Source organism: Candoia aspera, chromosome 11, assembly GCF_035149785.1.
Source record: "Candoia aspera isolate rCanAsp1 chromosome 11, rCanAsp1.hap2, whole genome shotgun sequence".
In the NCBI taxonomy this organism is placed as follows: domain Eukaryota; kingdom Metazoa; phylum Chordata; class Lepidosauria; order Squamata; family Boidae; genus Candoia; species Candoia aspera.
The window spans coordinates 8,011,493-8,083,581 of NC_086163.1; the positions used below are offsets into that span (position 1 = coordinate 8,011,493).

General features: G+C 39.6%; 2 long non-coding RNA genes across 5 annotated transcripts; both read left to right on the forward strand.

Moving 5' to 3' along the window:
- The first annotated feature begins 25,569 nt into the window (after positions 1–25,569).
- On the forward strand, positions 25,570–33,677 carry LOC134503821 (uncharacterized). Of its 4 annotated transcripts, none has more exons than XR_010068595.1 (4): positions 25,570–25,860; positions 26,409–26,515; positions 27,101–27,252; positions 33,347–33,677. It is a non-coding gene; the product is annotated as an uncharacterized LOC134503821 (long non-coding RNA). The 4 variants fall into 4 exon arrangements; XR_010068596.1 differs by lacking the exon at positions 25,570–25,860 and adding an exon at positions 26,130–26,278; XR_010068593.1 differs by lacking the exon at positions 25,570–25,860 and having other exon boundaries at positions 26,130–26,515.
- Positions 33,678–35,335: 1,658 nt separating this feature from the next.
- LOC134503916 (uncharacterized) lies at positions 35,336–36,343 on the forward strand. The gene is made up of 2 exons (XR_010068610.1): positions 35,336–35,527; positions 36,189–36,343. It is a non-coding gene; the product is annotated as an uncharacterized LOC134503916 (long non-coding RNA).
- Positions 36,344–72,089: the final 35,746 nt, after the last annotated feature.

A 72,089-nucleotide genomic window follows, 5' to 3' on the forward strand; every position in this document is an offset into this window, starting at 1 on the left:
CACTGTATGTCAACTGACATGTACAGTATGCTAAAAAATTCACAGAGTCCTATAGGTTCAGTCTGAAACCTCTATTTTCCAGAATACCAGTTATGTTGCATGAATGTGAAGGTTGGAAAGTAGTTGGAGGTGACAACTCAAGCACTTTCCTCTAATGATCAGTAACAGTTGCATTATGGAGACCTTCAAGGAAAGCCTAAGCTTGGATAGCTATCTCATGTAGGCAAGTTCTTTGTTCTCTGCAAGATTCTTTTTCCTATGTTATATTTAACATTATAAATTATAGTTTATAAGCCTCCTGAAGGGAGCCCCATAAAATGAGAATACAATTACCCAGTACAGTTGTAACTGATCCAACCAAGTATTATGCATATATTGGACTTCCTAGGTCTAAAGTAGCCTTCTCCAATCTGCTGGCTGGGTATTGCTAAGCCTATGCAGCTAGACGGCATCAAGTTGGGGAAGGAAGATTGAAAACATAGTAAGTTTGTATTTTTCATTTCTTCTCTTCCCCCATCTTCAGCAAGATTTTGCCATGGAAGTAATCCTTTTTTTCCAGTTATCATCCTTAAGCACCAGAGAAAATATGGAAAATAGAAGCAACAAAGAAATTATTATACATTGCATTTACCTGTGATAAATTTAACTTTTGGGAATTGGAAGGAACTCACATTTAAACCAAGTACAGTAGCTTGCCTGAAATGAGCTACCACCCCTCCCTCCTTGCCCCCTTCCCCCGCCCGCTGTTTCACTATTTAAGTAGATTTTTCTCTGTTGGAGTATTACTGTAATTGCTTAGAATGCTTACTGCATTCCCGCTATTATGTATATAATAGAAATTGTATTCAATTAATTGCATGAATTTCAGTTGGTTAATCCCTTCATTTATTGCTTAATGTTCCTGTGGTTGGAACCAGACCAGACTCAAATTAGTTGCACTTTGTTCCCCTTAAAATCAATAAGATTCAAGTGAGTTTCAACTAAACCACCATTCAGGCATTAACAGAATCCAGGTAGAGAACCTGGACACAAGGATATACCCGTGGGAAAATAGCACATTACCCCTGTTTGTTTTCCATCAGCTGATCTTGTGTTGACCGAAATGGCATTTATTTTGATTGTTTGAATCAGTGCCCCAATCCCATGGAATTGTCTATTTTATGGTTATTGATCCTCTCCACCAAACTCTGCAGCAAGATCAGAGTGCTGCAGACAGTAGGTGTGGTTTGCATGCAAGACCTCTTGTTCCTTGCTTCCATTTAATGTTTTCATTCACCCCCAATTTATAAATCTGGATGATCATTAAAGTGATTGGAGGAAGCCCTGCTGTTTATGCTGCAGTCTGTGAATTGCATCAGATAGTAACTCTCAGGCAACATTTTTGCACTGGGAATTTAGTTGTTTTTGTTTTGCCATTGAGGGTCACAATGGGGGGGGGGGGCTCTTGTAGGCTTTTAACTCACCTTCTTCATTTTTCAGTGATTATCAATGGAAAATTCTGCCACGATTTCCTGGTAGCTTGCTGTTCAATGTTGACAATTCAATCTTGAGAAGTTCTGCAGGCTAGAAAAAAGAGTCTGCAGTATGGCCTTTGAGTTACTATTCCTACTATTGAATTAGATGGATTGCTCCTCAAGACACATGTTTGCAGGCAGATGCTAAAATCAGTCCAGGGTATATTTACATAGCAAAGCTGGACAACTTTCCTAGGACTGGGGGCCACCACTCACTCCCCCAATTAGCTGGAAGGCCATAGGGAATCAGAAGGTCAATGGCTGATATTTTTTAGCTAGTTTGAGTGGTGGATAGTACAAGAATTTTATTGCTGAAAATGTATTACCTAAAATTACCTATGCTCCAACCAGATTTCAACAGCAGATACCAAGTTTGAAGGCTGGCGTGGGTTCATTCCCTTGGAGATTAGGGTGGGAAGTCATTGCTGCTTTCAGTCATGGGTACTTTTAGCTCACAGCTGCCAAGCTAGAAAAGCCAGTGGCCTAAGAACACTTCCAACTACAGCAGAATTTGAGTGATTGAGTGCTTATTTTGTTTGCAAAACCTCCCAGGCGTATTCCCTGACAGTGCTGCAGTGCTGGCAAAGACCTCTGTTGGAAGCCCTGGAGGTTCATTGAGCAGTGATTCCCAGCCTTGGATTCCCAGATGTTATTTGCTCAGTGCTTCCATCATTCTTGTTCACTGGTCATCTTGACTCTGCTTTGTTATGACAACTCTTCAACATCACCTGGGAAATGCCATGTTGGGAAAATCTGTTGCCAATGGTTCAATTCGAAACAAGGCAGGTGCCTATGTATTCACTCTTTCTTAATTTTCTCAATTTTCTACCAGCCCTCATTTCTTGTGTCCATGAGAAATTACTGATGATAATTTCTTTCTGAGAGAGAGAGAGAGAGAGAGAGAGAATTTCCAGACAGTTCTCATACAGTGTCCTTGCACTTCTTCCTGGAGGAGGTTGCCAAAAGTTGTGTGTGGGGAACTGTGCCTGTTTCTCATGGCACAGTTCTTTCTCCAGGGGTTCCTATGCTTGTATTAAAGATCAAGGAAAGACATCAGGAGGGAACCCCTCCCCTCTGGGGACTTTTCAGTCGTGGTGCTCCTATCACCAATAAGAATCTTGCCATGGAGAAAATATTGGAGAATTTCTGGTTCCTCTAGAAAAACTTCTCTACTCAGTTTTTCTGACCCTGAGTTTGACAGTTATTTTGAAAGGCCATTTGTGTCCAGTTCTACTTAAGCTGAAACCTGACACTCACAAGTTTTAGGAAGAGCTGTGCTAATAATAAAACAGGGTCATGTACACATTGAATGCTTCAGTGAGGTTCCCTGAATTAATCTAAACATTTTAAAATGATTGAGCCATTACAAAAATGTTACTCTCTTTGTCTCTGCCTGTTTACCCTGTTCTCTCTCTCTCTCTCTATCCTCTATAATCTCTATCATCTATCTCTATCTATCTATCATCTCTATCATCTATCATTATCTCAGTCATATCTATCATCTCTCTCTCTCTGTCTCTCTCTCTCTGTCTCTCTATCACCTATATCTACCATCTATCTATTATCTCAATCCTATCTGTCTGTCCTTCAGCAAAGGATCGTTACCTTGTCGTGGTGCTGGAGCTTGAGCACCTCAATGATGCCATGAGCTAAACCGTGAAGGGCCACCCAAGACGGGAAGGTCATGACAGAGAGGTCAGACTAAATGCGATCCCTGGGGAAGGTAATGGCAACCCACCTCAGTATTCTTGCCGTGAAAACTAAATGGATCAGTACAACCAGAGATATGTCGGTATACCATCGGAAGATGAGACCCCCAGGTCGGAAGATGGTCAAAATGCTACTGGGGAGGAACAGAGGATGAGCTCAACTAGCCCCAGACGTGATGACGCAGCTAGCTCAAAGCCGAAAGGACGGCTAGCGGCCGACGGTGCTGGTGGTGAACGGCGAATCCGATGTTCTAAGGATCAACACACCATCGGAACCTGGAATGTAAGATCTATGAGCCAGGGCAAATTGGATGTGGTTATTGGTGAGATGTCAAGATTAAAGATAGACATTCTGGGCGTCAGTGAACTGAAATGGACTGGAATGGGCCACTTCACATCAAATGACCACCAGATCTACTACTGCGGACAAGAGGACCACAGAAGAAATGGAGTAGCCTTCATAATTAATAGTAAAGTGGCTAAAGCAGTGCTTGGATACAACCCAAAAAATGATAGAATGATCTCAATTCGAATTCAGGGCAAGCCATCTAACATCACAGTGATCCAAATATACGCCCCAACCACAAATGCTGAAGAAGCTGAAGTAGAGCAGTTCTATGAGGATCTGCAGCACCTACTGGACAACACGCCTAAAAGAGATGTTATTTTCATCACAGGAGACTGGAATGCTAAGGTGGGCAGTCAAATGACACCTCGAATTACAGGTAAGTATGGCCTGGGAGAACAAAACGAAGCAGGACACAGGCTGATAGAATTTTGCCAAGACAATTCACTCTGCATAACAAACACTCTCTTCCAACAACCTAAGAGACGGCTTTATACATGGACTTCACCAGATGGACAACACCGAAATCAGATTGATTACATCCTTTGCAGCCAAAGGTGGCGGACATCTGTACAGTCGGTAAAAACAAGGCCTGGAGCTGACTGTAGTTCAGATCACGAACTTCTTCTTGCACAATTTAGGATCAGACTAAAGAGATTAGGGAAGACCCACAGATCAGCTAGATATGAGCTCACTAATATTCCTAAGGAATATGCAGTGGAGGTGAAGAATAGATTTAAGGGACTGGACTTAGTAGATAGGGTCCCGGAAGAACTCTGGACAGAAGTTGGCAGCATTGTTCAGGAGGCGGCAACAAAATACATCCCAAAGAAAGAGAAAAGCAAGAAGGCAAAATGGCTGTCTGCTGAGACACTAGAAGTAGCCCAAGAAAGAAGGAAAGCAAAAGGCAACAGTGATAGGGAGAGATATGCCCAATTAAATGCAAAATTCCAGAGGTTAGCCAGAAGAGATAAGGAATTATTTTTAAACAAGCAATGCGCGGAAGTGGAAGAAGACAATAGAATAGGAAGGACAAGAGACCTCTTCCAGAAAATTAGAAACATTGGAGGTAAATTCCAGGCAAAAATGGGTATGATCAAAAACAAAGATGGCAAGGACCTAACAGAAGAAGAAGAGATCAAGAAAAGGTGGCAAGAATATACAGAAAACCTGTATAGGAAGGATAACAATATCGGGGATAGCTTTGACAGTGTGGTCGGTGAGCTAGAGCCAGACATCCTGAAGAGTGAGGTTGAGTGGGCCTTAAGAAGCATTGCTAATAACAAGGCAACAGGAGATGACGGCATCCCAGCTGAACTGTTCAAAATCTTGCAAGATGATGCTGTCAAGGTAATGCATGCTATATGCCAGCAAATTTGGAAAACACAAGAATGGCCATCAGACTGGAAAAAATCAACTTATATCCCCATACCAAAAAAGGGAAACACTAAAGAATGTTCAAACTATCGAACAGTGGCACTCATTTCACATGCCAGTAAGGTAATGCTCAAGATCCTGCAAGGTAGACTTCAGCAGTTCATGGAGCGAGAATTGCCAGACGTACAAGCTGGGTTTAGAAAAGGCAGAGGAACTAGAGACCAAATTGCCAATATCCGCTGGATAATGGAAAAAGCCAGGGAGTTTCAGAAAAACATCTATTTCTGTTTTATTGACTATTCTAAAGCCTTTGACTGTGTGGACCATAACAAATTGTGGCAAGTTCTTAGTGGTATGGGGATACCAAGTCATCTTGTATGCCTCCTGAAGAATCTGTATAACGACCAAGTAGCAACAGTAAGAACAGACCATGGAACAACAGACTGGTTTAAGATTGGGAAAGGAGTACGGCAGGGCTGTATCCTCTCACCCTACCTATTCAACTTGTATGCAGAACACATCATGCGACAAGCTGGCCTTGAGGAATCCAAGGCTGGAGTTAAAATCTCTGGAAGAAACATTAACAATCTCAGATATGCAGATGATACCACTTTGATGGCTGAAAGTGAAGAGGAACTGAGGAGCCTTATGATGAAGGTGAAAGAAGAAAGTGCAAAAGCTGGTTTGCAGCTAAACCTCAAAAAAACCAAGATTATGGCAACCAGCTTGATTGATAACTGGCAAATAGAGGGAGAAAATGTAGAAGCAGTGAAAGACTTTGTATTCCTAGGTGCAAAGATTACTGCAGATGCTGACTGCAGTCAGGAAATCAGAAGACGCTTAATCCTTGGAAGAAGAGCAATGACAAATCTCGATAAAATAGTTAAGAGCAGAGACATCACACTGACAACAAAGGCCCGCATAGTTAAAGCAATGGTGTTCCCCGTAGTAACATATGGCTGCGAGAGCTGGACCATAAGGAAAGCTGAGCGAAGGAAGATCGATGCTTTTGAACTGTGGTGTTGGAGGAAAATTCTGAGAGTGCCTTGGACTGCAAGAAGATCCAACCAGTCCATCCTCCAGGAAATAAAGCCAGACTGCTCACTTGAGGGAATGATATTAAAGGCAAAACTGAAATACTTTGGCCACATAATGAGAAGACAGGACACCCTGGAGAAGATGCTGATGCTAGGGAGAGTGGAAGGCAAAAGGAAGAGGGGCCGACCAAGGGCAAGATGGATGGATGATATTCTAGAGGTGACGGACTCGTCCCTGGGGGAGCTGGGGGTGTTGACGACCGACAGGAAGCTCTGGCGTGGGCTGGTCCATGAAGTCACGAAGAGTCGGAAGCGACTAAACGAATAAACAACAAAATCTGTCTGTCTGTCTGTCTGTCTGTCTGTCTGTCTATCTATCTATCTATCTATCTATCTATCTATCTATTATCTATCTATCTATCTATCATCTCTCTCTCACACACACACACTCACACACACACATATCAGTCTTTGTATCCATCCATCTAACTATCTGCCTGTGTTAAAAAATAGGAATCTTTGCTTAATAGTATAACTTCTCACTTGGGAACATCTCTAAGGAATTGCCTGACAATTGATTAGACAGGGTGTTGAAAGTTAATAGTTTGAGAGGGAGAGAGCAAAAAGGTAGGTTGTGTTAAGCTACACGGATTGTCATAAGAAGAGGAGTAGTCTGGGGACTCAGGGCGATAGGAGCTGACAATGCCAGAGGCAGCTCTACTGCCAGCAAAGGAAAGCAGCCACCCCAGGCAGTATATTTTGGGTACCATTAAAGTCAGGTAGGCAGGTGATAGGCAGTTTTGACCTATATGAAGGCAGAGACTGTGCTCTCACAGCTCCTATTAATTTACTACAGCTTTTGCAGGATGTCTAGCTAGTGTGTGCCTGTGTGTGTGCTTCTGTGGGTAGTGATTTTCTACATAGTCATCAGTTAATTAGATGGAAATGCCACCTCCTTTTTGGCTCCAGGAGTGCCTCTGAAGTTTCTAGATATGTTCTAAACTTTCAGAGTGTTCTTGTCTCATGCCCAGGATGTCTGGGAAGCAAGAATAAAATCTCAATTTAGACCAAGGACTAAAATGTAATGGTGGCAAATTATAATCCAGGACCAGTGGTACCATTTGGAAGGGTGAGGCAAATGATTTGGGGTTAGTAGTATTTCTTCTTAATACCTGGACAGTTTCCCTCAGGAATGGTGGGAGATTTGCTCTCATTTCAGAGATTGATGTATGCTTCAGCCACCAATCTAGCTGTGTATATATGTAATGGAGAAAGACAACATGTTGTGCTTTCATGTTGTGCTCTCATATAGCTATTTCCCCAAAGAAACCATTTACAATCTGGATTCCTTCCCCATGACCTATTTTTAGTCAGAAGCTCTCCTTCTTGCCATACCACCTCTCAATATGTTCTAGTTTCATTTGCAGGTCTGTGAAAAAGCATGACTGAACAGGGAATACCAGTGTACAGTAACTGTGATAACAATACATTTGAATTTGTAGAAGAAATCAGAGGATAAATCTGCAGTGAAGTTTAGATTGAAATAGAGACTTGAAAGTAACTCTTACTGTGTATGAAAGAAAGACATTCACGTTGATGAATGTCAGCGTGAAGAAGAGCAGGATTCTTTCCATAATGGGAGCAGCACAGAGAACCTTAGATGGTCATTTCAAATGACACCTCCAGGAACAATAACCACATGCAGAGACTGTGGGTGAGAATCCATCCATTTATACACATATGTAATTAAGTGACCTTGACAGAAATATGCAAGAACCATTATCTAGAAACATTTTTTAAGTCCTGAGAAACAAGATAATATTTGGAAGTGGCTTAGGCAAAGACTTCTCTGATTCACTGGCATATAAGAAGGAGGAGGAGGAGGAATAGAATAATCAGACTTGCAAGATTCTGTTACTATGACTAATAGTAGTCATAACATGTATATATAACATACATTACATGTATAACAAAATAACATGTAATTTTGGTCTTCCTAGGGAATTGATTGTCTGATCTGGTCAACCTAGTGTGGCTGACATCAATCTTGCAAGTCCGATTGCTGGAGCCACTTCCAAATATTATCTCATTTCCCAGGACTTAAATAATGCATCAGCCCTCTTTGCCTAGATAATGGTGCTTGCATATTTCTGTCAAGGTCACCTCCCTTGCTCTCTACAGCACTGTTTCTCCACCTTGGCTGCTTGAAGATGTGTTGACTTCAACTCCCAGAATTCCCCAGCCAGCATTCCATACATCTTCAAGTGGCCAAGGTTGAGAAATGCTGCTCTATAGCATATGAATGATTCCTATGCTTCAGAAAACAGTGAGTTGTTGGGTGGGTTGCAAAGGATGAGAGAAAGGGTGATAGTTTTACAAAAGGGATGATCAAATTGTTTGATTTTTCTGTTGCATTTAATTTTTAAAAAATAAAATTAAAATTAAATGCTAGAGAATTCCTGGAAACTTGGCACTCAGACAAAGCAGCCATCAACAGACACATAGAGGTAAATAACATTTACATACCATCCAAAAGAGACAATAGAAAAGCCAAAAGACCAGAACACCTCCCCACCAGCAATCAGCACCCAGATATGCAAAGAATAACACTAGGTTTAACACCAGATGAACCATCAAACAGCACATTATACCTTAATCAAGGAACTATTAACTCAGGCAATCAACCAAGCAGCAAACAACAGCCCAATCAAAGAACTCCCAAGGAGAAACAAGACCCCTACCAACACAAGCTGGACAACCCATGGTATATAAACAGAGAGCAAGGCCCACTCCCTCTTTGCACTGAAGATGTTGCCTAGTCTGGCAATGAGACATCTGCAAGAAAACAACAAGGCTCAGAGAGCACCAAGGACTCCACAATTAAAAAAATAAATAAATTGTTTTTATTGATTATTACAGTTAATGACCACAGAAATACAAAACACTAAACAATAGAACATATAAACCATATAAGAAATAATCAAAATAGAAGGTTTGAGGACCATGAAAACATCTGATTTGGGATTCTTTTTTTTTTTTAACAAAAAATTCCATGTGCATGTAAGTTTTGACATTTCTATAGGCTCCATCTATGGTTCTGTTCTCTTAAGACATGATTTATAGGTGATCTGGTCACTCTAAGGGCCATGTTATAGATTTTGAGAGATGATCTGCTGTTGTACTTCTGCCATCTATGAATAATTTTGATTTTTGTTCTCCTGGCATTCTTGTTACCTCTTTTTTAAAAACTCCTCTGCTGTGTGATATGGCATCTGATAATGATATATTTCACAGTGGTATTCCTTTTTGGATAATGTAGCACATGCTTAGATCCCAAAAGGGGAAGAAATCTGGTTCTGCCTTTCTCTTTTCTCTGTCTCTCTGTTTGCCTAAAGCCTTATGGATAGGGTGTCCATAAAATAGGACTGTGCTCTGTGCCAGTGCAAAAGCTAAACCTGGAATGGAATGAAATCATTTTGGCGAAGTCTTTAACTCTATGAAGGTGGCACAGAGGTGCCTTACTTACCCGGTGCAGATCCAGGAAGTACCCCATGGCACTTCTAGTCAATAAAAACCAGAACCATCAAAGCCCAATATGTATTTTATAAATTGTGTTTGCCTCCAAGTAATAGTTACTGGGGTTGGGTAAGGCTTTGATTGGTAGCTCTGATTCAAAGGAGATGCAGTTGACTCTGAATCAAATTGTGTTCCCATGCAAGGTTTGATTGTTTGTAGTTTTAAACATCCTTTTAAAAATTAATTCAGAGAGTTAATTGAAATACCAATTCAAATCATAGTGACTCAATGATCTGAATCATGTTGATTCAAATCTGAATCAGTCTGAACATACCAGGCAGTTAATTCTCAGTAAATGTCCCTAATATTGCACTGTGAATTAATTTTGTTTAATCTGTTCAGTTGTGTCCAAGTCTCAGAGACTGTCTGGACAAATCTCTGCAGTTTTCTTGGCAAGGTTTTTTAGAAGTAGCTTGCCATTGCCTCCTTCCTAGGGCTGAGAGAAAGTGACTGGCCCAAAGTGACCCAGCTGGCTTTGTGCCTAAGGCAGGACTAGAACTCACTGTCTCCCGGTTTCTAGCCTGGTGCCTTAGCCACTACACCAAATTGGCTCTCTTAAATTAATAATTTAATTAATAGGTTGGGGTTAAAGATTGGTCAGCAGAAAAATTCAAGGCTCCTGCTATAATGGATGGAATTACTGTCCTACTTTAATTCCTTCCTACCACCCACAGTATGTCATTCTAAATATGTCTCTGGCAAATCCATTGCTGTACATATATGTATATCAACATTTGGCTTAATATTCAAACAGGTTTCTTAATAAAGTTTTCCATTTGTCTCTATTTTATTCTCTAGTGTTATGCCTAGATTTTACTGGCTCAATGCCTAGGAACTGTAGCTCATCCTGTGGATCTTCCATGTAAGCGTTTTCATTTTGCACCATTTAGAAGACAATAATCTGACTCAGTTTTCTGATTCCTCCATATGATATCTTGGCGTTAGCAGATCTGCAGGTCACATTTTGAAACATATTGCAAAGAACTCAGCTGGACCTAACTTTTTGCAAGGAAAATATGGGGGAATGCAAACGGCTAAGTCCATATCTTAAAGAACAGCCTTGGCTAACCTGGAGAACTCTGGAATTCTTGGGATCCCAATCCCATTATTTATTTATTTGTCAAATTTCTCTACTGCCCATCTTGCATACAACAACTCTGGGTGGCTGACAGACAATAAAATGAAAAATTGCTAAAAACACTACAATATAATATACTGTAAATATAAGTATAAATACACATAAATACAGATACAAATATAAAAATACAGAAAATATAAAATATAATTCTCAGTTTATATTGGCCATGCAGGCTATGAGAAGTGCAACCTGGCATGTTCCTTCTGTATCTCCACATCAAGGGGCTTCTGAGTATCTTGGAAAGTTGAACCAATTAACACAAGAGGTTAACTGGCTTGGCTAGTTGCTCTAGAAGGAAAAAAAAACTGGGATGATAGTTTTGTAGCATTTCTTCTGGAGTTTTAGGCTGGCATAGCTTCCTATTATGGGGACCTTCCTTTGTCCTGCCTACATTCCTCTCTTCTCCTTTCTTCAGAACCCAACAACTGTTTGGCTCTTCCTGTGCTTTCTCTGACCCTTCTTTCTGAATGGAAGAGTAGGTTGGCTGTTCCTGACATGCCTGGCTTGCTTTCCCCTCAGTGCAAGCAGCAGTGAGGTGAAGAATGAGAATGAGGACAGTAGGGCAGTGTTTCTCAACCTGACAACTTTCAGATGAATTCTGGGATCTGAAGTCCACACATCTTAAAGTTGTTGAGCTTGAGAAATGCTGGGATAGGACATTGGTTGCCTTCTGGAGTGCCTGGAAAGGAAGGTGAGCACCTCCTGGCCAGCACAAGGAGAAGTTGAGGATAGCCACTGGTCGCTGCACAGCAATAGGGACACGCTCAGTACAGGAAGAGAGATGGCAAGTCTGGAGACCACATTAAATGGGCCTTTGCTTCCGCATATACAAATAAAAAAGGCAAAGAGACCAACTCCACTAACTGCGAAGAACATGTGTGGAAAATGGACAGCGTGTCTTGTAACAAAGCAAGGAAAAGGATGATTAGCCCTTCCTTATGTCACTCAAAGCCAAAGCATTGGCACCATGTATGTTCACAGCTAACATGATGTCATGAACTCAGCTTACAGAGAGGGGTGTGCTTCTTGTGTGTGTGCTGGAATGCTGAAGAAGGAAAAAATAGCATCCTGTGGAGTTCATGAAGAAAGCGAGTGGAATGATTTTTCTGAGCCCAAGAAAAAAGTTCTGTGGCCAACTTTGAGTTTAGTCCTATGTACGAACAAAGCCAAATTAGACCTTCAGAGTTAACAGCTTCCAGGCAGCCTGTATCTGCTTTGACTAAGAAGTGACTTTTGGGTGTGAAAGATGACCTTGTTGACTTACCCTCCCCCAGCTAGATGGGACTTTGGGAGCTTGACAGAAACCACGGAGAGCCACCGTGTTATGTACAGCCGTGCCATTCTTTGATTCAGTGATTCGCTCCAAAGTTTATCCAATCACATCTTCAGACTGACTTTGATTTTCTGAATTGAATCAGAAACTTGAATCACATTTGTCAGACTGGGTTCTGATTACTTTTACTGACCTTTTCTGAATTTCTTTAATTTCTTGGAACCCTTTTTAAAGGGTAATGTTCAGAACTGGATGCAAGTTTGAGGCAGGGCAGACCAACACAGGATAAAGAGAAACTTGTCTTTTACAAGGTGTGAATTAGGAAAGACCCCCCAGGCCTTTGAGGCCTCAAACAGCAGACCTGACATATAATTCTTGAGAACAAATACCAGGTAGGAGTATAAAAAAAGACACGTAAGTTGGATGAAACATTGATTGAAGTATCCCCTCAAAGCAGTGCCCACATGAAAGAAGCACTTCTCATTGACATGGGAATCAGAACACTTCAACTACTTAGATCCAGATGCTAAAAGGGGCTTCTGTGCATGTGAAGAGACCCCCTTCTCTTAGAGTGAAATGGTCCATTGAAAAAAAAAAGAATCAGAGCCCTTCCATTAAGGAAACGAGGCAGATCAACCTAATTTTCAGAGAGAAACCACCGCCTCCAATAGTGTATTAGTGGCAATCTGGACTGAGTTGACACCTCGAGGTGGAGTGGTGCTCCTCTGTATAGCCAGACTGATTAAAGCATCTAGAAATGCAGTCCGACTCTGTTTCCCAGCATTATCCAAACGAAATATATGCCCTCATGGGTGACACAAGACTGGTCAAAAAAACCCCTGCGTTTTCTGTACAGTGTCTCTTGGAGATGCATTTCTTTTTCTTAACATGACATTGCAGAAGCTTTGTGACCTCCCATTTTGTAGGGGGCATAAATCCCAGGGTTCCCAGACAACATGGCCAGATGATATTCCAGAGGTTGTAGTTGGAACACATAAGGAGGGTGCCAGATTGGGGATGGTCCTGGCACACATGCCAGAGTTTGCATATTGGTTCACTCCCTCAAGACACACTGAAGCTTTGTTAGCACAACTGCAAAGAGTCATGTGTGAAGAGCCAGAATTTGGCATAGGAAGGCAACCTACTCTGTGGGTTCAGGGCACCTAGACAAAATTAAACGCACCGATCATCTTAACTTTAGGTACATTTCACTCTGTGAAAGAAATGGCGGGTAGAAAATTTGTGCCCTCCATTAGCGAAGGGATGAAGTGATCAATGAATCAGAGAAGGAAAGCAGAATTCTACCAAAATCCCATCCGGGGAAAAGGGAGGTAATATTTCTCCCTTTTTATTAACAACCCCCTCCATTTCCTCCTTCTTATGAAGAAATTGCTACTTGATCACACTGCAGTTCAGTGACCAAAGTTCATAACATGGTCAGGTAACCTTTGTGTAAATAGAAGAAGATGGAAGGAAGGCTTTATTTTTTTAAGAAGAAAAGGGGGGACCTTCAAAAGAAAGTCACCTTCTACCCCCCTCACAGACTTCTTCTCATTTTTAGCATTTCTCACAAAAATCTTTTACAAGATGGGGGACAGGGTGTGTGTTGGGGAAAAAAAAAATAAACTACCACTTTTCCGGAGAATAAAAAATTCTGCAAACACCAGAGCACTGATCTAGCCAGGCATAAACCACCCAGAGTCCCCCTTTTTGGGGGGAGATGGGCGGTAATAGAAATTTGAATAATAAATAAATCTGAAACTGGTATGGTTAAAGAAAAATGAGAAAGTTTGACAGTAATTTTAACCATATCAAAAAGTAATATAAATAATGAGAATGAGCTACATGGTAGGAATTCCCTAATCTTCCTCCCTTGAAGAAGGACCTATAATTCACTCTTAGCAATTCTATTAATTGTTTTGTGTTTTCTTCCCCAACATGTTAGATTTAATTTCTGGTGAAACAAGATAACTGCACAAATCATGTACTAATTGCAGGGCAGAAACAAGGTTCAGGGCAATTCCTCCCTTCCACTCCCCCCCATCTGCCAGGAACAAATAACATTTTTATCTATGTAGCTCTCCAGATTTTTTTTTTTTTTTTAAGTTCTGGAATATCTATGTACTTTCACTGACAGAGGGGGAAACCTTGGACTCACAGTACTAGCTCAAACAGGTTACTGGCCTTTAGCTGTTATAATATTTTTCCATGGCTCATTTGTCATTCAGAACAGCTGCCAAGTGTGTGAAATAGAAGAGCTGATCCCTATTGTAATGGCAAATGGAGCCCCTTAGAGCTCCAGGGGACTTCCCAGGGTCCAACCCCTTTCAGCTTGCCAGATCAAAATGAAAAATGCATTTCGGAAGCTTTCCGCTCTTACGGATGCAGGCAGCAGGCTCTGGAAAGTTCTGAAAAAGATGTCAGCCTGTATTTTCTATCAACCTGCCTTCCCTTAATTACATAGTTTTTTAAACTGGTTTTAATTGGTTTTAATGGTTGAATCAAGTTGGTTGTTTAGTTTGTATTTTAATTGTGTATGCTGCCCAGAGTCACATGAAGATGAGATGGGAAGCTATATTCATTCATTCATTCATTCATTCATATTCTCACTTTTTGGGGGTCTTTTATTTTTTTTTTAAAATATTTATTAATTAATTTATTTTATGCATACACAATTAACAAGACAACCTTTAATCTTAAAGAAAAAAGTTATTTACAAAAACAAAGAAAAGGAAAATAAACCTCTACCTTACACTGTATACTTAAAAACATTTCTAAAATCCACACTGCGTTCTTTTTTAAAGATGCATTTTGAAGAAACTCTAGTGCGAATACCCTAAGCTGAAAGGAATGGGCAAAAATTTGCCACAATTTCTTTTTGTGACTTTTAGAGGCCAACTATCTTTCAGATATTTATTAGCCATCTGGATATTTGCCAGATACTTGGCAAAATCTGAGATGTGATTTCAAAACAGCTTTTGGTGGGGGATGTTGTGATGGTATTTTAAATTGAACATATAGTGCTATTTTGTACATGACAGACAACATGATATAGGATTCAGGATTTGACAGTAATTTTGGCAGCTGAGAGTTTATCTGGAGTTTGACACATCTAAAATAACCAAGCGTTGTCAACATGACATTCACATTTCACCTTTAAAAATCTTGCCCCCAAATATAAATGTAGATCTTAATTAAATACTTGAGGTTCAAAAACTGAGTGAGGAAAATTAGTAGTGGGGAAAATTTGGCTGCAAAAGATCCTGTTCCCAAATGGGGAGGGCTTGTGGATTACCTATCTCCACCAGGCTCTTCCTTTCCAAAGACAGAAGTTGAGGCAACATTAGTATTCCTTCCATCTTTTGTTGTACTTTCAGCATAGCAAGTCTCTCTGTTCTGGGGTTTATCTTCTACCCCTGTTCAAAAACCCAATTAAAAATAAACTCAGGATTAAAAACTCAGCCATGTGAATCATTGAATCGTGGGCCTTCATTGATAGGTTTGTTGATGGGCAAAGACATCTCTCTACAACAGCCTGGCAACTCCAGAAGACTTGATTAGGACTGCAAGTCACTGGCAGCTCTTCCTTCAGCAGGCTGATCTGTAAAAGCACTGGCAGTTGTGTGGTTGGCCAGAGTAAAATGAGGCACAATTTATGTGTTTGCTTTCCACAAGGATCTGGCTCAGTTTGTTTGTTTATTTATTTATTTATCAAATTTGTCACTGCCCATCTCCTCCCACAAGAGGGACTCTGGGTGGTTTACAACAAAGTAATCAATAAAACAATAAACATACAATATAATTACAATATATAAAAATATGATATATAAACATGCAATTACAAATAGACAATAAACATAAATAAAAATAAAATCCAAATGGCAGATGATCTGAACTGAACTGAACTCAACTCAGTCCTTGTGTGCGACAAGCACTCTAGGGCACTAACCATCCCCAAACGTACTATTCCCCTGTCTGCCCCAAGCCAGGTGGCCGAGCCAGGTCTTCAGATTCCTCTGGAAGGCCAGGAGTGATGGGGCTAACCTCACCTCCGGGGTAAGATGTTCCAGAGGGTGGGAGCTACTGCAGAGAAGGCCCGCCTCCTGGACCTGCCATATGGAATTCTCTTGCAGACGGGGTCCGTAGCATGCCCGCTCTGCATGACTGGGTGGGCCCGGTAGATGTAATGGGGATGAGATGGTCCTTTAGGTAACCTGGACCCATGCCATGTAGGGCTTTAAAGGTGATAACCCACACCTTGAATTGGACCCAGAAGCAGACTGGTACCCAATGCAGCTCGCGCAGCAGAGGTTTCATAACTACCCTTTGGAGATAATTAATACATAATACATTGCCTAATCTATTCCCTTTGAGACAAAAATCTGTATCTTTCTACCACCTCCAATTATATAAATAGGGTCCTTCCTTCCTTCCTTCCTTCCTTCCTTCCTTCCTTCCTTCCTTCCTTCCTTCCTTCCTTCTTTCCTTCCTTCCTTCCTTCCTTCCTTCCTTCCTTCCTTCCTTCCTTCCTTCCTCTTCATGTGCATGTATGCACGCACGCACACACACTTTAATGGCTTCTTTAACAGCACTTACCACCACCTTGCCTGGAAGGGTGCAATTATTTGGGTGGAGTGATTGGATGCTTAGTGAATGAATTGCTTCATGCTTTTCATTAAAGGCCCAACTTGTTCTTCTGAAATGAGGCATCCCTTTTGCTTGTTTTCCATCCAAGGTTAAGCACACATACTTTGCTTGTCAACATGGGCACAGCATATGCCAGTATATTGTTTTCTATTCTTCTCCACAAAACTTCCTGGTTGGTACTAAATGTTAGTGAATGCATTGGATTTGAAATGGCTCTGCAATAAATAAGGACAGTTCCATTGCAAAATTATATAATATATTAACTATTCCTCAAGGATTTTCCTGCAAGGTAAAAATCCAGGTGACCACTAGATGGCAACAAAAGTATATGGAATCTTTGCTGACAGGGGTAGACATCTGGACTTTTTGCAGTCCAGATTTGGTAGCCCTATTAAATTTCTACTGGTGTGTTTAGGAATAAGGTTGAAGAAGACAGTGCAGCACACCAGGGCAAGGCATTGCTTATTATTCAGACAGAGATATTGAGGTAATGGAAATAAATTAACAGTGTTTTTGTCCCCGTTATTTTCACTTTTTTTGTTTTAGACTCGGCCCTAGAAATTGAACACATATATGTCTTAGCACATATAAGAATTTTTTTTTAAAAAAATTGCTTTAATACTCTTGAAAACAAGGTATTTATTTTTATATCTGCTGATTGCGTACAAGAAAAGTGGAATAATTTTCACTTTGCTCTAAAGTTACTTTTCCGTTTTGCTAGGAAGATGATGCATTTATTTCTGTGCTGTCAGCCAAAAGAGAATAGCCAGTCTTACTGCTCAAACAGAAAGCAGGGGCTTCAGAGTAAGAGAATGGGTTCAAAATATGGGACGTCCGAGAAGATACCCCTGCAATGTCACTTAAGCCAACTGTCTCCTTCTGTGTTGTCATAAGAACTAGCGACATCATTTGTTCTGAAGGCCCATCTTTTTCTTTAAGGCTTGCAAAATTTATAGCAACCACTGTCCTCATCTTTCACTTGATAGTTACTTTGAATAAAACCAATCCACCCCCACCACCTCCACAGCAGTGCTCATCCTCTCGTCTGAAGGTGGGCTTTTGATCTCTCCTCTGTAGGAGGTGGATGGTATTGTTTTGCTTGGTTTAACCCAGCTTCTCTGCTTGTTGTTTATTCGTTCAGTCGCTTCCGACTCTTCGTGACTTCATGGACCAGCCCACGCCAGAGCTTCCTGTCGGTCGTCAACACCCCCAGCTCCCCCAGGGACGAGTCCGTCACCTCTAGAATATCATCCATCCACCTTGCCCTTGGTCGGCCCCTCTTCCTTTTGCCCTCCACTCTCCCAGCATCAGCATCTGCTCCAGGGTGTCCTGTCTTCTCATTATGTGGCCAAAGTATTTCAGTTTTGCTTTAATATCGTTCCCTCAAGTGAGCAGTCTGGCTTTATTTCCTGGAGGATGGACTGGTTGGATCTTCTTGCAGTCCAAGGCACTCTCAGAATTTTCCTCCAACACCACAGTTCAAAGCATCTATCTTCCTTCTCTCAGCCTTCCTTATGGTCCAGCTCTCGCAGCCATATGTTACTACGGGGAACACCATTGCTTTAACTATGCGGGCCTTTGTTGCCAGTGTGATGTCTCAGCTTCTCTGCTACTACCCTCAAAACACCCTTTTGACGGGCATCTCTCTCTAGCTAGGAAGGAATCTCCAATTCATTAGCTAACCACGCCCAAAACCAATGGGTATAACTTTCTTCCAATTTGTTCATAGGTTGGAAGAGGTTTTGGGTGTGGTTAGCTAATGAATATCTAATCTCTTCCTAGTGGTGGGGCTGTGAAATTGAATTCAATGGCTGTCCCAGCATCTGGCATCTTATTTTTCCAGAATACATTGGACTTTGGGATTATTACAGGGGAAAAAAGCCACTGAGAGTCTAATTGATTTTGCTAGGATAAAAATACAATCAATCAATCAATGAAAATTTTGGAGAATGATTTGGGTGGAAAACTGATGAAAGAAATAACAAGCACAACCACAACAATGTATTAAACTTGTATGCTGCCCAACTCTCAATGACTTTGGGTGGCTCACAACAATCAAACAAAGGCATTACAATAAAATCAGTAAATTTAATCAATCAATAAATAAAGATCAAAATATGTATAAGGCTACTTGGCAGTTTGATAACATACAGATTTCTAAAGACAATGTTGTTTTCCATTTAAGGATAGCTAATGGTACATTTATCTGGGACCCCCATTGAAATGAAAATAATCTGCACTGGCCTGACATATTTATTGATCGTATTATTTATTGATGTATTTATCCTGCTTTTCTTCCAGATTGGGCTGAGGGAGATAAAAACAACTTCCTTAGTTTCAAAGTCGAAGATGGACTAACTTTGATCTTCCCAGTCTTAGTTCAATGGTGTAATGGCTATATTAACCTGGCTTTCACTGGAATTAATTCATCTTTTCCATAATAACCTGGGTCCCTTCTGGGAAATCTGAGAGGGGTAGTTTCCATTTATGTCAATGCTACACACATTTACACATAATCCATTCTGACAATGTCTTAAAAAACCCAAATGCCTAATGACTTGCATTTTAATATTTAGATTATTAGTTTGAAAAGTATTTTTTCTTAATAAATCATCTCATATTTGTAAACTTGTTTTTAATTTTTATAAACTTATATTTAAATATACCTTCTAAACTGTTGCTAGATCTAGTTTCTAAGCAAAGACCATCCAAGCCATTGCTGGCAAATAACTAAGTTCTGTTCTTGGATCAGAATCTGGGTTTATGTAATTTTATATTAGCATGCAAAAATATCTAGTTTCTTAAGCATCTCTGCACTGGACTCTCAAATAATTTCATCAGACCATGTTTGCAGGCCTTCTGCAGACAAAATGAGCTCAGAATATAAATTTGAAAGATAAGCTCAATATGAGCATATTTTATCCCTGTGGTTGATGGAGGAAGGACTATGAGATGATTAACTCAGCCATTATGGCTTGGGGAAGTTAACCCTGTCTAAAGTTATAGGCTCCATTTAAAGCCAAAATGCATAGTTTAGTATTCACAAAGATGCCTCCAAAACAGGTTCACAGGGCCATCTACCACCGAATAACTAGCCCCATCTTTCTGCTTAATTTGAGGTTCCTAAAGTCTGGTTGAGTGCATTTCTGTAAACTTCATTCTTAAACCCATTCCATTTCTACATTATGTGCAATATCTCTTTTTCACAGATACACATTTTGTACAAATGTAAGTCTAAAATACCCTTGCATGGAGGCATTGTCATATCCCATTTCAAACCGAGAACTGTCTTGCAAAAATCGCTTTGTTCCAATCTACACATAAGACCAGGAAATACAAATCAAATTGGTACCTCAAAAACATGAATGAAATCTCAAAGCATCCTTACTGGATGAATGAATATGAAAAGGTACTGATCAGGAGAGGAGCTGCTGTGATACCATTTTCAGTCTTTGGTTTATTCAGTTCAATTTCAAAATGAAGACTGTACATCATTAGAAGATACAAACATGAATTACAATCATAGTATTTCTTTATGGGTGGAAAGATTGAACTGCCATTTTCTGGTATGTACAGTTGTAATTTTAGATGATCCCTATACCCAATTTCTTATTTTCCCAGATTGCTTTGAACACTGAATTTGCAGGAAATTTTTCAGCAAAAGGAAGACATGTATTGGATACTATTTCCTCCAAACTCATGTTTTATACTCTAGAGTAGAAGTAGGGAAGAAAGGGGTCTTCCATGGCTATAGCATGACTGTGAATATAGAAAGCAATCTGGAATTCTCAAAACAGACCAGTTAGAAGATCTCCAGAATTTCACAAGAACCTGAATCTGGGACCTTCTGAAGACAAAGCAGGTGCTCTGCCACTGAGCTACACAAAGCTGGACTAGCTACTAGTAGTCATGGACCACTGGAGATATCACTAATCCATATTCCTAATATGCAGTCCACAACCTCTGCCTTCATTCCAATTGGTAATGTATGTCAGCTTCTGTTTGAGTGATACTGAGACAATATTTCTAACTTGAATGATTTCCAAACCAAAATTTTGGTGATTAATCTAGTCTGTCTCCCACAACGTGCTGGGTTAGGTGTTGATATAGAATATCCATTGTATGATATTGCATAACTTAATATATGTCTTCAAAAGCCTAACAGTCCATCCAAGTGCTTCCCAGTCTTACTTTCCTAGGCAGCATTTCAGTGCCAAATAATATTAGAACAATGGGAAGACCTGGGTTCAAGTCACTGGGAGTCTTCAGGTTAGCTGTATTTCTCTACTTAACCTACTTCTCAGGGCTATTCTAAGACTCAGAAAATGGGGAAAAATGCATCTCATCCTATCCTTTAAGGATGTGCACATCACAGAAGTGAGCAATAACTATACCGCTTCTTTGATTTGCAAACAGAAAGGGAAACAGCTTTGATAATAATAAGGCTTTGCTTGACTATGTTAACAGGTGCTGCCAAGACAGAAGCTTCATTTGCAACTTGTAAATGTAAAGCCTTGCATGATGTTTACTAGTTGCAATTTTCTTTCAAGGCCAAAGTGGATGCCTCACTTTGATCACTGAGCATAACAAGCAGGGGCAAGTCATGAATTGTTGTTAGTAACTGTTTTGTCCCACGTTGCTTCACTCAACTTTGTTACTCAGCCTCTGGCTTTACTGAAGGATAATTCCTTTCATCTGGCAACTTTACCTTGGAACCTATCTGCCAGGGAGGAGCCGATAGCAGACCCATGGTGATAAATCTTATGCCAATGCCTGTGTCCCTTTATTTTTTCAAATCCTCTATACTCTGGAATGAAGCCGTTTATTTAAACGATGCTTTGCTATTTTGAGAGTTCTCTCTTCTGTCTCTTCTCTTGGCTCAGTGTAGTAATTGGAAGCCAGACAGTGATGAATACATGCCATAGTGCCAATTCCCATTTTATGAGCATCCAATTGCTAATTTATATTTTGCACTTTGTTGAGTCAGCATCAATCTCAATCAGTCATGCTCCACGTTTGCAATATACAAGATGGTCTGAGCATGCTGTATTTACAGGTCCAACCCCTTCAGTGGTAGAAGTGGGCAACTTGCATCTGAAATGTAGTGGAAGCAAAAGACTAATGTCCATGTCTTTAAGAGATCTGTTTTTTCTATGCAGTGAGACGTGTGACCAATTTCAGGCAATCCCATAAGCCAGAGGAATGTTCCATTGTATCTGAATTGTGCAAGCAAGGCTTTTAAAACTGTTGACCTACATATATGTGTGTATGTGGGGAGAGAAAGGTGGGAGAAGACTGTCCTGTATTGGCTCTGCTTAGGCAGAAAATGCCTCAGACTGACTTTATCAGAAGCTACTATCTAACCAGGGGACGCGGTGGCGCTGCGGGTTAAACCGCTGAGCTGTCGATCGGAAGGTCGGCGGTTCGAAACCGCGCGGCGGGGTGAGCTCCCGTTGCTCGTCCCAGCTCCTGCACACCTAGCAGTTCGAAAACATGCAAATGTGAGTAGATCAATAGGTACCGCTTCAGCGGGAAGGTAACGGCGTTCCGTGAGTCATGCTGGCCACATGACCCGGAAGTGTCCTATGGACAACGCCGGCTCCAAGGCTTTGAAACGGAGATGAGCACCGCCCCCTAGAGTTGGACACGACTGGACTTTACGTCAAGGGAAACCTTTACCTTTACCTTACTATCTAACCACCTCTTGAAGTGAGTCACTGTACTACTGGAATCTGTTCCACAATGAAGAACTCTGGACTGACTTTGCAAACCTGGTCATTGGGTCCTCCTTGATGGGAAGGAGCATCAAAAGAGGAATCTCAAAGGAACTTGATGTAACCACAAGCTCTTCTTCCATTGGAGGAGCAAAGGATGAGCAAGTCAAAGAAAACATGTTCCATTTGTGATTAGAAGGACATCTGATGATATCTGCTCTCTCGTGTTCTCTTTCCTCTTTTTTACCTTTCCATCGTCTATGGAATCCACAAGGCACATGCCTGCTCGCCCACTGTGCAAACCAGACAAAGGTGTGAGGGTAGTGCTGAGGACTTGGCTCCATTGAGGTGATAAAACTGGTAATATCTGACCCAAGCACTTTGATCTGTGATGGGCCACTCAGGTAGAACACTTGAGCTATAGTCATAACATGGGTGTTTCCAAGAACACCCTTTCTGTACTTGGGACGGAAATAAACTCTTGTCTAGAGGCCAGGACTTCCCATAAACCTCCATCTCCTTCCTTCTTCTGTATGCTGAAGAACAACTCTGACAGATATACCCTGCATATTCATAACACTTCTTCATGCCTTGTAAATTGTAATTTGTTACTCATATTTGGAAGCAACAGATAGCAGTGGACTTTTTATTGTCCACCATTTTATTCTCCCACTCTGCTGTCCCCGGAATATTATGTGGATAAAATTGGGAGTTCATTTTTCCCATGTTCCCCCATATGCAGACAGTGCTCCCAAATGATGCAATGTTGGCTATCAGAAGGCAGTCAGCCAGATGATCTCCTTGATAGGAGGAAGATAAGAAGAGAGAAGATAAGCCTATCATTGATTAGAAGAAATGAAGATATATTTTCCTTCCCCCAATATTGTCTGCATTTGCTCATCATTCTCAGTTCCAGTTTGAATTAAAACTGCAGGGGACTTCTACCATCCCAAGATAGCTGTACTCTGAATTAGCTTCTAAAGGCTTCCAAAACAATACTTTCTGTAAGAAAGAACACTTTTCCATAAGCCGAGTATGTTTAAATGAAAATGCTGTAAAAGTGGACAGGAGATTAAAAAAAAAAAATGTTCAGAGCACCATGCTAAAAGGGCTTTGCTAAAAATCAATCCCCGAGGATCAGTCTTGTAGAGAAAAGGTTACAGTGAAAGTAATTGAGAATATTAACTAATAATTGGTAAATGTGGCATTAATCAGCCACCTTTAATTGCTTTTTATCTCAAGCTGTCTTATCAAAGTCCATAAAGGGAAAGCCACTGAAAAGATGAACCTGAAAAGGGAAAAAAAAAAGCTTTTGTGAAATGGAGCCAAAGTTAATATTTGTCCATTTGTTCAGAGCTCTGGGTTGGATTAGGAGGAGGAATGCAAGGATTTAGTTCCTAAGTGAGCACAGGAATTTTCTTACTGGCTTCCATCATTTAGCAAGCGGGGAATACCTTTACATGGAGACTGGCTTCATGTATTGTACTAAGCCACAGTTTGCTTAATCATGGTTTGTTGAATAAACTACAATTGGTTGAATTCACAGAACATGCCAAACCATGTCCACTGGAATATAAATCACAGAGGTTCACTTACTGCATAAAGCCAAACACCAAATAATGGTAATGAGAATGTTATCATTATGCAAGAGTTTGGAGGGACCCCTGGGAATTCTTCTTGAGAACGACTGTCCAGGAATAGGAAGGCTAAGGCACAGGGAAGCCTGAGCTATTTGGGAATTTGGACATGGGGGCAAGGCTCTGGGAAGGCCCAGAGGAGAATCTGTGAGCAAAATCTCTCACTGATGGCAATGATGGCATCTAAGGAAGAAAATGGATACAAGCTGAATGGTATGTAAGTACTATAGAGGAAAGGTAGAATGTATACAGGTAGTCCTCGCTTAATTACAATTGGGAGCCGCATTTTGGTCGCTAATTGAAGTTTTCTTGGTAAGGTTTTTCAGAAGTGGTTGGCCTTTGCCTTCTTCTGCCCAGGGCTGGGAGAGAGGGGCTGGCCCAAGGTCACCCAGCTGGCTTCATGTTTAAGGCAGGGCCAGAAATCAGGTCTTCCCAGTTTCCAGGCCTGTTCTTTTAACCCCTACACTAAACTAGCTCTCCTATAACATTAATAAGCTATAGTTAATGCTAATTACGTGAAATCTCTTTTTAAAAAATCTTAGCTCCACCTGCTCTTTTTGGAAGTGTGGCTCTGGAAATACCACTTAAGCTCCCTCCCCAAAAAATGTGGCATGCCTTTGCCAAACAGGACCTACAAGATCTTGTCTAGCTTTCTGATGCTACAGATGTCAAGGCCAACGTTGACTTTGCCATGGCAAGGTTGCTACCTGAATTGCCTTCTGCAGATCACTTTGCTTTAGGGCAATACCAAGATAATTTCTTCAGTGCAGTGTTTAAATGTTCATGCAGCTAATCAGTTTGCTCTGATGCGCATGCTAGCACGCTAAGCTGCATGCAGCATTTGTTTTCAGCAGTTTACTATAAGATCTGTGTTTTATGCGTGTGTGTGCTTATGGAAATGTTTCATAGGCCTGTAGCGTTGGCAGCTGTTTTGACAAGCCTAAGGGTGGAGCTGTTGTAATACACTGTCTGGGCCAAGCGTATCATTCTCCCTAATGATTACTGTGTTGTACGTTGCAGAATAGATACTGCCTTGAATTATAGCCACATCCACAGCAGACCTTTGTGAAACACAACTGGAACTTGGTAGGGTTTTTCTGAATTAGCAGATCTCAATGAAAATCTTCTCCCTCCTCTTGACCGCGGTGTTTGACATGTAAGGGAAGATAGCTTGAGATTTTGCACGATCCAAATTATAAGCAAACCAGCCAGATTTAACCTTCCTGAAGAGTAAGTAGCTGGGAGCATTAATCCTTCGGTTTTTGCACTTATAGGATAAGACGGGCCAAATATGAAATTGATGTGGACATTTGTCCCTCCTGAGATCAAGTCCAGCAAATAATTTTCTGACATTATAGGTGAAGTGCTTCTGGAATTCATTACTACATGACTTGGTGTTGGCCACTACTAAACTTGTTAAAACATGGAGGACAAGTCTTTCCCCCATTTTAAACCCACCAGATTGGAGGCAGTGTACCTACGATTGCCAGATGGTGGAGACAAACAACAGGGAATAGTTGTCTGCATCCTGTTCTGCTCAGGAGCACACAAGAAAAGCCAAATGGGGACTGGAGGAAACAGACTGGCAAACTCCACAAGAATATGAGTAATTTCTAATTCTTTGCTCATGGGGTCTCTCTGCAAGGAGTTTGTTGGGGGAGGAGAAGGTATCATACAGAATTCTTTTCTAGAAATAATTTGATTTTATTTTTCGATCCCATCCTTAGGGTAAACATTGTGGTCTGTGGTAGCAGAAAACCAGAAAACATCTGGTAGCGCCTTTTCTGACTAGCACATTTTATTAAAAAAAGTATAAGATCACAAAAGCTTATGCCTTTTAATAAAATGTGTTAGTTGGAGAAGATGTTATCAGACATCCTCTGGTACTTATGGTAAGAAGTTTAATAATAATAATAATAATAATAATGATAATCCCTTATGATGTATCTCTCTCTGATTCACTTGGACATTATCAGAAGATTATTTCATAGCTTGTCCATAGTCTAACTGGGAAAAGAAAAGCAGAGAGACCTTTTGAAGCTTCAGCTGATATTTTGATAGCAATAGGTGGTTGCATTCCTAGCATATGCTATTATTTTTTGCCTCTATAGTCCCATTAATCTATAGACAATATTTAACACCCAGCAAGAGCAGTTTTGGGAAGTTGGGAAGGCTCAACCTCTAACCAAGCTGAAGGAGTAATGATTTTCTTTTTCAACAACCCAACAATAAGACAAGCCATGCTACATCTGTCCTTGGGCCCATCTAGTCCAGCATTCTGTCTCATATGATGACCAAAGGATGCATCAAGTTCATACCTTAAGAAAGATCTAACGTTTCAAAACAATAATTCAGAAAGTAAGACTATGTCTCTGCTTACCTAAACTCAATTTCCCACCCTGAATAACTTTCTTTTTAAATTACTCCATCATCTAAACAGTCAGAAAATGACTTCCCATTTTCCAAGAAGAGAATGGAATTAGAAAGTGGAGTGGTCCTTCTCATCCTGGTTGTGTTCTTTGCTGCTATTATCTCAACCAACATAGGGTAGGACTTTTCAATCCAGTACTCTATAGTTGTGCTGGAGTACCAGTCCTGAGATTTGCTAACTTGAATCACCAGGTCGATAATTCTAGCCCCAGCACATCTGAAGGTCATGGAGTTGAGAAAAGCCTGGCTTAAATATTTCTTTAAAAAAAACAAACCCAGAGAATGTTGGATGGATTTTCAAAATTTGCAAAACAGATTGGACCACATGAACATGCATCTGAGTTGTTTGCCGGGATGGGCAGTGGAGAAATGTGATAAATAAATAAATAACTAAATCTGGACATGGAATTCTGATAGCTATGAAGCACAATTTTGATGCTTAATTTATTGTTCATTTTTCATCTTTCCGCAACTGCTTAACTGGTAAGGTGTTATTGGTGCCTTACCTTTTGATCCCCAACAGGGACCCAAAAACTATTTTTAAAAGACACTGTGCAATGAACAAATAAAAATATCCTAATCCTTTTTTAATCACCATAACTAAAAAAGGACATCAGGATTTCTCTTGGCTGAACCTCTTAAATAACTTAGGTGCTTCATAATTAGAATCTCCATAGCTTTTGACGGCTTTTGCTTTATCAGAGGACGAGGGAGGAGAAAGGGGGAAAAATATCATTCAAGGCTGGAAATAAATCTTGACTTTGCTGTGGCAAGGAAATGCTCTTGGAATTGAACAAAGCACCATTAGCAATCCGGAGGATCACAACACTTCAGGTCATTGGCATGAAATGGTGGTATGTATAAATATATAGTTATTTACGGCGAGCATACAATTGATTGCGTAAGTACAGTATTGTGCTCAGGAGTGGTGCTGACCTGTCACATAGTAAAGGAGTAGCAAGCTCCATAATTCATTACCAGTTGGAAATAGAACATCATTGGAGAGATAAGGATAACAATGACTTTCTATCCCGTGATAAATTACCAGCAGCTGCATTATTTTCCCTCACTTATATACGGCTCTCTTTATTGAATTTAGCTTGAGATAAATAAATGAACTGTCAAAAGCCTGGCTAATATTACTTCTTGGGGACCTGCTTGGGGGGCAGCTGAAGCATTGGTTGATAGGATCTTTACCTCTTCTGGAAGGAGAGGCCTAACATTTGTTTTTGACAAGAGCATGATGTCACCTTATCTGTTTCATTTGAGAAGCCATCAACTCCAGCTTTTTTCCCATGGAAAATGAGAGCTTGGCTATCAAGGAAAACCTGTGAAGAAATCTTGACTCTCTTCTTGCACTGAGATTATATGTCCCAGCTGTAAATCCATAGTGGCCCATGATCTACAGTTATTCTTAGCATTTCCTGTTGATCTTCACCAGGTACTGATTGTCTGGCTTTTGAATCTCTTTGCCAGAGAACTTTAAAGTCCAGAATGATTGGTACAGTCTAACAAAACATTAATCTATTTCCTCAGGGTATAGTCCAATTAACTCCCAACTTCATAAAGAATCCTGTCTTTATCAAGTTTTATGTGAACTTGGTCAATGCTTTACATTCCTAATGTGAGTTTTGGATTTTGCAGTTCTCCTGATTTTGCTGACATTTTAGCTCCAAAACTGAATTTTGACACAGTTCCAATCCCATGAAAAAAGTTCTTTTATCATAAAACAAGGAGAAGAAGTGCCATCTGTATCTCTGGGGGGATGCTGTTCCAGAGGGTGGGGGCTGCAATGAAGTATAGAATATCTATACCATTCAATAAGTCCATCAAAGGGGATCTGTTTAGAGTGGAAAGTGTGAGCTTCAGAGTAAGGGAAAAATAGGTGACCAACACCCCCCGCCCTGCAACAGACAAAAAACAAAACAAAACCCCAAAACAAAAATGAAAACAACCCAGCTCCAGCATTAACAGCTTCTACCACCTCCAACCAGGGGGTTCTACAGTGTATGTGTTTGTCAAAGAAGTCAAGACAGTGACTGCAACTACACATTTTTACATGCACCACACAATATAGGAAGCTTAGAAATATCCCCACCACCAAAAAAAAACCCACCCAGAAAGGAAGTCTCTGAGATTTGGTGGAAAAACTAAAGTCTCTCTGATGGGGGGACACAACTTTTAAGACATTGCAAGGCACATTTTGGCCTCAGATTATGCTGAACCAATATGGCTGTTCGTATGAATACAAACCAATATGAACATTTGCATTAGCACAGCATGTTAACTAGGCTAAAATGTGGCTTGATGGTTTAAAAGCCAGCATGGTAAAGGATCCAATCTGTTGTCTTCACACACTGTGTGAACCAGACTGTTAAGCTACACCATAATGTCTTTTTTCTTGTTTCAGATATAGTTCTATGAAGATAGCAATCCCTTTCTTAACCAGGGCTTAGCCACTTGTATGGATGGTGTATACACAAAATCTATGTCTTCATATTTGAAAGTTTCCCCAAATTCTCTCTTTCTTTGAAAGAATTTCTAAAGCAAGTTATACGGTATTTCATTAAATTGAATGAGAACCAGTAGGAAAAATGCCAGAGAATTTCCCTGCCTGTACTAGTTCATAATATCCCAGTTGTATAAACAATGTAGCCTTGCATAATCAGCTCCCATATTATATTAGCCTGAGGTATAGAGAAGAGACAGAACAATCTCTTTGACATGACTGGAGTTAGAAATTCCCTCCATCTTTCTTAGCTATTACTGTCCCACCAGTCATTTGAATGATTTACAGAGTGAGCCCTAAGTATCCTCATAAATGTAAAAATTCCCATTTTGTTTTCCAGAGCAGATGGGAGTCTTAGATAGTGCGATTAAAAAAAAAAGGTACACAATTTGCAGGGAGCCTTCAATTAATCTTAATCCCATTTGTGTATGTTAGATGCTTGCAGGAGAACAACAATGAAATGCAAGTGGGAGGGGTGGCGTGGAGTGGAGAACCAAGATTTTCCTGAGGGCGTTTGGGCAACACTAAAGCAATAAAAGAGGTTTCTTTGTAATAATGCAAAGATGTATAAGAGTACTGAATAAAAGAGTTCCTTTAGCATAGCTTTTTTTAAAAAAAGGGGGGGGTGAAAATGAATGCTGGGCAATATTTATCAATACTGTTGTAAACCTGACATTGAACAGGCATCTTGAAAAGATTGTAAAATATGAAGCAGTCTTGCCAGGGATTAGGATAGCTTTCCCCTTGGGAAGATTGGTCCTATCCCAAAAGTATTCCCTGAACTTTAAGATGAACATTGAAGACCCTGGTTTTGGTTCAAAGGACAGGATCTTTTCTGTGGAGGCCCACTTTCTGAGGAACCCCGGGCCAAGAATCTTGTCCTTCTTGGTTAGCTGTTAAAAAGCCTTAAAAGCATTTATTTCTCCAATCTTAGGCTGATTTTGGATAATATTATTCCACTGTTTTAAAGATGATTTTATTTGCTCACATCCTTTATCTATTAATGTTTGGTGTTCTCTTATGTTGTTGGTTTATTTTCCATCCATTCAATCGTGTCCAATTCTCAGTGACTGCCTGGACAAGTCCCTGCAGTTTTCTTGGCAAGGTTTTTCTTCCTAGGGCTGAGAGGGAGTGACCAGCTCAAGGTCACCCAGCTGGCTTTGTGCCTAAGGTGGGACTAGAACTCCCGGTTTCCCGGTTTCTATGTGATGCCTAAACCCCTACATCAAACTGGCTCTCTCTTATGGTAATAATGTGCAATTTTAATCTAGTCTTTCTTTATCAATTATGTATCAACAACTTTAGGAGGGGGATGTATATTCTAAAACAGGAATATACATTTTTTTTTAAGCAAAGGGCTGTACTTTGCCTGTAAGGAATACATCTAAAAATTTGGGTGAATTGGACAAAACCTAAATTGATTGGAGTTAATTTTAATTTAATAACCCTTAGTTAGGTATTGTAATCTAGGTCCTCCCTCTAAAGACTGGTCTCCTCATTCATATTAAAAGTGGTAACGTCTGGCAGTGATATGGGGCCACAATTAAGGTTTGCAAAAATATGGGGCCACATTCAGACTTGCAAAATTAGATGGAGCTTCTCTGCTCTAAAAGATTGGATAGTAGTATATTAAATATGTTCATCTACCTGATGAACAGTTGGCTGAACTGTATTTGTGTGTTCAGTGTATGAATATTTTTTAAAAAAAAATATTCCAGGGTAGGGTGAAGTTAACATTTATAACAGTTCATGGGGAATCTTTTTTTTCCTTTCTTTTTTTCAAATAGCTAATTCTTAGAACAAGGAACAGAACCGGTTGCCAAGCTCTAGCCTTCAGCAGTTTATAATACTTATACAGTTTTTCTTTGTACCCATGACCAATACATGCAAAGTGGGGCTGGGGGCTGGAAGGAAAGATGTATGCATTACTTCCCCCTTTTTATTGCTCCCATGTGCAAAGGCCAGCTTTCTGCAGTAGGGAACCTCCTTTGTCATAACTGACTGCCTTGGAAAATTGAGCCTCTTAATGCCAGATGCTGTGGCATTTGTGGGTGGTGGTGGTAAAAATGTGCTAGATGGTGGGTGTGATATGGCAATTTGTGCAACACTGACACACATTCAAAAGGGGCAGAACTTGTATCATGATGCTATGCCAACCTTCTTAGAGATTTTGATCCCTCCCAAGCAGATGCTGCTGCCCAGATGGCTTCTGTAGATAGAGGGCCTTATCCACTGTGGGCTGGCATTCTCTACTACAGAAAGTGAAAAAAAAAATAATCCCAAGTGCAAAAAAACCACCCTCCTCTCCTGTATTCTTTTCCCCTACTTATTCTTGTTCAAGCTGCAGAAAGAAAAAATGGTTCTGATATTTCTTTCAATGAAGAGAAGAGAATGATAGGGAAATTCTTATGGTTACAGGGTGTTTTCCCCTTTAATTGATGACAAGGTGGCCAATAGATATGTATTCAGCAGTCTTCTCTAGCTTCTTCTGCCTCCCATACTTCCATTAATTCACAAGGGAAGACATTGGGAGGGACCATCTCCCAGGATTTTTTTTTTCCCCAGATTGGGCTCCAGGAAGGCAACAGAATAATGGAAAGATGACCAACAGAAAAGGTGACCAACAGAAAAGAACAGTGCCCTCTGCTCTCTCCAACAATAATGGAAGCTCAAAAGAGAAGTTCTACAGGAATTGTCCAGCACTCTGAGAACAAGAAAAACCAATGCCATTTTTGCAGAGGGAGAAAGCTTTTAAGGACTCTCAAGATAGATTTTGGCGCAGGATTATGCTGAGCCAGTGTACTCAACCTTGGCCCAGTGCCATCTATGTAAAGTCTGCATCCTTAAAGCAGAAACTTCAGGGTTGAAAAATATGTAGTGTTGAGGAGAAGAAAGGAAACAGATAACATTGTTTTCAGAAGGACCATTACACTATGAGATGTTTTCTATGCCTCTTAGCAACTAAGCAGAATTCCTTGACCAACAACAAATTGACTTATTTAAATGAACATAATGATCTTCCTTCCCTCCTTATTCCCAGTTGTGTTCTGCCACACCATCCTGATCAGCATATCAATACTTTGATCTTCCTTTGCCCAGGCCAAGCATCCCACTCTGAACCATGTATAATAAGTGAATGATTTATGCAAAGAGAAATAATTATCTTTTGGTGCTCTCCACCCTTGTAGATATAAATCCTACCAACTTCTTGTTTAACCAATTGATTTTATTTAAATAAAACTATTTGTAGTCTTCCTGGTGACCTCTATAACACATTCTCAGCTCCTACTCAAGAGTAGCCAGTGGTTCCTATGAGAATAATGGACTTTTTTGTGTGTGAAAGTATCTCTATATTTTCAAACCAGCTGTTTAAGGTAGAGTCTCCCTTGAGTTGAATTTGACATCTGGTGATTAAACATAATATAGTCTTCTTCCACTGTACTATCATCACTCCAAAGATCTTCAACCACCCTGACTTCAATTTAATCCTAACAGATTTCTTACTTGACTTATCTTTAGGATTCTGATGTTTTCATTTGGACACAATGGCTGGCATGTCTGGCACAACTACCCTCCGAATCGTCACATGCTATGCCCCTCAAACTGGATGCCCCAAGCGGACCCTGCCATAGCACAGGGAAAATAATAATAATAAGAAGAAGGCTGGCATTAACTTTAGTACATGGAGGACATAGAAATATTTGCTGTGAATGAAGTGATGTGGAATTGTTTAATATAATAAATAATATCTGGGTTAATTTCAAAGGAAAGTATCCCCAAACTTCTGCTTTCTGAGATTTATTGCATTCCTATGAGATCTGACTGATAGCATTCCTTCCCCCTTCCCTGAAAAGTGCTATACCCAACTTCATTGTTTAACAATATTATATGTTGAGAGAGTCTATTGGAGTTGAGTGGCTAATAAATTCAAATAACAACAACAACAACTCTAGTAATAACCAAGAAGGACAAGTTTCTTGGCCAGGGGTTCCTCAGAAAGTGGGCCTCCACAGAAAAGACCCTGTCCTTGATATTAGTCATGTGAATGAACCAAAATCAGGGTCTTCAAATCCATCTTAAATAACTCTTCTTAATATTTAATGGAGATTTAGTGAAGGCAAAAGGAGAGGGGGACGGCAGAGGTTGAGATGGTTAGATAGCATCACTGAGGCAAAGAACATGAATCTGAGTAAACTCTGGGGACAGTGGAGGACAGGAAGGCCTGGCATGCTATGGTCCATGGGGTCACAAAGAGTCGGACACGACTTAACGACTGAACAACAGGTACTTCTGAGATGATCAGGGGCATCTGTGGGGGGGAAATAAGTCATAGTGACCGCTGTGACTGTGTATACTGTATGTATGTAAAAAAGGTGTGGGGCTGCACAGTGGCAGCCATCATCTTGACATTTTTGACACCTCCCTCTCCTCTCCCATAGATGCCCCTGGATGAGACTGATCTGGGTAGCAGTGGCATGGATGAAAATTCAAGTAAGAAATAGACTATATGTTCTGAGGGCTTGCAATCTTGTCTACCAAACTGACATCTGCTTCAGGGCAAGCATTTTGCTGTGCCATTCTGCAATCTGTGTCTTCGTCCAAGATGGTTTTTCAACTTCCTAGTTCACTTTACAGCTCCGAGATATCTTGGGGAACTCCCATACAAGTACTAACTAGGTCAGAGCTTGTTTAACTTTTCTGGGATCAGCCTCAGTTGGGTAACACATACTCTGTGCTGTTAATGACAGTGTATGCAGAATTTGAATCCATCTTGTCTCCTTCTCTTTTAGACCTAGTTTATCTAAATAATCTGTATTCTGTTCAAATGGCAATTATAATCAGATTTTTAAAGCCGATTTTGGAGAATGAGCAATAAATAGATACGGCATACAGTGATTATAATTAAATTCAGTTAGGACTGCGCTCATGTTAGAGCTGGAAATATTTCTATCTGGAAGCCACTCCTTATCTGAAGCCTGCTATTTTTGATATGGAAACTATTCCTGTCATTGGAAATGACTATGAACTGTTATGGGTCCATGTGGAGCCATTGCCACGTGGAAGCACTGGCAGCTACTGCCACATGGCAGCAGATATACTTGATCAGTCCAAATGATTGTGTCAGGACATGGATGCTGAAAAAGGATGACGTTTTCAGGACACATTTTTGGAAGACAATGATTTAATTCACACCGTCTCCTGAGGAGACCTTAGGACCAATGCAAAGTAAAGTAATACAACTTTGTCAAAGTGGAGAGGGGGACATATTGCTTTGTGAAACAGCTTCAATCAATCAATCAATCAATCACCTTTATTGATTTATTGATTTATTGTCGGCTTCAGATCAGATAGTGATCATCAACCTATAATTTTAAGTTTGTTGACCCATGGTAAAGATGTTCATCTGATCCAATATTATTCTCTGGATGTTCTTCAGGAAGGCAATTTCTTTTGCAGGATTTCTTGGACAGAACATTTAAATAATTATTTAGTCACAGTTTTAATCCCTACTCAAGCTGTAGATTTTAGATCGTGTATAATAAAAGATGGGAGTTCTACAGAAAAAATAATTTATTTTAATATTCTAACAAATTTAATCAGTAAAACTTGAAGCATTGTTGAAATGAAGCACCACTTTGAAATGCTGTACAACTGTATTTGGCAGGATTGGACCCCTTTGTTGTAATCCTAAAGACTTACTTATTTTTGGCTTTTTGAGCATCACACTTAAAATTGGAAGGGCCAGGATGATCAAATTAAATTATTAAATTTAAGTATTAGTGTTTTTCTTACCAGATATGCAATACTTTCCTCATATCATGTTGTTGGAATTCCATGATAATTTTAAGGCCTGAACTCTAGGCTTTTCTGAATGCATGCAGCCCTGAGACCTCTGCTCTGTGCTTACATCATAACACCTTTCTTGAATGATGGCACAGTGCAATTAAATTTGGTAGTTATGTTCAGGATGCAGTTCTATGATGCAAGTTCAAATACCTATTCAGTAATGAATATTCTAGAGGTGACGGACTCATCCCTGGGGGAGCTGGGGGTGTTGACGACCGACAGGAAGCTCTGGCGTGGGCTGGTCCATGAAGTCACGAAGAGTCGGAAGCGACTAAACGAATAAACAACAACAACAACAATGTTAGAATCAATTTGATCTTTTATTGTGATTTACTTGCCTTTATTGATATTCTAGAGGTGATGGACTCGTCCCTGGGGGAGCTGGGGGTGTTGACGACCAACAGGAAGCTCTGGCATGGGCTGGTTCATGAAGTCACGAAGAGTCGGAAGCGACTAAATGAATAAACAACAACACTTGCCTTTATATGTACTATTTTTACATTTTTTTTAAAAAAACAATCATTGTTATTGTGGACAGCCAAGAAAACAAACCAATAGATCATTGAACAAATCTACCCAGAGTTCTCACTCAAGGCACAAATGATCAGGCTCAAATGATCCTACTCTGGATGCATGATGCAAAAACCTAGTTCTCTGGAGAAGGCTTTCATGCTGAGAATGGTGGAAGGAAAGAGAAGAGGATGACCAATTGCAAGGGGGATGGACTAAATTACATGGCATTGAGCGCACCATTGGAAGAGCTGAATGACCATGTTAGGGACAGATCAACATGGACAAAATCTATGTAGCTGCTAAAACTCAACAATGACTTGATCTCATGCCTATGATAATGGGTTATGCATATACACATTCTTTTGGGTGTGGAATCATTTTGGTTTTTGGTTTTTGGTTTTGTTTTGTTTATTTTATGCATGTGAAAAATGTGGATGTACTGCATGAAGTACATTGTTTTCAAGGTCTTGTTACTTGGATTATTGTCATGGGTGCTACCTAGGGTCAAACAGAACCTGTATGTATAGCAAAGGCTACCTGGATTTACCTCATTTTTCCTTTCTTTGAAAGACAGGTCAATCTCTTATCCACACCCATTTTTTGAGGTGTGGTGGTGTCCTGGAGACTTGCAAAGACATTGCAAATTTCACAATGTGGTGAGATACTAAGGGGCAGTATTTTGATCACTGTGGTGCATTAATATCCTTTCTAATCAATCAAGGATGTTGAAATGAGAAAATTGAATTGTTCCTGTTAGTCACTGTAACAGTAGAATGGAAAACAAAAGCATAGTTGCCAGTAATATATAGGTGAGACCTGACATTTTTGTTCTTCTGTAAAACAGTTGTGTTCGTAGCATGCTAGTATCATTGTGAGTTTTCTCCACTCAGCTAAGTTTTTCATGTTTATTTAACCTGACAGATGAAAAACAATTCAGAGGACTAAAAGACTGAGCCCAGCCTTGGAAGTGACACTATAGGTAACTAAAATGATCAGACAAATCCTTGTGGGAAGACCCAGACAACTTCTTAATTGATATGTTCATGTTTCTGCAATAAATGTATTTCTTAACTGTATTTGCCAAACATGAGATCACTAACGATCATCACCAATTTAAGTTCTGCAAACTAAGGAAACACAACGATCTGAAATTCTGCTTCCCTTCAGGATTTATGGAAAAGAGTAGAAGTGAAAACCCATTTCTTCACACAAATGCACATACTGTGAATGAGACACATATGGACATGCACAAAATGAACCAGATGGACCTTAGATCCATATCTGTCCTCATAAAATGTGAGAAGGAAGATAAAAAGCTTTGTTCAATTGCAACTGGACAAGCTTCTCAGTGGGAGGACCACAACTGAGCAGAAAAGTGGACAGAACCAGGATAAAGAAGTGAATGGGAGAAGGATAAAAATAATGTGAACCAATTACAGTTAATTTAAATGGAACTAAATATATTCAATAGGATTGGTCCTTATGTATTTAATAATTTCATTCTTCCATCATATTAACAATTCTCAGGGGCTCTGGAAGCTCCACCCCCAACCCCCCCAAAAACCTACAGTATATCCGTAGAAAGTAAGGATGGAAATAATTCTTACTTTCTGTAGAAAGTAAGGATGGAAAGTAAGGATGGAAATAAGGACCTTGATGGAAATATGCAAAGGCTGTTATGTAGGCATTTTTAAGCCCTGAGAAAGGAGATACTGATTGGAAATGGCTCAGGCCCTGATCCATAGGAGTATAAGAAGGGGGAGGAGGTACAACACTATCAGATTTGAAAGATTCTGTTGTTATAGCTAGTCTCAGTAGTTTTAGCCTTCCTGTGGAGTTGACTTCCTGGTCTGGTCTACTTAGTGGAACTGACAATATCCCTAAATTAGTGAGTTCTTTATGATGACCTAAGATGACAGGTTGGGGATGGGAATGGGTCAGATGTGTTCCTTGAACAGGGACATATTGGTCAAAGGTCAATGAAACCATGAAATGCACAGTGTAACTTATGGCAGTAGTTAATAAATCATCACTTCTAAGCTTAAAAATAAGCTTGGTTGCTGTTGCTGTTTTTAAATCCCTTCTTTTTGAGGATGAAATGGGACAATCTTAGAGATGCCACCATCCTGATCCCTTTGAAGAAAAAAAGGCACACATATGTGATAAATAAGCAAAGGAGTCACACACAGAGAAATAATATTGAATGCAAGGACACCAATGGAACTAATAATTACAAGGGGCATTTATCTCAGGGGACATCAACCCATGGACCTCCAGTTGGGTTGCTGAAGAAGAGATTATGTTCTATGTATTTGAATTTGAAGTTGCTGACACACCTTTCTACCAACGTCTAGCTATGAATTAATTAATTACTGCTTTTAAGAACTATTCACAGCAGGTACTATGCAACTGAAAGGCATTTCTTTCAGGAATCCAGGACTTACTGTCATTGCTTCATGGCAATTCTTAACATGGTACCACAGAAGTTGCTTGATCTCATACAGATAGTGCAGGGCATTTAATCTTATTTTTTCAGGCTGATGCATATTCATTTCCTTTAGAAGATTATACTAGTCATCAAAGGTTAATCCTCCCTCAGTTTGTAATTAGCCATAGTAATGACTTGGCGTCTCCAGACTCACCCAGGTTGATGTAAGTGGGAAGAGGGTGGATCCATAACTGTTAGCCCATTTTCACATCCAATCAACATCCTTGGTTTCCCAGGCTTGAGTTCAATCCCAAGGAAAGACTTCAGGAGATAATTTTGCCAACAGTGATGCTAATTTTCTCTTTAAGAAGAGTCCTGCCCTTGAGAAATGGCTAGAGAACATCTCCTTCCTCTTCAGAATTTCAAAGAAATCATCCAGTCCATTTTTCTGTTCAATAATTTGGAGAAGAATTTTAAAAAATTCTGTCCCACCTTTTACTAGGATCTCCATAGTGCTTTTCTTCAAGAAAGAAGCCTTTGAAGCAACCCTCATCAAGCCATGCTTCTGGAGATTTGCTTATGGAAGTTTCATGGGCTAAATTCCATGATGTCGGACAGGGTTTTCTTTCATTGTTTATTAAAATACAGGTGTTAATCAGCAGACTGATTTTAGGGTGCTTGGACCCACAGCTGGGGTTCTGGGGGTTACATGGGGTCAGGACCACAAACTATCCACCCCCACATTACTCTATGAGAGGAAGGCTTTCAACAACTGAAATACAGCAACAAATGACCTTCTTTCATATTTTCTTTTTCTTCATGACCTGCAGAAATAAATGTTAAGTTGGGATTTCACTATTAAGTAAAGGCACTATTAAGTATCTTAGCTGTTCCTAGCACTGCAGTCTTCTGGACAGAGAGCTCTGATGTTGTTCCTGGATCTGTTGGAGCCACTCTCCCAATTTACGAGTCACAGCCCCAAATGTTCTCACCACCACTGGGACCATTTTGGCCTTCACTTTCCACATCCTTTCTAGTTCCTCTTTCAGGCCCTGGTGCTTCTCCAGCTTCACATACCGCTTCTTTCTGATGTTGCTGTCCCTTGGCACCACAACATCTATTACCTCTGCTGTCTTCTGGTCCTTGTCTACTACCACGATGTCTGATTGATTGGCCAGGATCTGCCTGTCCGTCTGAATCTGGAAGTCTCACAGGATCTTAGCCCTGTTATTCTCCATGACCTTCTGTGGATGGATGGATGGACAGATAGATATGTGTCCTTGAGTCACTCTTGATTCCTGGCAACTGCCTGAACTAGTCCTTGTAGCTTTCTTGGCAGGATTTCAGAAGTGGCTTGCCATTGCCTCCTTCCTAGGGCTGAGAGAGAGTGACTAGCTCAAGGTCACCCAGCTGGCTTTGTGCCTAGAACTCATGGTCTCCTGGTTTCTAGGTCGGTGCCTTAATCACTACACCGAACTGTCTCTCAAGGACCATATTATGTGGTGATAAGCAGTCTTGAGTAGGAATGTTTGTTTGTTTGTGAGGTTTAATGGCTGCCCAACTCAGACAATTCAACTCTGAGTAGCGTACATAAACACACACAAACAGAAATACAGTTACAGTTAAAACTGCAACAACTACAGCTAATCAATCATTAAGAATCCACAATATACAGTACATTATACCTCTCCAGGTAGGAAGTACCATCTTAGCCTCAAAGTCCAGGGGAAAATAAGCTTAGAAAGAATAACTTGCAGTAATAAGGCCAGTCACCCCAGAGCAAGGATGCAAAAACCTGCAGCCTCCAAGCCTCATTGGATCTCCATGAAGACTTATCTGTATGTTGCTCAGAGTACCTCCAGAAAGTTGCAGGTGTACAGATGACATGAATAGAGCTTCAAGAACTGGGCTGCAAAAAATGACCACTAGATTCCAGGAGAGAATTAGAGTTTTCTGTCCTTTTGGCTGCTGTTCAAGAATTGCTTGAAATTTTGTAGCCAGGATCTGATAGCCCAAAATTGTGACAGAAGGCAGACATTATTACATAAATGGGGAGTACACGCTGCATATGATTAGCTATTTAAATGACAATAAACTGTTTTATTTTTGCCTCAGCTTCACCTATATCTTTCCCTAGCTCAGCCTTCTGAGCTAGGTGTTTGACGTTCAGCTCTTCCACACCTGGTTCAGCAGTAAATATTGCATATCCCTGCTATAGATATGCTTTAATAAAGGGGCATTTAATTTTCATATCCTGGATTTAAATAGCTGAAATTAAATACTTTTTTCGTGGTAGTTCTTCCATCATGGGCTTTAGTTAATTTTCCCAACTTGAATGATTTAAAGAAACATCGTGTTCCTCTTTTAATAAGAATTCTGAAAGAGATTTGTGGTGCATGATCCTTGGCTCACTGGCAGATCACGAGCTTTGAATACAGATGCTCTTAAATTTAATTCCTGGAATGACCAGTTAATAGGGTTAAGTAGCAATTATGTATAAGGTTTCTTATCAGGAAATGTGGGAAGCCACTATCAGTCAGTTTAGCCAATACTGAAACCAATGTAGTGTCCACCAGGAGTTTTCAGCTACAGTTGTCATTCTGACTTGAATTTACAGGAATTTTAGTTTAAAATACTATATATGGAAGACACCCACCTACCCAACCTGAGCTCAATGGGAAAATATCTTGACTGGATCATAAATTAACATCCTATGAGGAGCTCTAGAGTTGGGTCTTTCTATCTTGCATGATTCTGTTAATGTAATCTTACAATAAAGTAGAATTAGTTCATCTGGATATGCTTGTCGCAAAGCAGACATAAATTTTGCAAGTCCGAAAGTACATTTCTCCCTTGTTGCTTTTACAGCCCAAGAAACTAGGGAGGGTTCCTTCTGAGATGTTTGCCAGGCCCCCATTCCTTCAGTGGGCTCAGCTGCCTCTTCCTGGCAACTGCCTGGACTAGTCCTTGTAGTTTTCTTGGCAGGATTTCAGAAGTGGCTTGCCATTGCCTCCTTCCTAGAGCTGAGAGAGAGTGACTAGCTCAAGGTCACCCAGCTGGCTTTGTGCCTAGGGAGGGACTAGAACTCATAGTCTCCTGGTTTCTAGGCCGGTGCCTTAATCGCTACACCAAACTGGCTCTCAAGGGCCATATGATGTGGTGATAAGCAATCTTGAGTGGGGTTTGAGTAGAGTCAGTCTCTTGAGTAGAGACTGACTGGTCTCCTGGCTGTGGCTCTTCTCCTTGTCTCCCAAGGTCATTCCCACATACCACTACATTTTAATTGAAAGATAGTGATTGAATCTCATTTAATACTGTATATGATTCTCACTTCATGGTTTGTTAAAAAAATACTGACCTTTTGTAAAAATTCAGAAGTTGTTTGGCCTGCCTTTTTTGGAATGATTTCCCCACCATTCCTCTTGCAGTATAATGCCAGGCATTTGTGGTTCATTGTTTACATAGTCTGTTGCAATTTGTATGCACAAGGTGTTACCTCCACAGTTGGTATTATTATGGCTATTTGACACTCCAAAACAGGAAAAAGGAGGTGGTTTTTGCATTGTTGCTTATTTGCCCTCAGCAACTCAACTGTTAATCAAACCAATGAGACATGATAGGATGTATAACAAGGTTGAGAACCTTATTCAAGCCTTCAATTGCTACTTAAATTACAAAGCCACTGTAAATGCCCAAGGAAGAAAGATATCAGAGGATGACATTATCATAAACTTAGTGAAATTTCTTGTGTACTGTTATATAAATGTTCTGTACAATGGACTCCTTGGTGCTTTCTGAGCTTTGTTGTTTTCTTGCAGACGTTTCATTACCAGACTAGGCAATATCTTCAGTGACAAATATTCGCTTTGATTGGTAGGTTCAGTACAGCTATACAGAATGTAACTATATATTTTAGAAAATTAGAATACTGTAATAGATACAGTTATACCTTGATTTAATAGGCTATTTGACAGGAAAAAGGTTCTGTTAAATCCAAATATTGATTAAAACTGAATTTACATAAATAATGTAATTGATGTCATTTGCATAATTATACAAATGTCATAAACAATGCAAATGAAGTGAAAATGTCAATTACACAATTAAGAAAATGATATAAATGGACACGAATGATGTAAAAATATCAGAAGTTATACAAACGACAGAATCCAGAAAGTCTTGCTTTTATCCAACGTTTGTCGCTATCTGTAAACTTTTAGAATGATAAATTTCAAGATAAGATCCAAACATATGGCCTTTTTACAGATACTGACAAGTTTTGTATAAATGTATCACTCTCTGGATTCTGTTGGCTTGTAACAAAAGTTTATTTTTAGAAACAAGATATGTGTATGTCTGTGTGTATTTGTGTGAGACACACACACAGGGTAAATTTGTCTTGGAGTTTCTCTACTTTCTTGTCTTGTCTCATTCCTATTTTAGGTAAAATACACTTTATATATATAAATACTGTATATAATGTTTAAATGATACAAACTGTGAATGTACGGATAACAGATAAAGTGCTATACGTAGATTGTATTTTTCATTCACTACCTTCACTCTGAAGCCTCCCCATGAGTAAAGAAAAAGCAGGAAACCAAGGAAACATTTAGTGCTTAAACTATTTTAAATTAATTCTTAAATGGATGGGACTAATGGTTACTCCTTAGGAGTCAACTAAAAACATAACTAGGTCTCAAAAATTCAGACCGTTGTCTGTATCTCTTTCCTGCCCTCTAGTCATTGTCTAGATCAGTGTTTCTCAACCTTGACCATTTTAAGATGTGTGGACTTCAACTCCCAGAATTCCCCTGCCAGCCCTGATGTGTGTGGTTATGTATATACAGTGTGTGTGTGTGTGTAAATAATCCCTTCTCACCCGTATGGGTGGTACGTGTCTTCCTCAACCCTCAACCTTGGGTCCTCTGCCAGAGGCCTGGGAGTGTGAGGGTTCTGCACAGTATCATAGCTGTTCCTAGCACTGCAGTCTTCTGGACAGAGAGCTCTGATGTTGCTCCTGGCATCTGTTGGAGCCACTCTCCCAGCTTGGTGGTCACAGCCCCAAGTGCCCCTACCACCACTGGGACCACTTTGGCCTTCACTTTCCACATCATCTCTAGTTCCTCCTTCAGGCCCTGATGCTTCTCCAGCTTCTCATACTCCTTCATACACTTGGCACTGCTACATCCATCACCACCGCTGTCTTCTGGTCCTTGTCTACTACCACGATGTATGTTCATTTGTGCCTAGACAAGTCCCTGCAGTTGTCCTGGCAGGCTTTTCAGAAGTGGTTTGCCATTGCTTCCTTTCCAGGGCTGAGAGAAAGTGACTGGCCCAAGGTCACCCAGCTGGCTTTGTGCCTAAGGCAGGACTAGAATTCATAGTCTCCCGGTTTCTAGCCTGGTGCCTTAACCACTACACCACACTGGTTCTCCCTATAGCCTAAAATCTGCTGGTAAAAGGGTTGGAAAATATTCCAGAAGTCAACTCTACAGCCTTCTTTCCTTTTATTCTTTCCTTTTTGTTATAACATTCCACTTATTTATTTATTTATTAACAGTATTTCTATACCGCTGACTTCAGAAGACTTCGAATTATTAACAGATTTATAAAAAACAAGCTTAAAATGTAACATATAATAACACCTTTACTGAACCCGGCTCTCATAACAATACCTATGCCATGGACGTTTATTTATTTATTTATTTATTATTTATTTATCAAATTTGTCACCACCCATCTCCTCCCACCAGAGGGGCTCTGGGCAGTTTACAACAAAAGTAATCAATTGAAACAATAAATATAAAATACAAATGCAATATACAAAAATATAAATACCATTAATAAATAACTATAAAGATAGGAGTAAAAATAAAGTCCCCATGCCCCATGCCATGTAGGGCTTTAAAGGTGATAACCCACACCTTGAATTGGACCCAGAAGCAGACTGGTATCCAGTACAGCTCGCGTAGTAGAGGTGTTACGTGTGCTGATCTAGGGGCACCAGAAATAACCTGTGCGGCTGCATTCTGGACCAGCTGAAGCTTTTGGCTACTCTTCAAGGGTACTCCCATGTAGAGCACATTGCAATAGTCTATGTGGGATATAACAAGAGCATGAGTGACTGTTCAAAGGGCCCCCCGATCCAGGAAAGGGCATAACTGGTACACAACACAAAGCTGTGCAAAGACCCTCTAGCCATGGCTGCCCCCTGCTCTTTGAGAAGGAGTTGTGAGTCCAGGAGGACCACCAAGTTACACACTGGGTCTCTCTGGGACAGTGCAACCCCATCCAGAACCAAAGATGACAATGTCCCGGATACAGAAGAGCCATTAACCCACAGCCATTCCATCTTACCAGGGTTCAGCTGAAGCCTGTTGTTCTCCATCCAGGCCCCCACAGCCCCAGGCACTCGGAAAAGATGGTCATGACATCACTTACTTCACCTGGGATGGAGATATACAATTGAGTATCATCAGCATATTGATGATACCTCATCCTGTGGTGATGGATGATCTCACCCAGCAGTTTCATGTAGATGTTGAAGAGGAGTGGAGAGAGAAATGAACCCTGCTGCACCCCACAAAGAAGCAGCCGAGGGTCAGATCTCTCATTCCCTATCACCAACGATTGGGACCGGCCCTGGAGGAAGGAGATGAACCAGCGCAAAACCACGCCACCCACCCCCAACTCCCTAAGTCAGTCCAGAAGGACACCATGGTCAATGGTATCGAAAGCCGTTGAGAGGTCAAGAAGATCAAGGATGGATGCACTGCCTCCATCCCACTCCTGCCAGAGGTCATCCATAAGTGCGACCAATGCCATTTCTGTCCCACATCAGGGCCTGAAACCTGACTGAAAGGGGTCTAGATAATCTGTTTCATCCAGAACCCTCTGGAATTGCAATGCTACCACTTTCTCAACCACCTTCCCCAAAAAGAGGAGGTGGGAGACTGGATAAAAATTGTCCAGAACAGTAGGCTCCACATTCAATATTCTAAGTCCTCATTCAGATCATGTGGCTTATAAAATATCTGCACAGCACTGAAATTTATATATCGATATTGGTATTTTTTTAATGTCACGATTACTATTATTTCTGCTTATTTAATTTTTTAAAGTATATATATCAACATTCCAATTCAGGAAAGAATTCATTTTGAAAGCAATTATTTTTCTGAATGCTTGCCAAGGACATTGGCAAGCCAGTTCTGAAGTGAACTGGAGAGAAATTCATTGATTTGTTTTCTTACGGCGCTGAGATCCAGCTCTGATTGTTTACAAGCTCATCAAGATTCCACCATATCTATCTATTGAGTAGATATCAGTGTAGATAGATAAAAGTTAAAAGTTTAATTTTGCACAAATATTTGCCAAGGATTTATTTATACACCTTGTGCAATACAGTATGCTAAGTAAATAGCTACAAAGAAAAATAAGTTGAACAAATTTATATTACAATGGCAGTTAGAATGAACAATGAGTGTTTAGGAATAATTACCCATGTTTGCAATAACCAGCTAAATACCTGCTTTAGATGTACACACAGTTTTCTCCATGGAAACTCTCCAATTCAATAGCCTTATTAAAAGTCCATGGAGTGTTGTATTTATAGAAATTTAATCACCCTAAGAAGTTACAGAAGCCAGATCAAGCAATGAGAAGTGGACTGAAATAGTAAATATAGGATCCATTAAATGAAGTGCTTAAAGATATGTCTGTATTTTAGCTCACACTCAAGTTTGAGAACATTTAAACTAAGAATAGTCTTAGGGTTCCAGGCAGTCCTCAGCCTAATTTTAAGTTTATATTACACCAGAGAAAGGAAAGCTTCAGGCAGTGCACCAAATGTTAATTGCAAAGGTGTTGTTGTTGTTGTTTATTCGTTTAGTCGCTTCCGACTCTTCGTGACTTCATGGACCAGCCCACGCCAGAGCTTCCTGTCGGTCGTGTTAATTAAAGGTGTTAATTGCATAAAATTGCATAAAATGGCCCTCTTTCTCTCTCCCCTGGGCTGCTTATGCCAAAAGAATTCCAAGACTACAGTCACTTTTATTAGGAACAGAGGTTTATTCTCATCAGTGCAAGGGGGAATTCGAAGTACATTGCAATGAGGATTGATCCCAGGATGGGGTACATCCATGTAGAGCCCCCCAGATGAGTTCCAAAGCCCCAATCATTGAGGTAGGATTCTATAGGGTGACCATACAAAGTGTATGTGACCCCAAACCATGTTTCTTGCTTAACAATAAGAATTTACAGAAGACAACGACTTATTCAAGACATGCAGATTCTGTAATGGCTAATCATTGGTTGCGGTAGAGTTGTAAGCAATTTCCTTCCAGTTATCCCAGAATTAGCCACTCCTCCCTCTCAATGATGGGATTTAGTCTGACTTTTGGATGATTTTTTAATTCTAAATAGCAACCCTTAGACATTTTTTAAAAAAATAAACAGCAACAACAAGCAACCAGAACAAATGTGCCACTACCCACTAAATGTTTGACCAATCCCGGTGCAGGGAATATTAGATAGTTATACTGGTCTATCAACTTGGTTTTTCAGCAATAGTATATGCAATTAATTTTAAAAAATGTCCAAGTGGGTCCAGGTGAAATTAGAATTGCAGAACATGGTGAACCTACAGAAGAACTCCATCCACCCACCCACCCACCCACCCATCCATTTATTTATTGTTAGTGTTGGGAAAGGAGAGAAGAACAGAGGAAGGATGTCATGGCACACTTGGCTGTAAGCAAAATGTTTCATTTCTGGTTGAATGCTGATTGCATTCAGTTTGCTGATTTACAAGACCGTGGTTACACAGATGTTGTGGGGGGGGACAATTTGATAAATGAATATCCACAACCATTTGTCATTACAAACAACCTGCATTTTCATTTCACTAAAGATAAAAAAAGAGGAAAAGCAGGAAGGGAAAGCTGTATTGTGTGTTTGTAGCAGCACTGGTGGCTAGGGCACTTTCATTTTAGTATATTATTAATTGCCACGTGAGTGTCTATTACTGCATGGACTAGCAGGGAATCACTTCCTCTGATTGTTATTCAAGAGCACATATGGGAAAATACAAAAATGCAACCGTTGATTTCCTTGTCCTTTTTGCTCATTCTTAGTGGGCTTTCATAGTAATCTGACTACATATACATTTTCTCCTTTAAAAAACACACACACACACACACATTGTGATTTTCATGTAAGTGCAAATGCTAACATGAATGTAGCACCCCATCTAGATCCTGATTAGGCACAATGTTGCCTAATCCCTTCCCTTTCCTTCCTCTCATCATAGTCTAAATGCAAAATCAAAAACACTAGCCTGACTTTAATTTCTCAGCTTTGCACCTGCTGCATATCAAAGCAATCTGGCTGTGCACTTCATTGAAGAAACACAGCAAAATTACCATTCATTTCAGTATTTTGTTTCTGTCCCCACACAAGTGCACACATGCATATTTGATGCCCAACATATTGCTTTCTAAATGATTACCTCCAAACATACATACACAGAACATAGAATTTTTCAGCAGATGACAGCATTCTTGGTAGAGAATTTTTTTTGGGGGAAAGTTCCTTACCGTCCCGATCTAGAATTGTGATAGGATGTATGTTCAAAACTCGAATGAAGGATTTTAATTTTTTTGGACAAGAACATGAGAGATGATATGCTGTTTCTCAGGTCATATGGGAAACTCACCATTAAGGCATAATAACCTAAGACCTTTCCTGCTCTTATTTTACAGCTGCTGGTGTTCAAGGCATACAGGTAGTCCTTGCTTAACAACCATGTGTTTAGTGATGGTTTGGACTTACAACAGTGCTGAAAAAACTGACTTATGAACGGAACTCACACTTACAATTGTCGCAGCATCACCACAGTCACATGATCATGATTTGGGCACTTGGCAACAGGTTCACATTTATGACTGTTGCAACATCCCATGGTCATGTGATCGCCATGTTCGACCTTTCTGGCCAGCTTCTGGCAAGCAATATCAATGGGGAATCACCTGATTCGCTTAATGACCATGTGGTTCACTTAACGCCTGTGGTCTTTTGCTCAATGACCGCCACAAAAAAAGGTAATAAAATTGGGTCAGATTTGCTTAATGACCACTTTGCTTAGCAACTGAAATTCTGGCTCCAATTGTGGTCTTTAAGTGAGGACTACCTCTAGTGGTCTTCTTGCCTATGGATATCATGACTAGTCTTCCCATAAAACAAAAGCCCAACTTATTCAGCCTCCTGCTGCAGAAAGATAGGTGCTTTGCTCACTCACAAGAAATATTAAAGAGATTCCCATATATCTTGATCTGAATATTTGTTATCCAAAGTTATTTTACCTCTGTGGGTAGCATTTCCACACATGGAACCATTGATACATCTATTTGCCTTGAATTGAGGGCACTGATTTAAGATTGCAGTCTTGAAGGGGTGACATCTCCATCCAGTCCATGGGTGAAAGTTTATTCCTTCTTTCCAGAGAGTCTAATTGAAGTTTACTGTTTTTTAAAAAAACTTTCTTGTAAGATTTTAAAAAAATGATTTAAGTTGGACGTGAGGAAATCTGCCCTTTACTGACATTTATTCTCTTGCTTTCTTGTTATATATAGCTTTATGGGACAGGAATGCAGAATTTCTATGAGCATAAGGAACACAGCAGGCTTTGCAGGACAGATCAAAGTCTATTCCCTCTGAAAGTATTTCTGAGCACAGATATTAACCTTTGTTTCTCTGGTCCTAGTCCAAATCACTAACCACACTCCTGCCTCAAAAAATCTGAGGCAGCATGGAAGGTGAAGCTAGACTTCCACCCAAAAAATGTCACCTGGGAAGATGAGACTACTCTAAGCAAGAGTAGTCAAGGAGATTCCAATGTTCTACTTCTCTCCTGCTTCCCTCAGAGCAATCTTATGGAATCAGAAGTCCCACTTTAAGGCATCGTTTGGAGCTCCTGCTTTTAACCTCTAACTACTTTTCTGCTCTCTGACAGTCGAGGTATAATCTCACATATTGGATGACCTATACTAGCTGGAGCATCTTTTCCCATGTTTTGTCTTTTCTATATAATCAGGCACTTTATACAAATGACGGGGCCTGAGGCACAGAGAAACAACTAGTTTCTAGTGGCTGCCTAAGCACCCAATCTTGCTGCTTCTAGTCTGATGATAGAATAATTGTTTACTGTTGAGCAAAAGGAAAAGTGCATTCCTAATAAAATTGTAAAAAGTTAGGCCATGTCGGCAGATGAACTGGAGAGCACTATATGAAATGAATTGGGTGCTTTAACTGAATCTTCTCTCAGGACAATAAGTCTAATGTAAAGACAAGGTCTGGGGAGGTCACCAGTTGGAAATCCTCATGAGGCCGTTCAAAGGAGAAAAGAAGAATTCTTCTTCTGTCAAATTCACTTCACATCCTAATATGTCTGAAGATGCGCATTGAAAATAGAAAATAGTGCTCCCATTATGGGTCAAAATTTTAGATAACAAGAGCCATTAGGAAATCTCCAAAGATGACAAACTTAACCCTTTATGGAGACAGAAGAGAACAGGTTGCTGTTAATAAGCCTGGTTGATTTTAACCATGACTGAGCTAAAGTATGGCTTGCTATTACTCCCAAATAAAATGGTTCATGTTGTTTTATATCTGCAATCCCTTGATTCTAAATGGACCTGGTAGCTACTGACATCTGTTGAATATTAAGCTAGAGTGAATTTTACCACTGAAAAATAAATACAATTAAGAGTCTGTCTTAATCAGCTGTCTGATTTATTTAATCTATTTATGCTTCTTTTGGATGCATTCATTCTGTGGGGAAACCGGAGTTAAACTGTCACACTGAGCTCTGTTAGTTTCATATCAACCTGAGAGATACTTGGGAAACAAAACAGTGCTATATTTTTGAATTTTTAAAAAAACAAAAACAGAATATGTACTATTGTGAGTGTGCTCCAGTACCCTACATATATCTCCTAGTTAGTGGGATATAAATAACAATACGTTGGGATGAAACGTAGTCACTGGATTAGAGATCATAGACTGCATAGCACGGCATGAATATGCTTTTGTAAAACTAGATGTTGATTGTACTTGAGGCATACTGGCCAAATGTGTGTCAGAATTGACTGGTGGCATGGGTATGATTAAAGCTGGCATCCTAACTAAGCATTCTCCATCTCACTAAAATCTCTATGCAGATGCCTCAACTGTCCAAACCTATGACAGCACCAGAAGTCAGTATCTGTGGGGCCATGTCATGATCACCATTTGGAAGATTGCAACCTGGAATGTACGAGGAGTAAACAGCATGAGTTAAATAAATGAAAGAAAGAAAAGTAGAAGAAACAAAAAACGATTGTCTGTGAAACTAAGAAAATGGGGAAATATATAATAGATCTGAATGAAGGTGGTTTGTCTTCTCTCGTCTCGTCTCGTCTCGTCTCGTCTTGTCTGAAGAAAGTCTGATCCTGTGGAGCAGAGTTGACAAATCTATATAGAGAAATGAAGGTATAGGTTTAACTTAGCATATATTTTAGTCCCTTCATTCATATCTCAACAAGTATGAACTTATGTCATCTTGGTCATTTTGAATGCATATGAAAATAGAAGATCATAGATTGGTGTTAGTTGCATGTTATGCTCCATTATTTCAAATACATAGTATATGTCTATTTATATGTACACAGAAGAGCAATGACTATAAATCTCAAAGCATGATTTATTTGACTGTTTATGATTAAAGACCAAGACAATTAGTGAAGGATATAAGGGTGATGATAGATTTGGCAGTGAGGTCCATTTCTCCTGGTTGGTGCCACTGGAAACTGCCCTCCCACAAGGGTGGCACTGAGCTGAACATGGACCAACTGATGTCAGGCTTGGACAACAAGCTGGTTGGCCACTACTGTCACAACCAATGGATCAATAGCCATCTACAATGGTGTTTGTTGATCCAAAAAGCAGACCCTCCATGACTGTGGGAAAACACTACGAAGAAGAAGAAAAGGGTGATAATAGATACTGAATGTGGGGCAGATCATTTCTTAGTAGCGTCAAGAGTAGATATTGAAAAAAAATGGAACAGAAAAAGAAAGAAGTAAAGGAAACCAGAATAAATGTAGGAAAATCAGAGGGGAAAAAGTATGAGTCTTGTATGAAAAAGTACTAGAAGACAAATTATGGGATGGATGGCAGATATAAGGAAAAAGGATGACAAGAAACATGTTACAGAGTATCCCAGACATGTGTGGAGTTATTAAGTGGAGAGTAAAAAAATGGTATTTGGTGGAATTATGAAGTAGAAAAGCACATGACAAAAATGCGTAAGAAGAGAATTTGCTACAAAAATGAGGATGAGAAAATAGATATTGATTAATCTGTATATAGAAAAAAGTAGTGGCAAAGGATGCAGTTAAACTGGAAAAGGCTAAAATTTAAGTAGACAGAGCAATTTTGGTGGAAGTAGAAGGCTAAAAAGGTCTGCATAGTTAAAGCAATGGTATTCCCAGTAGTAACATATGGCTGTGAGAGCTGGACCATGAGGAAGGCTGAGAGAAGGAAGATAGATGCTTTTGAACTGTGGTGTTGGAGGAAATTCTGAGAGTGCCTTGGACTGCAAGAAGATCAAACCAGTCCATACTCCAGGAAACAAAGCCAGACTGCTCACTTGAGGGAATGATATTAAAGGCAAAACTGAAGTACTTTGGCCACATAATGAGAAGACAGGATACCCTGGAGAAGATGCTGATGCTAGGGAGAGTGGAAGGCAAAAGGAAGAGGGGCCGACCAAGGGCAAGATGGATGGATGACATTCTAGAGGTGATGGGTTCGACCTTGGGGGAGCTGGGGGTGGCAACAACCAACAGGAAGCTCTGGCATGGGCTGATCCATGAAGTCACAAAGAGTCGGAAGCGACTGAATGAATAAATGACAACAACAGAAGGCTAAACAAGAAACCTTTAGCAGAGTTAATGGAATTAAAATAAAAAGTGATCAATGATTGGGAATGGAATCAAAGCAAGGGAATGCTAGAAGACATCTTATAGATATTTGTATGGGAATGAGGGGGACATATTAAACAGAGGAAATGAAATGGATGCTATCATGTTAGTGTCTCTTCCTTACAAAAAAATAATGAAAAGGAAATAATAAATGGTAAGACTGCAGATTTAGATGGCGTAAATGTTAAAATAGGGATGTAGTTTGTTTATTGAATGGTTGGGTGGCCTGTTTTATGCAAGTGAAGACTGAATCTGTTCCTAAAGATTGGAAGAAGGATGTTATTATTCCCCAATATAACACTGAGTAGTATGTAAGACAAAGATGTATGAGGTCTCCTTGATTGTTAGATTCTTTGTGGGTTGGGAACATGTAATTTTATATGCAGATTATGTCATGTTGGTGGCTGAGAACCTGAATGGTTTGCAAAATGTGAGGTTATCTGCTGCAACAAGCACAGATATGAAAATTAATCAATACAGATTAAGGTAGTTAGTGACAAGAACATGGAGCCAAGAATGGCAAGTTACATACAAATGGTGAAAAACTTGAACCAGTGAATAAAATTGTCTATCTTGTTAGAATTCTCAAGATGGGAAAATAGGTGGAGACATTTTAAGACATGCAAATGCTGATAAAAAGGTAGTGGGTAGTATGTGATTTGTTGGAAGGACCAGTTGAAGCTTCTGGGTGGTCTTCAAGGGTAGCCCCATGTAGAGCCGGCTGCAGTAGTCAAGCTGTGAGGTGACTAGGGAATATGTCTGAAGGAATATAAATGTAAATATTACATTATAAAGCTGAAGTACTTTGGCCACATAGTACATATAATATAATATAGGAAAAATGAATGAGTCAAGAGGAAGGGAAAGGTTGTGACCCACTCTTTCACCCAAATCAAACAGCAAGCTGCAAAATAGAATCTCAGATCGGGTAAACCCAATCCTCCTCTTTCCATTGCATCTTGTAACACCTTATATTTAACTCTTGGCAGAAAGATAGAAAAGTATGGAGAGGGATAATGAATAGTGTTGATGTAAACTAGTTTTGGCTTTTCTGGATTCTGTATAATGTTGCTTGTCCTGGAATTGGAAACTGTGATTGCTATGTAGATTATGTACCATTAGAAAGGTGAGCCTTTCTGAAAATCACTAGCAGGCTTACAAAGGGACAGACACAAAGAAATTGACCTAAAATAAAACATAGTTTTAAAAAAGGAGCCTCCAAACTCAGAAACAAGGAAATAAAAACCTTCCTTTGTCCGTATGCTGGAGATCGTCCCACCTACTTAGTGCAACTGGACTACAAAGTACACCTCTTATCCTCTTTAGAAAGATCCTAGCCACCAAAATATTGTCCACTTCTGATGTTACAAAAATGAAAAAAAATAAAATAATGCACACCCCAATATCACTGCAGCCCAAGTGAGTATATATTTTTGAATTATGAAAATGTCCTATTTCTTATTTGGTCTGAGAGATTCTATATTTTGCCTGATGTCCTCAGAAGAGAATTGATTACAGAAGTGGAATGGCTTGATTACAATAACTCAAACTACACTCTTCCATCAAATATGATGGCAGGTTATTTTTGTTCTGTCCTGTTGCCTTCCCCCACCCCACCCACCCCACCCACCCCAAAAAGTCTGTAAAAATACCCTGTGATAGCAAAGGCAGAAGAAATGAATGCTTCTCCATGTACTGAATGTCCAAATTTGAGAAGCTTTTCAGGTTGTATTTGCATTTCCCTTTCTAGCAATGACCTCTCTTTTCATAATCCTTCATGGAGTATCATGGCTTTACAGCTCTTTTCTTTCCCTGCTGTTTTTGCTAAATGGTTTTGTGGAGGACTTGTTTGGTAAGGTATTTGAAAAGTCAGATGCTGCATTTAAATATTGTGTTTTCACAGCGATAGTATTTATTTACACACCATCTCTTTCTTCCCACCCTTTGCCCTCATGCTCAACTCCAAGCAATTTTGCTCTTTCTTGGTCATTGTTAACAAAACCATGAAAGCACATGGCATCAGCTTGAATGGTAAAGCACTGGGGATTACATTCGCTTCCTTGGCTGTGCCCCCAAAGGGAAGTGATGGTGAACTGCCTTGGGTGGGAGTTTATGGCAAGGAAATTGTTTGGCAGCTTGACAGCTGGGAAAATAGCTTTGAGTCACTTAAAGGCTGCTATGTCGTGGACCCTTGCAAAAATCCAAAACTGCTTAGCTTTTTGCTTGCATGCTTTCTAAATCGATTGCATCTGGAGAGAAGGGCAATTTATATTAGATGGGATGGATTTGCATCTAAATAATCCCAAAGTCAAGAGTGGCAAAGAACAAAGTATGTAGGTGTGATCAAAGAGAGGGAAGAAGGAGGAGGGAGAAAGGGAGACAATCCAAAGCTGCTATAGGGGCAGGCGGCCTTGTTGTGACCAGAGACCGGTTGATTTGTTTAGTGTCACTGTCAGCAGGCAGTGGAAGGTTGGGGAAGTTCTGACAATGGCTTTCTTCACCCAATAAGATCAACCTGTCATCTACTAATCTAGTTATAAGTCTTCTCTGTTGGATCACATACAGCAGAGTCCCCACCCATTTCCTCCAGCCCTACTTTGGACCTCATAAACCTTCAAACTGGGAAATTACTATATCATTGGCAGCAATGAGTGGGTCTTGAGCATTGCAGTCCATCGTTTTCTGGGAGATGTTAGGCTTTGACAGTAACCCCTGTAAAGGAAAAGCATTGCTTTTTCAACTCCTTTACGATTTCATCACTTTCCTTGGAGGAATGAGTGGGCAGGGTTGGGATAGTGTCCCATGATTGACTGGATTTGGGCTTCCCACGACATGGCTGATCAGGGGAAGGTAATTTGATTTGCAAATGACCAAGTACAGTTGTGGTTTAAAATTGCATTGTCCTCCCTAGTATTGGCTGGTTGACTGTCTTCAACCAACACAATGTCTCCACATTAATGCTGTTAAATGTGTTGTGAGAACCAAGCCACAATGTCTTCATACTGACTGTCCTTAGCCTGGTTTTCTATTGTTTTCAACTATTTGTTCAAAGGCATGTCTAACTGCTTGGTTCTATCGAGTCGTCTCCAAAATTCTGCTGAATCCAGTGGGCTTTACTTCCTGGTAAATATAGGAATGACACCTAATAAAGTTTAACACAATTTTAATGGCTATATGCTATTTTTGGTGGGGTTTCATGCCATAAAGTGCTATACTAAATGAACTTCCAACTGAATAGAGATATTAACTTTAGTATCAGCTTCTCCAGGATCTAAAAAAAAATACTAATCCTTGATTATTATTTTTTTTGCTAGGGTCCTGAAGAGGCCATTCATTCACTTCTATTCATGGAATTTGAAAAAAAAACCCCTACATGAATAGCATAAGATTTCCTATTTGGTGGAGATAGTAGGTAGGAAGAAAAGCTCGATGCAATACACTAAACGCAGGATGAAATGCAAAAAGCTTACATTGAGATATATAATATTTGAAGGTTTAATTCATTTTTCGAGTGTATAAGACACAAGGCTATTAAATTTTTAAAGCAGTGATCTTCTGAAGTCTTTTCTTTATGAGGGTATTCTTCATAAAGGTAAATGGTTCCTTTTGCCCAATCAAATGCATATTTGAAACAAATTAAGTTAATGTTCAACAATACAAGGTAGAATGGATGGGGAAACTGTTTTATTTTGCATTGTAATAACCATATACACCTAAATCAATAGCTATGGAGGAGGGAATAGAAGAATCTGGCAATAATATCACGTAATTGCAGAAAATGAAATATAGCAGGGATGGATGATGGGAGCATAGAGGAAGTCAGCTACAAAAAGATATGGATTGGAATAATGACATTTCATTAAAAAAGGGGAGGAATGCAATTGAATATAAGCCCATAACCAGTAAATCCTATTTCTTATAATAACACAAGATGATGAGTTAAAGTTGGCCAGTTCTTAAGATAAAACATTCTTCTGGATCTTTTTCTCATATTATCCAGTGGTTTTATGTTTAAAATCTCCCTAGCAGTGCTAAAAAAGGAGTGAACACATTTAGAAAAATTATATTCTAGAAGTAGACACAGCTGTCCAATTTTGTTGAGCTCTTTTTCTAATTTTTTCCCCCACTTTAAGTTTAGTCCAATTCATTTTTGCAATGCTTTGCAATTTTTTAAAAGGTCTACGTGAAAATACGCTTTTCCCAGCAACACAACTCAAAGGTCCTTTTAACTGGAAATAAACCTGGCTGCAACAGGCATATGCAGAGCCCAGTTATCATACAAAGTTAAATTATACTGAATCAGAGGACCATTACCTGAAGAAATTTGGCTGTCAAGTAAGTCATAAAGCAACAGAATTCTGTTATCATTCTCTGGCAACACCTCATCTTCAGAACAGTATCCGTGATCTACTCTTAGCTTCATCAGAACAAGGGGGGACCATGCGTAGCTTTCTAGATCTAGTTCATCTGCACTTTCCATCAGCCTTGGTCATGCTGGTTAAGATTAAAAGATGGCAACAACATCTGGAGGAACACACACATTGTACATCCCTATAACAGAAATGTCTTCATATGATCACTGAATCAAACCAATCATCAATCTATTCCAGGATTTTGAGTGGATGGTGAGTTCCTTTTTAAGATGTGACAACATAACTATGACGTTAAGTGAAAAGTAATGACTCTATGGTGCCTCCTTAACTTTAGTTTCAGTAGGGACATTTTCAATAAATGAAACAGGAAAATAATCCTTGAAATGAGCTCTTTTGCTAGGTGTATTTACTTCTTCACATAATGACCACCACCATTTGCTGCACTCTTCTGCCAAGAATGAGCAAGCTTCTTAAAGCCATCATGGAAGAACTCCACACTTTGTCTCTTCAGCCAAGTACTGACTGTTCTTTACATCATTTTCACTGAATCACACAGATGCCTACAAAGGCACTCCTTCCATTTTGGGAAAAGATAGAAGTCACATGGCACTAAGTCTGGACTATATGGCAGATGGGAAAAGACAGTGAAGTCCAACTTTGTAACTGCCTTCAGGGTGGCTCATGATGTCTAGTGTTGTCATGTTGCAGCAACATTTCCTTCTGGAATGCCCTGCTGGATCGGACCTCTGGCCCATCTAGTCCAGCAGTCTCTTCTCACAATGGCCAACCAATTGCACAAGGAAGCCCACTAGTTTTGAAGCAGAGGTCCTTCAGAGGCAGTCAAATTGTCATCACCTAATGGCCATTGATCCTTTCTTGTGCTTCCAAATGCTGCTTAATAATTGCTTCAAAGTTTAGACTATTGTCATGTTGTGTTCTGAGGTGAAAGTTGTGCCAGGTTCAAGGAAATCCATGGGAATAACACCAACTACACCCCACAAAAGTGTAATCATGAGTTTTCCCGTAGAAGCCATTTTGATCACACAAATCAGCTCTATTTTTACATGTTTGGGCCCAGCAGTCCACAATATTCACATCAACACAGTAATCACGAGCCAGTTTGGTCTAGTGGTTAAGGCAATGGGCTAGAAACCAGGAGACTGTGAGTTCCAGTCCCACCTTAAGCATGAAAGCCAGCTGGGTGACCTTGGGCCAGTCATTCTCCCTCAGCCCAACTCACCTCACAGGGTGGTTGTGGGGAAATAGGAGAAGGAAGGAGTATTAGGTATGTTTGCCACCATGAGTTATTTATAAAAATAATAAAGGTGGGATAGAAAATAAATTAAAAAAAATAAAATAAATCACCATAAACAACCTGCAGTGACTTTCAATTGTAAGGACACCTTCAGTAGTCAAAAATTCAGTCATGGCACATTGCTTAAAACACACTGATGAGTGCAGGCTTTCATTTTATGAACAATAGCAACACAACCTTTTCTTACAGCAACTGCCTGCCAGCTGAAGTGAAAACACAGATGCTAAAGAACATGGCAGAGTTTCTGGAGCATCATCACTGCCATCTGTTGACAACTTACAACACTGGGGCATTACTTTTCTTTCAACCCTCATATTTTTGATGGAGCTGCCAAAGACCAAACTTGAGATCTTAATAGAAAACAGGGTTTTTTGGTGTGTGTTTGTGTATGTTTTGTCAAAATCACTATTTTCACCTATGAATAAAACCTAGAGAATAGCTGTTACATCTCTAATATTCTTGTCCAGCACATCTGCTTGTGGAATATATCCATTGCCTTTAACAATAACAACAAAACATTTTCCTTATAATATCCACCTGAAACATGGACAGTTAATGATGGAGCTTCTGCAAATAGGAACGATTGCCTTTTAAATATTTTACTTATTATGATCTGTTTTCTCCTAGTTATTGGTGTGCATGACTTCTTTGCAGTTCATTTGCTTTAATAGGAGACAGATCAAACTCTGTCAGACAAATTGAGGCAATTCTTACACTTTCATTTTTTAAAAGAAAGGGAATAATGCTAACACTTCCCATCTGCTTTCCTTTTCTCTCCACATAAAAGCCAACATGTGAATTCACTGAAGCAAAACTTATTTTCAGAAGTACTTGTTAAATCAATACCCCCTACTATCAGCTCATAGTGATACTGTTGAGCAATCTAGCAAAGATTGCATAGTGTTGTTGTTGTTGTTGTTGTTGTCACTGTAGTTGCCGTAGTATTTTACTACCATGACCTGTAGCTTGCATGCAAAATATGTTTGGATTATTATTATTATTTGTTCAATCATGTCCGATTCTTGGAGACTGCCTGGATAAGTCCCTGCAGTTTTCTTGGCAGGTTTTTTGGAAATGGTTTGTCATTGCCTCCTTCCTAGGGCTGAGGGAGAGTGACTGGCCCAAGGTCACCCAGCTGGATTTGTGCCTAAGGCAGGACTGGAATTCACAGTCTCCCAGTTTCTAGCCTGGTGCCTTAACCACTACACCAAAGTGGCTCTCACAAATATTATTATAATGCATTTATTTCCATTCACACATGAGATCTGTTATTTGGTCAAAGATAATCATTTCCCCCCTCCCCTAAGAATAAAGAAGTATGATGCTGATGGCTATACTGATGGCTACTGTCATGAGTAAGGATGGCGAGCAGGGGGCTCCCATCCAGACTGTCAAGCGCATGCGTAGCACTGATGAATTGTTCAGCCATTCAAAGAGACACAGATCGGGACCGCCTTAACCCTTGGGGGTTGTATGTCTGGGTTTTCCCACGCTTCTTCAGTTTGTTAGGATTCCTGTTAAGTACTAGCAATAAATATTAGAGACCAGTTCCTTGTCTCAGTGTGTTTCCTGGTTGTTAGGACAGCTACTCTGTGTTCTGAGATGTTTATCTAAAGAGACTGAAGAATGGAGAGAGGACCACTGAATAGTGATTTTTGTGGGTCCAACTTCTGAATACACATCTATAAGAGTTTGCCCTAAATCTGCTGTTTATTGCAAATGATTAGTTTTTGTTACTCCGGTTTTTTAGTATACAGTGGATATAAAAAGTCCACACACCTCTGTTAAAATGCCATGTGTTTGAGATGTAAAAAAATCCGACCAAGATAAATCACTTCAGAATTTTTTCCACCTTTAATAATATAAGCTGTACAATTCAGTTGAAAAACAAACTGAAATCTTTTAGGGGGAAAAAAGTAAAAATAAAAAAAAACTAGAATAACTAGTTAGTTTTTATCTTCTCTTTAGAACTTTTAATGAAATTTGTAGATAAAAAAAAGAGAAACCATGAGCTGGGGAAAGGTTCCTTAGGAAGCCCCAGAAAAATCAAGATAATGCCATCTAAGGAATGGCATGGCTGTTATCAGATTAAAGACAGGACAAAAATACATTGGTTTCAAAGTAAAAATGAACATTTATTCCATGTTACACCCCCTGTTGCACAAGCTGCCTGGCTCCCAGTTGCTTTCTGGGTGCAGTTCAAGGCACTGGTCATCACCTACATGGCACAGGGCCAGGTTACTTGTGGGACTGCCTCTCCCTGAGGGCATCTGCCCATCCCACGAGATCCGATAGGGTGGGCATGCTCAAGGTCCCTTCCCTGAAACACTGCCATCTTGTGGCACCTCGGAAGCGTGCCCACACACAAGCAGCGTGCTTCAATTCACTTGGAAATTCTTGGCCTTCCTAAAAACAACTCTTCCGTGGCTGCCCCTACCTGAAGGAACACCCTCCCTCCACAGTCATCCACCTTCTTAGCCTTCCGGAAGGCCATTAAAACCTTGGTCTTTATCCAGGTACTGGGGTAGAGTGGTGGAGCCCACAGGGGGTGGTTGGGGCACCCTGGGCGGTTGAGTGAGGGGCCAGGTTTTTAGTTTTGGTTATATGTTTTTTGTAGTTGCGTTGTTGTTGTGAGCTGGCCAGAGTTGCTTTAAGATGGGCGGCCACACAAATCTTTCAAATCAATCAATCAATCAATCAATCAATCAATCAATCAATCATTATCTATCTCACGTGCTGTGTTTTCCCCTTGTCTATCCAGGCAAGCCCAAGATACTGTTCTCTCTATAGAAATCCAACGATTGCAAAAATATTCTCTTTGTCGCAGGCACAAAGGTAGCAGTCTTCTTTTTAGCAACCTGGAAAGCAAAGTCTTCCAGGAAGAACGCAAACAATCGGCTTATTTCTCTCCTGCTTCGTTCCACCAAGCTGGGCTTTAGAAGGTATTGCTTTAATGAGACTGGAAAACACTTTTTTTTTAATTAAAAAGAGGAACAAACTCCCTCTATCAAACCTGCACCCCTCTGAGCTTAAGTATCTCTTCTAACTCAAGGCTGGCTGATACTCTTAAGGTGTGAGGACAAACACCATTTGATCCTTAAGAGGCTGCAGTATCTTTTTCATGCAAGCTCATTCCTTTGACTTAATTAAAACCTAGTTCACTCTTTTATTCAATTTATGAGTCCTAGCCAGTAGGATTAAGCGATTACAGGCAAAAAGCCCCATTTGTGAAACACGTTTAAGCTGAGGCTATTTGGCTGTTCAGCTGTACTCCATTAAATTAATAAGGAATGAACCTGATCCATTATGAATATAGCAATAGGGAGTCTGGCCACTGCTTCATTCCTGGCATGGTTTCCTTGGAGAACGTTTGTGCAAAAACATTTGTGCTTATATTCATTCCACTGGAATTCTGCAAAAGTGGAATACATAAATTACTCTAAAAATGGGGGAGTATTCCTTAAAAACTTAACTATTTGTGTGAATTAATAAGACTATCATAAAACCATTAGCATTCAGTGGTATTTACCATTGTGCAGTGCCCATGAAAACCAAATTCAACAATCCCTGCTAACTGGTATTCTCCTTGGGCGATCAAGCTGTGGTTCATTCTCCCTTGTAGTCATAATATTTATGGACTGCAATTATTCTATTACAAATCCAAGTCCCCCCTTTTTTAAAAAAAAAATGGAGTGAATAAGATAGTGTGTTTCAAAAGAGTTGGAAATGAGAGAGAGAGAAAATGAGACGAGAGAGATCCTTGTAGATACATTAATATGGGTGAAAATGGTCCATCAACTGCTTTTTAAAAAAACCTAATCCCATTTTCCAGTTCAGTTTAATTTAATAAGGAATACTTTCAATTATGCATCTACTAAACAATTGATCTTCCAGGAATTCTGTCATAGTGCCATAAAATTAACAGCCTAAAGTGGTTTTTGAACTATGTATTTCTAAGTACATTTCAACATCCCACTAAAATAAAATGGAAGTTTCGTGTGAGTAAATACGCTCAGATTTGGGCTGTCAGCATCAAATAGTGCAATCCTAAAACAATCAAACTTTCAAGACATCCCTGGTAAGTAGATCTGAATCTCCTTAATTTTGTTTCCACTGGTTGATTCCTCGAATGGCAGTGACCGTGGTGAGGAAGAAGGCTAGTTGGTTTCGTACTTTGTCACTTGATGCATATTTTCAGTCCAGGTAGCATACAAGGACCTTGACAATGGGAAGGATGCAAAAATACAAGACACAACAACTACATTGGGTTCTTAACAGTGATTGTGTAACTTAACTGGCATAGGTAGATCTTATGAGGATTAGATGTTGTTGTTGTTGTTGTAATTATTATTATTATTCAGATAAAATATCAGTTAAATGTAACTACATCCAAAGCTCCACAAATCTGAGAATTGATGTTCCAGGTTAATTAACCATGTCCCAAGGTTACAACTTGGGTTATGCCATGGACAATATAGGATTCTTAGAGTCTGCAATAACCTCATCTGCTCCAGGTTGTCTACAAATCACTATTATTGTCTAGTTCACATATACCTGTAAATCCTGGCAAATGGTTCAGTGGGACTGCTAAAATGGAACAAAACTGCCCCAATTCATTCTTTAATATCCTTTTAAAGTTTTTCAACAATGGCTGGGGTTCCTGAGGTTTCTTTTTTTGTTTCTCTGTGAACTAGAAATATCTCACCATTGTCTCATCACTGTGAAGCCATTCACATTATTATTGTGGCATGCTAATATAATAAATGTAAATTTCTGCCAACTATGATGCCATTGCCTGTCTAGTGTAGCCTCAGCCCAGATTTTCTTTCTTTCTATCTATCATCTATCTATCTATCTATCTATCTATCTATCTATCTATCTATCTATCTATCTATCTATCTATCTATCTATCATCTATGAGAGCCAGTTTGGTCTAGTGGTTAAGGTTCTGGGCTAGAAACCAGGAGTATATGAGTTCTAGTCCCCTTAGGCATGAAAGCTGGCTGGGTGACCTTGGGCCAGTCCCTCTCTCTCAGCCCAAGAGCCAATCAGGTGTGGTAGGAGAGTTCTAGTCCTGCCTTAGGCATGAAAGCCGGCTGGGTGACTTTGGGCCAGTCACTTTCTCTCAGCCCAACTCGGTGCAATGTAGACTAGCCTCCTCGTGGTGCACCCCGGGCAATGTGACTTGTCATGGCTAAATAGTCTACACATCTGGCTGCTGGACCTCACAAGGATTACCCAGCAAGAAAAGCAGCATGAACACTGAACTGCTATGCCATACAATTAAAAAAAAAGTCTATCATCTATCTACCTGTATCTTCTTCCAATTTCTTTTTCTAGCAAGATTATAAAAATAAACAAAGTAAAAAAAAAAAGGAAGGCAACCTAGAAATACTAAAGACAGTTAATAAATAATAACAAACAGACCCAAGAAACAGAACTATTATGTGGCCTTAGCCCAGATTCAGCTTTACTCCAATTCGCTCCTATCCATTCTCCAGGTATCCTATTTCACGTATTTTTCCTCTTGTGCATCCCCTTGTCCAGGAGAGCAGATGGTGTGGCAGGGTGAAATAAAGAGTAAAAAGGAACTCCTTTTCTATGAAACTGATTTTTTCATGAAATAACTTTTCAGAAAAGTAAGTAAAGCATTGGACACGTGGATGCATATGTTGTTTGATATAATACAGGGTTTTTTGGGTGTCTGTGTGTGTGTAATTTTTGACAGGGAAAAAAAATCAAGAAGTGCCAAGTTGCTTGCTGTCACTCAAGCAAGACCCAGCGTTATTTAATCCAGGCTCAGTTGGAAGGATTAATAAACGAATTCTTGATTGAAGCTGCATGCAAAAATTATATTGGAAGAAGAATTATCCTTTGGCTCTGCTCCAAAAGAAACTAGTCGTGATGAATGTCAGAAAAATTTACAATGGTCCTTTTTCTAGAAAGACTTAAGAGCAATAAGGTTCCACACGCCTGCATCCCCCCCCCCCCATCCTCCCCATACAGGGAGAGAAAGAGAGAAGGAGTAATAAAGCAGAAATTGGAAAAAGTGCATTGTTTGTTGTATTTATATATTCCTTTTGATCACCAACGTTGGAAACGTATTTCAAAAGGTGCCCATATTTATTTACTGCACTTCTCCCCTGCCCCAATCAAAAATGACTCTCGATGCAATCATGCAAATGGCATGACTTACGTACTTGCATCAGACATCCTAATTCAAATACATGATCACCGCATTGGTCTGATGTCCCTGCTTGTGTGTTGTCCTTTTGGCAGAAACACGGCTTGCCACAGATGCTGTTGTCCATATGTTACAATTAATACTAAACTGAATTCTGCCCTCCAGTTTTCCAAAAGATTTTTTTTTCTTCTGTGGAAAACAACATGACTGTTATCTTGCAGCACCTTTGCACGTTCAAAAAAGCCATCCTTGAAAGACATTGTTGGGCACCTTGAACCTAGGCTAGAGAAATGAAGTCTTTCTTCACAGGGGAAGAAAATTTGTTGAAAGAGTGAGATGGATATCAACTCAGCATTGTTTCCTTCTTTAATTTGTAGAGCATTTAGGATCACCTTAAAAGTTTTTGCTGGATTTGGATGTTTTTACGGCTGCTTTTTTGACTTTGACTAATGGGATATTTTTTGATGTTGACACATGAAATGAATTCATTTTACAAATCTTTATTTTAAACTATGCATTGCCCTTGGAGCTTAAATAGATAAATGCATGGGGCTGTTCCTTCTGAAACAGGAATGGATGGTGTCTTGTAGAACTAATAGACCAGTTCAGGCAAAACAATGACCTGTTCTTCAATGTAGGGCATAAAAAGCTCAGAGTCACCTTATGTAATTACAGCTGTGATTATTTTCTAAACTTATTGCAAACTGCCCATATTCTCAGACATTTTCAGATGGAGTATATGGGTCAAATGAATTTAATAGGTGGCTTTGAGTTTTCCTCCTCTTGATGTTAACTGCAGCAGTGCAATGGAAGGCTCATCTCTTTGTGTGTGCAGAGTGGAGCCCTGATCATGGTGTTCTGACCACCATCTTGAATTTTTTGGCCAACATATCCCTTTTGAATGCCAGTGCACAGATCTAATCCAGTGATGGACAATGCAGTAAGAGTTAATCTTCTCTCCCTGCTTGGACTGCATTCCTACTCTGGAGGACGGACGGACGGATATATAATGTGTGTATAATGTGAATTTTCCAAACTTCAGAATAGAGAAAGGAGGAAGTAGGAATTCTCCAACAATTCCTCAACAACAGAATTCCCCCTTAGAAATGACAAAGGCACAGCTACAGATTGCTCTATGTGAGGAGTTCCCTTCTGAAATCTTTCTTTGGAAGCTGTGGGAAGCTGCAGACAATGGAAAAGATGATAAAAGATGGGTCATTCACATTGTCCATAAAGAAGGCTATGAACACCACATACTGACTGTGAGACTCTCTCCAAAATTCTCTTCTCTTGAAATAATTTCTAAAGCAATTTTTTTTTGGTGAAAGATGGCAAGAAAAATAATGCATAAGAATTTCTCTGCCCTATACTCTTCAGAAGCCAAGGATGTACTCAGGGTAAGACTTGACAATAGAAGTCTCAGTTTGTGCAATGGGTGGTGATGGTGGTGCTCACCAAGAGCAGCATTCCTAGGCCTTTGTATAGTTGAAGTTAATTAATATCCATTCTCATGTAAAGCAGGCTTGCCTGCATTCTGAGTTTGAAATGATCTAATTCCAAAGCTTCTGTCTGCTGTAGGAGTCCACCAATATGCTAAAGGAGAAAACCTGCTGAAGATCATGTTATCCATTCTTGCAACTTCAGCCAGCATGCACTGAATGACTAAATCTTATCCCGTCTGCTGCTGAAATATTGTATGACAGTCCAGGTTCCATGCAATTCTCCAAAGATGATTCAGAGAAATCTATGTTTGGAGTTGTTAGGTTGCAAGTAACTTGAAGTGTTGGAAATGGCAAGAAGTCAGAGGACTGTTTCCAGCAGGCTGGCTGGAGCACATATATTTCCCTTTGCTAAACACTAACATAGCCTGATGTTAAACTAACCATGTACAAACACGACTTCAATTTAATTTAAACATAGTAATTTTGAAATTTGGGGGATTCTCCAGGGCCTTTTGGAATGCGCAGATTTATAGTATGCTGAAATCTAAGATGTTGCACAAAAAGCCATGTAATTTTATTATATTAAAAAATTTGAACAGATGCAAAAGTATACATGCCTATAGCAGTATTAAGAATATAATCTAACATCAACATTAATTATCATCATCATCATAAATATGGTGAAAAGGCTTGGAAAATTATATTCTAAATAGATCAACTCTATAAATGTTACCATATTGCTTGATAGCTATTTTGTAATTTTTTTTTAATATTCTGTGTTGAAAATACTTCTGTACCCCACCCTGCTGTTCAAATTACTTGAGAAGCCCCCTGTTTTTGTTGATAGGCAAGAACCAATAATGCATCTTGTTATTATTGCTACATTATTCTTTTAATAAGAGTAATATAGCAAAAATAATGAAAAAGGTTATAACACACTATTGGCATGGTCTATTACATACACTTTTATTTAAAGAATAACAGCCAATTACCTTTCAAACATTTCTTTTAAGACTTTTGCTAACTTTAATATAAAATTTTGTCTTTGGAACAATCTTGTAAGGTATGCAATGCCTTGCTAACATAGGAAATTAATAGGGAGTTTTGCTCATGAAAGAGACACCAATTGACATTAATAATCTGGGGATTGCATGGCCACTTTTAAAACAGAATGCTGGACTTACGTGTTTAGGTTTGGTCTGATCCACAGCTCTTTTATTTTATTTTGTTTGTTGTCTTGGCCAAACTCTGTCACAATGTGTGTAAGGAAAGGGCTGTCTCATATTCAGCTGATCAGGCATAACAGAGGTGGTAAATCTCTCAATGTCTTTTGCCAGGGAATATGTGTGTGAGGGTGCTGTAGGCTTCCTGTCCTGCTTCTGGACTTTTCACAGACATTGCATTCCTAGATGCCTCTTAGATCTCATAAGCATGTTCTTAGAATCCATAAGAACCTAAGAAGAGCTATGTTGGGTTAGGCCAAGGACCCACCTAACCCAGGATTCCGTGCTACATAATGGCCAACTGAGAAGCTCATAAGAAAGGCAGAAGTCTGAGCTTTTGCCTTTTTTTTGTTTGTTTCTTAGTAGTATTTAAGTAATATTTAATAATGCTGTCGTGATTGATTCAGGAGGTAGTGTACATCCATTAAGATTAATCAAAACTGATTAGACTTGTCATCCATGAATTTGCTAACTCTTCCATTAAAACCATCAAAACTAATCGCCCTCACTATATTTGGTGGCACTGAATTCCATAGTTTAACTACAAGTTTGTAAAGTACTTTAGTTTTATCAATCCTGAACTCTCTGCATTTAGATTTAATGGATGACTGTGAGTTCTAATACAGTGTATGAGAAAGAAAATCTTTTGTCGTTGCCCATTGACTGTTTCTCCAACTGTGTACAGCTTCCCTGACATCCCACACTTCTAATAAATCTGAGATGAAGAACTCAAGAGCAAACCCATCCCTTGCTTTTCTTTTTCTTTTAATAGAAGAGTTATGGAATAGAAGAATCCTTTGACAAATTGTTATGGAATTTCTAGTTCTCCTGCAGAAATTCTAAGAAACTGTTAACCCAATTTTTCTGTGCACAACTTCAATAGAAAATTTCAAAAGGTAATTTGTTCCTATGAAGCACCATGCCAACATACATCTTGAAACTGATAATCAGTTTTTTTGATTGTTCATGTTAGCAGGAAATAGATCCCTTAGTTTCTTCCTTCTCTTCCTCCTCCAAAGAGTGTTTCTTGATTGCTGGAAGGACCTCCAGCATTGGTTTCTGGTAGTGATAAACACCCCATCCTTGATATGCTTCTAAGACAACACAAAAGACAAAAATACTTGGTTGCATTCCCATCTAGGGAAGTCTCTTATTCTTCTGCCAGCGAGTGTTTGCCATGTACCCAGCAAGCCAAGGCATTAATAGGGGCCACTATGCTTTTAATAACATCTTTATGTCCTTTCATGCCAGGACAGAAGATTTAGAATGTGCCTTAGCAGGTAAAATGCATTAGGGAATTCATCTGGGAGGTTTAGCAAGGTAACTGTGGTAACCCAAAGCCATTGCAAACCACCTTTTGTATATAAATCACAGCTTGCTTGGTTCAGTATTACAAGAGAGCAGTGTTCCCTGCTGCTAACAAGAGAAAACCTGAGTTGCATTTTATAAAAACTGTTTACTCCAGGAGGAGGTGAAATGTTTTAGGGGAAGATCATTTTCCTTACCATGTGGAAACACTGGCAGGAATGTCCTCTTCTGGCCTGAATTATGAATTTTTGGACTGAAGGATTCATTCTAATACCTGGTTAGACTAGGCTTCCATTGATAGCTTTCTCAGAATGGCAGCTGTTTTGCAAAAAGGAATTCAATTTCCTAATGCAGATGGTTTGTTGGAAACAGTGTATCCCTGTGCTTCCATGTATGCCTACTTGTTCCATGAACAGCTCAGCATGTTTCTTTCCCATTTGCCTAACCCAGAATTGATGGCTATTCTTACTGGCCTCATACAAATCTAGCAGTTGTAGAAGTCTCTATTTTTCACCCTGTTATATTAGAGCTAATGATGATCTCCAGTTAACTGATCACAGATATTTGACATGGCTGAGTAATTGAATGCATTTGCACATGAGTAAATCAAAGACAGCCAGTTTGGTGTAATAGTTAAGGCATCAGACTAGATGTTGTAGGCCTGCTTTTGGCAGAAAGCCAGCTGGGTAACCTTGGGCCAGTCACTCTCTCTCAGCCCTAGGAAGGAGGCAATGGAAAACCACTTCTGAAATCTTGCCAAGAAAAGTACAGGGACTTGTCCAAGCAGCAGTCACCAGGAGCCAAGACTGACTCAAAGATACCTATACCTGTACCTATGAACATACATATAAATGCATTTGACAGAATATTGGCACATGCGGAGGATCAGATATTAGAACATGGTACATCCCCCTCTCAGTTTAGATTTGTAGTGAAGTCCTATAGATGCACTTGACATCTTGCCATTTATGAGTACATCTTTCAATGTGACAACATTGGGAAGAACTTATTACTTTTCCTGAGCTTGGCTTCTTGTAAATTGCCATTGAGTTCTCTTTACACATTGGTAAAAGGCTCTCAACCCTTTGCCTTAGATTGAACCAATCATAAACATTTTAAAAAAAATAATCCTAGAGTGAGATTTCAAGCAGGTCTACCTTAAAGCTAATAGACAGTGGGGAAGCCCTACCGAAAGCAGAAAGATCCAATAATAAAAAGGTATGTCAACAGGTGCTTAGTTCTGGCAGATTTTTAGATGACAACAATAAACACTGTAGTGATAAATTCTTTTTCAAATTCAGTGAGGCTCCTGATGACTTCATGGACATCACCATATAGTTTTTTTGGCAAAAACATGGAAGTAGTTTGCCATCACTGTCTTCTGGATTTCTTTTCTTTTCTTTTCTTTTTTGACTTCCAGTGTAGCATATACTTCTGGTATTTCCTGGAGAAATTATCCTATTTTGGACACATTATGGGAAGACCTAGCAGCTCTCTGGAAAAGGCTGTAATGCTGGGAAAGGTGGAAGGAAAGAGAAAAAGAGGATGACCAGCAGCAAGGTGGGTGGACTCAGGTACAGTGGCAATGGGTGCAACGTTGGAAGACCTGAAAGATCAGGTTAGGGACACATAAGCATGGAGAAAATCTATCTATGTGGTCACTAGGAGGAGTCAAGAATGACTTGACTTAATGGCACATAATCAATCAATAAATCAATTTCCCATCCATGTCATTTCATCCATCTAGTAGAACTACAGTATGTCTTCCCCCAGAACATGGTGTGGATGATTTCCAATGTTCCCTTAATCATTCTATTTTTTGTCTCTTAAGTAAACCTACCTGAACTGATTGGGACTCATTTAAAAAAAGCCATAGTATTGCAGTGCCTATTGTGAATATTCATAGTATTACAGTGAATATTACAGTCTCCAAAACATCAGAGAGAATGACTTATAAACCATAATGAGGACTGTTTTGCCTAATGTGCACCCACTGTATTTTTTAAAAAAAGAGCTTTATAAGGTAGTTCTGTTTAATACATTCTAGAAATGAAGCAAAATATTTTATTGTTCCTGTTCTCTTAACCAGCCACTGACTGGAAATGGTCATAAAGGAAACTGAGCACGAACACACCTTGTTAATATAATTTGCATTACATATTCATAAACCATTTCATGAACTCCAAAAATTCAATTGTACTAAAAGTGCATAATGGTCGAGCAACCAAACTGAAAACAGCGAGCATGTTCCAGAATTAATGGCACAATGAATGAAATGCTGTGCCTATAATAAACCTATTCAGATATAAATTATAGGACACTAGATGGAATGTTTGTTGAGCAATAAAGATTGCAGCTGTACAGGCAGAATTGAATGGGATTTATCATAAAATGGTGTGGAAGAACCTAAATACTTGCAACAGATTGATGAGCATGCATCGTGGGTGCTGAGATTTTAGGGAAAGAATTCACAAACTGTTTAGATATGGTGACCCAGAATCCCCTGAAGCCAAGACGAAAGGGAAGAAAATAGACAAATAAATAAAGAAATAAACAACCAAACTAACTAGTTATTTCTGGAAGGCCTGTAGCAACGGTGTCTTAATTTTCAGCCTTCTAAATCAGTCAGAAAAACTGTTTCTCTTCTGAAAGTATAGATTAAAGAGCAGAGTTAGCTGTAATGAAAGACAGTAAAAAAAAAAGTATGTTTCTTTAGGAGATTTTGTTTCAGAAAGGCATGTGTATTTGTTAGAAATATGGTATTTTTGGCTCAGCAACAAAGGAGAGTCAGTATGGCTGTGTTTCTCACAACAATTTAACCAAGTTAGTGAAAAAAAAAAAGCCTAGCAGCTGCAGTCATGCAACTGCTAAAATTGGTTACTTTTAACCTTGTTTACATTTTTGTGGCTTAGCATGGAATGTGAACCCAGCCTGTTTGATTAAGGTATGGTTTAATGCATTGCATGAATTCAGTAACCAGATATAGATGATTTGAAGACAAACCAGAGTATATTATACTACTGAAGCAGTGTGTATTGTTCACACTTCTGAAATGCGATGCTTTGCCTTCCATGATGTTAAAGGGTAGATAAATGAAAATGTATTAAAGAATAAATAAAAATAAATAATAAAATGTATTAACTGTGGACAGCCAAGAAAACAAAACGATGGCTCATCGAACAAAACAACCCAGAGTTCACACTCAAGGCACAAATGACCGGGGAAAAAATTATCCTACTTCAGACAGATTATGCGAAGACCCAACTCTCTGGTAAAGGCTGTAATGCAGGGAAAGGTAAAAGGAAAGGGAAGAAGAGGATGACCAGAAGCAAGATGGATAGACTCAGTGACAGTGGCAATGGGTGTACTGTTGGGAGACTTGAAAGAACAGGTTAGGGACATAACCGTATGTTGTGCATTAATAGAAGATATTTTTCTGCCAAACTGGGTTAGGCAATCTAAAGGATTCTAAGCCAACAAGGAATTGGATCGCTGAGCTGATTTCAGTTTTTGCTTCTCACGTTCAGCATTCGCCCTCTCTTCTGAGTCCAGAGCTGAGATATTTTATTTATAAATCCTGGCCATAATTCCTAAAGAAAGCCTAAGGATTAATTGGATAGTCTGATATTCTTGCCATTCTCTGTTCTTTCAAATGCAGCAGTTACTTAAAACCACAGAAATTTAAAACGAAACGAAATGAAACAAAACAAAACAATCTTTAGAGTATCAAAATGTTACACAAAAAACCCCATAACTTTCCTTTGCTGCAGAACTTCAAGAATGACTTTCAGATTACATCACTCTGAGAGAAAACAAGAGAAAAGGAGAAAGAGAAATATTTAATGATTTGCAAAATTTGGGAAACTGTGGTTTCTGAACTATCACTGTGCTTTAATTTGCATATTAAATCAGGAAATATGAATTAACCAATACTTCCCTCGCCCTTGAGCTGAGCTTCACTCCCAGATTTCATGGGCTCCTTCATAATTGTTCTCTTGAAATTGATTTCCCACTGCCTTCTTCTGGGATGGCTTTTCAAATTCCCAGCCTAAGCTTCAGTCTTGGGAATTCTTTGTGGTTTCCCATCCAAGTTGAACCATCATAGTGAAGATCTCACTGAATCGTTATACAACGTTGTTCCCTGTGTAATTGCTGAATTAATGAAATATGAAGATAAATCAAAAACTTTGTTCCACAGTAAGACAGTTTCTGGCTCCACTGGTGATACCAACTGAAGGGTCTAAAATGTGGATATATTTTCATAATTCAGAACACTTAGCAGGTCACCAAAATGAGATCCCACCTAATACAAACCAATTGTCCCTTCTTTTAACTTAAAAAAAAAAGAGAAAAAGGCTTATTTGCTAACAGCCCCTTCTCCCTTTTGGGCCATAAAGGTATCAGTTGTTTCAAGGATGCAAACTTTCCTATAAATGTATACAGAAGACAGTCAGGTTGTAAAGGATTTGGGTTCATGAACTGTGTTGCTGTATCTCCCATTGTTTTGTTCTCATGAATAATGTAT